Source organism: Pseudophryne corroboree, chromosome 4 (assembly GCF_028390025.1).
Source record: "Pseudophryne corroboree isolate aPseCor3 chromosome 4, aPseCor3.hap2, whole genome shotgun sequence".
Lineage (NCBI taxonomy): Eukaryota > Metazoa > Chordata > Amphibia > Anura > Myobatrachidae > Pseudophryne > Pseudophryne corroboree.
Genome location: NC_086447.1, coordinates 426004132 through 426076220, shown reverse-complemented (window position 1 = coordinate 426076220; position 72089 = coordinate 426004132).

Below are 72089 nucleotides of genomic sequence, written 5' to 3'. Positions count from 1 at the left end.
TAATATATATTGTATATACAGTATACAGATGTGTCCACTTACATCTTTGTCCGGATCTGAGACCGGCTTGGGGTTTCCCACCTAACTCGGATCCCCAACGAGGCAAAACATCATCATCCCACTGCCGGATTGTCGCAGAGTTTTGGATTCTATAAAGGCCCCAGTGATCTACGCCATTTTCACCCCGGCTATGAAGAGTGCACTGAACGGACATGTCAATCCAAGTGCTGGGTTGTGTGGTGTGGGGCATGGGGATGTGGCTACCAACTGCTGTAGGGATGGTGTTTCAGTCCAGAGGGTTCTGTCTGTCATTAAGTGGTGTATCTGACAAGAGGTGATCTGTCCATAATCCATATACATACAGGGTCTCTGCCCCAGTTTTAAAACACAGTATACTTTGTGTACATCCAGGGGCTGGTGTGTCCTAGTGTGTCCTCAGTGCTCTGTCTGTCATCTGGTTGTGTATCTGACAAGGGGTGATCTGTCCATATACATCAAGAGGCTCTGCCCCAGTGTTAAAAAATGCAGTATACATCCAGGGGCTGGTGTGTCTGACTCCTATCAGTATCAGTCGAGGGGTGTTCTGTCGTCTGGTGGTATATCTGACAACAAGGGGTGATCTGTCCATATACGTCCAGGGGCTCTGCCCCAGTATTAAAAAACCCAGTATACTTCCAGGGGCTGGTGTGTCTTATATATCAGTATCAGTCCAGTGGTGCTCTGACTGTTGTCTGGTGGTGTATCTGACAACAAGGTGTGATCTGTTCATATACATCCAGGGGCTCTACCCCAGTGTAAAAAAAACAAAAACAGTATACAGGGGCTGGTGTGTCCTATGCATCAGTATCAGTCCAGTAGTGCTCTGGTGGTGTATATGACAAGGGGTGCTCCGTCCACGTAGGGGTGATTTGTCCGTCCATCCAGGGGTTCCGCACCAGTGTAAAATTAAAATATTAAAAGCTAGAAAGCCTGAAATGTAATTATATAAATATATATATATATATATATATATATATATATATATATAAATTTTGTGCTGTACCCCAGTGTATTATACAATTTTTATTTTTTCTTTATAATTACTGTGACACTGCCGGTCAGACTGCAGTATATTATTATTTTGTACTCATAGTCTCATACATGTATCGTGCGACAGTGTTGGTAAGATTAAACTGCAGTGTTTGATTACTGTTCCTGACTCATTCAGGTATTGTGTGACACTATGGATGAAGGTGGTACCACAGTAATATATTTTCGTACTCATCTTATACACATATTGTCCGATACTGTTGGTGAAATTAAACTGCAGTGTTTGATTACTATTTCTGACTCATACACGTATTGTGACACTGTAGGTGGTACATTTTTGGTACAAATTGTGGTGTGTGCTGTACCCCACTTGGTTTGTGTTTGTTGATAGATATGGAGGACGATCAATTGACAAGACATGCATAGATGGCTTAAGTCAGGGCATGTAAAATCAAAGAGAAAAGTAAAGGTCAGATTAGTAAAAAGTCAGATTAGTGCAATAATGTAACCAGTGAAAATTGTTGTTTATGCAATAAAGACCGTCCCCAATGTCCCCAATGATTAATTACATTTTTTAAAATCAAACAAATTAAATTAAATTACTAATCAATCATTCCTTCCACTACATGCATACAGTACCTCTCTTGGGCCCCGGATCTAATTATTGATAAAGATCTGTGTCAGATCCACTTAATCCAGCTTTACACAAGGTATGTAGTACCATGTACAAGTTTTTGATCAATATACATAACTAATTATTGTATTAATTCAACATATGTCCACTTAATAGCAGACATCACAGCAGAAAGGGAGTGCAGTTGTGCCAAGTTCCTGGTGCAGCTCCCTTATATGGAATCCAAAACCTGCAAGATCTGAGAAAAACAATATTGTGATGTGGGTGCTTGGATACAGATGTGTCCTCATACATCCTGTCTCAATACGCCATGCAGCATGAGATGCCTGGCGTGAGTCAACTGGCAGCTCTGCTAATGTCAGGTGCCTTTTTTTATGAAAATGCATCTTATTTGCCTAACTGTGTGGCTAGGATGCACAAGCAGCATCTGCTGATGAAAATGATATGTAGCATGCCTATATTCTGTGTGCTACTGTGGCTGTATCTGCATACAAAATGCTACACACAGAATATACTGTAGGCATGCCACATATCATTTTAATCAGCAGAAGCTGCTGGTGCCCCTAGGCATACCAAATGTCCTAGGCATTTGCCTAGTTTTCCTATGCCTAGGGCCGGCTCTAAGGGTAGGCAAGTATGAGACAGCAGGCCAAGCCTGTGTGCTTATTTTCTTGTGGTTATACCAGCAGTGTAGCCAAAACTGCCTTGTTTTAGAAACATGACATGTAAAGAGTTAAATCAAAACACAATATAAATGTGTACATGTATAAACATAACAGCTGAGCACTGGGAAATGGTGCAATGTTAACTCTTTAGCTAATATAGTTAATCTCATTGTTACATATGGTTGGAAGACTGCTTTATAGAAAACAATTTTATTCAAAACCCATACAGTATGTTTTGTACCTGGATCTTATCTAAGGATATTTAACAACTGCAGTTTTTTAACTTGTCTTGCCACTTAAAACACATGTACACTGGTATTAGATTCTCATTTCTATACATTTTTGCTATTGTTTGTACGGTTTGCTTTCCTTTCTGATGACAAGTGGAAATGCACAAAACTAGAACAAGTACAATTCTGAAAAATGGTACTGTAACTGAATGCAATACCCGCCAAAATGTCAATGGCCATAATACTGTTAGGATTAGGAACAATGATTTATAATTTATATGGGTTTTACAAATGTTTAAAATGAGTATAAATATGCAGTAGGTATGTCACCACAGAACCATTGCTGTTTTATTAATATGATTATTAACTGAACCTGATGCAGACAGAGCTGATGCCTAGGGAGTATGATCCACAGGTGTTGGAGACAAAAGTTAAAATCAATACATTCTCTGTGTGAACTGTTGACATTGTCAGATTATTTTTCTAGTATGCACAGGAATAATGTCCTGCTGAATAGAAGTAAATACCCAATGTGACAGATGACATATAAGTAAAACATTTGAAAGCCATGTCTGTCATTTTGAATTAAGGTATTTAATTACATTTTTGAAACTATATATATATATATATACATCTATCTATCTATCTATCTATCTATCTAATATATATATATATTTTTTTATATATATATATATATATATATATATATATATACATACACACACACACAAACACACACACACACACACACACACACATTATTTATACCCTACTCCGAGTGTGGCATTTACACGCTATCTATCAATTGGTTCTCTTTGCATGAGAATGATGTGGCTGCTTTTTTAACAACTGCTACTTACTGTACTAACTAATGTTGCAACTGCTGTAATATTTATATATGCTTGGAGGATTCGTTACAAGAGCTTTCAGGGAGTCTGTAGAGAAGTTTGGCTTTATTGCTACAAAGTATCTTAAAAGTAAAATACTAACATATTGTGAACACACTCATAATCTGCACTTTACAGTACATGTCTGTGAGCGAGGAATAAAAATTGTGCATTTCCTCACCCCAGCATTATCTTAAACTGCTGTTTGTATGATTTCTGTGTTTACATTTCTATTTTTGTTCTCATTAATGTTTTAGAACTAAGCACAGGCCTACTATCACTCTTTTTTTGAGGACACGCAGCTGTAACCAAAGATTTGGTATACTCAGTTATTCTATTGAAACACATTATAGACCTATATAGAGGAAAGACCCTCCAAGCACAGTAATCAATTATCTATATACATACAGTATATATAGAAGAAATTGCAAGTGGCACTCAGGAGACGTGTAAAATCAATTAACATTTAATGCATGTAGTGCATCCAATAATTGTTTTGGGCAACAGCCCATCGTCAGGGATGGGTGTGGTATGACTGGCCAGCTGTTGGGATCCCAGCGTCCAGCATACCGATGATGGTATCCCAACCGCCGGAATGCCGGCAGCCTGGGCGAGCACAAAAGAGCCCCTTGCGGGCTCACTGTGCTCGCTACGCTCTGGGCATGGTCCCTCCAGGGGTATCGTGGACACCCCAGGAGGGAGAATAGTTGTTGGTATCCCAGCTGTATGGGAATGCCGGCAGCCTGGGCGAGCACAAAAGAGCCCCTTGCGGGCTTACTGTGCTCGCCACGCTGTGGGCATGGTCCCTCCAGGGGTGTCATGGACACCCCAAGAGGGAGAATAGTTGTTGGTATCCCAGCTGTCGGGATCTCGGCACCGGCATGCTGAGCGACGGGATCCCGACAGCTGGTATATGGAGTGCCACCCATCAGGGATGAACATACAACACAATACATTGACATTAAATACCATCAGACCCTTCCGCTTGAGTGTGTCAAACAGCCTCACCTGTGGGGGCACCTCCAGTGCACAAACATCCGTACTGCTAGCAGTCGCAAAGTCCCGACGGGTGACATCATCGGCAGGCGTCCACCCAGGTGCACCACATGACTACACCGTAACCAAGGTGATATAGCTAACAAGAGAAATATCACAATACAATAGCAAAACGTCCCAATCAGAACATTGAAAAATAGAACACGAATCAATTACAAATGCTTACTGACAAAAAATAATGTTAAAAAGCATGGTTATGGAACTTGCTAATAGTAGTAAAAACCAGATTAAAGTACATAATTTAAATTCATGCCTTCATTGTTACAATATTTAGGATAAATTGTACACAACCCATATTAGACCGACACATACTGTAATAGACATATTACTATTCTGTAGACAGCAGGATTGCAACAATGTTATGTTTTTTTAAGAAAGCAATGTACAGTAACCTTATGTATTCATTTAACCCCTTCAGTGCAAGGGTGTCTAATTTGTATATCCAGCGGCTCTCCAACTGGTGAAGCCTTTTAACACAGTTGCCTCCATGAATGGAAGCAGGTACATGGTCAATACATTTGCATCTGATGCTTGCTATGCTGTGCGATGCTTGCATGCAGTGTCGGGCCACAGGCTGGTCACTTCCCCGTTTCCAAGGCTGCTCATATCGCAGACCTATGATTGGCCATCCTCTCAGTAAACTGACATTCTGTCTTTCCCACATAGTAGAGCCCACATGGGCAAGAAAAAATTAAACTATGAAACTTGATGTAAAGTTTTTTAACTGAACAGGGGGGATTGATCTTTTCACCCACCAACAGGGGTCTATATGTTACACAACCTATACAGCGGTAACAACCCACTTTCCTAGATAAAAACAAGAATGGGTTTCAATAAATTTGTTATTTCAAGCTTAATCAACATCTCTTTTAAATGTTTGCCCCTGGTGTATGCTGGCATAATACATGTATTATGTAGGGCCGAGAGATCCTTATCTGAACTGATGATGGGCCAAATTCTTTTAATATCCTTATTAGTTCTAATACAAGTGTTGTTATATCTATTAACCCAAGGGATTTTCTTTTGAGGGCCAGGATCTACCCCTTTGGTTTTGAGAGTGTCCTCCCTGGGGATTTGACTGACCTTCTGTTTGATGACAGCAAGAGCCTGGCCAACTCAAGTGCCTGATCCACCTGCTGGGTATCACTGGTAATACATTTGGCTCTAAACATCTAAGAGTAAGGCAAGCCATGTTGTAAGGGCAGGGGATAGAAACTGTTATATATAAGCAAGGTGTGTCTGTCTGTCTCTTTGGAAAACAGGGAAGTGACCAACTGATTATCCCTCAATTGAATGTTAACATCTACAAAATTGATGCTAGATGGGCTAATAGAACAGGTGAGTTTTACCACACTGCTTGACTTATTGTGATCATCCAATATAGCACACAAAACCTTCTCACCTCCCGCCCAAAGGATAAGGAGGTTTATATAAATATATATATATATATATATATATATATGATACAAAGTAATACTCTGTACTCTGCAGACTCTGTAACAGTAGTGGCCTTTCAATCTAACACATAAAGGCATTGGCATACAATGGGGCCACATTGGACCCCATCGCACAGCCAAGCCTCTGTAGGTATAACTCACCATTGAAAAAAAAAAGAAATTTTTGGTCAACACCAAAGTAAGTAATTCAATGAACAGCTCAACAGGGGGTCCAATAAATTGTGCAAAACTTTTAGGCAGGTGTGGAAAATAGCTGCAAAGTTAAAATGCTTTAAAATATAGAAGTGTTAATATTTTTTATTATCAATTAAAAAAATGCAAAGTTACTGAGCAGAATAGAACTCTACATCAAATCAATATTAAGTGTGACCACCTTTGTCTTCAAAACAGCATCAATTCTTCTAGGTACACTTGACACACAGTTTTTGAAGGAACTCGGCAGGGAGGTTGTTCAAACATCTTGGAGAATTAACCACAGATCTTCTGTGGTTGTAGGCTTGCTCAGATCCTTCTGTCTCTTCATGTAATCCCAGACAGACTCGATAATGTAAAGAACAGGGCTCTGTGGGGGCCATATCATCACTTCCAGGACTCCTTGTTCTTCTTTATGCTGAAGATAGTTTTAAATGCCATTTTATGTATATTTGGGGTCATTGTCCTTCTTTAGAATAAATTTGGAGCCAGTCAGATGCCTCCTTGATGGTATTGCATAATGGATGAGTACCTGCCTATATTTCTCAGCATGGAGGACACCATTAATCCTGACCAAATCCCCAACTCTACTTGCTGAAATGCAGCACCAAACTTGCAAGGAACCTCCAGCATGCCTTGCTGTTGCCTGCAGACACTCATTATTGTACTACTCTTCAGCCCTTCAGCCAGCAAACTGGCTTCTGTTACAGGTAGACATTTCACATTTTGACTCATCAGCTGCTGCCATTTTTTTTGCTCTCCAGTTCCTATGCCTTGGTTCCATATTGAAGGTATGGATTTTGACTGCAATTCTTCTTTGAAGACCATTTCTGGCCAGGCTTCTCTGAACATTAGATGGGTGTACCTGGGTCCCACTGGTTTCTGCCAGTATTAAGTTGATGGCACTGCTGGACATCTTCCAATTTCAAAGGGAAGTAAACATAATCTGTCTTTCATCTGATGCACTAAGTTTTCTTGGCCAACCACTGTGTCTACGGTCCTTCAAAAACTGTGTGCAGGTGTACTTAGAAGAATTGATGCTGCTTTGAAGGCAAAGGGTGGTCACACCAAATAGTGATTTGATTTACATTTCTCTTCTGTTCACTCACTTTGCATTTTACTATATATATATATATATATATATATGAGAAAACTTTCCCCACAATAATTTTACAGCAATTTCACTTCACTAACTCTTTGCAGGTGAAAACTTGGGGAAAATCTCTATTTTAAAGTAAAAATGGTGGAATTTGGTTCAGCACCCTTATGACACCCAACTCCCCCCCCCCCTCCCCCAATGATTAATTAAGCATGTTAAAGTTTTTAATTATTTTTAATTGCCCAATAATGACATGTCAGTTTTGGGGTGCAAAAGTGCAAAGTTATGGAATTTGGGGTTCAAGGTATAGGATAGGTATATTGGGATGCTTTATGAGTGGGACAAGTATTTTTAGGCTTGCAGGTCTGAGTAGTCAGTCTGTTTACACTTTTTTTAAAGTCCATAAAATGGCCCAAATGTATATTTATACCCATTTTTATGTACCCCAAATTCATTTTGAGCACTTATTTTGATGAAAATAAACTTGCTTTTATTTTCTTTTTCCATTTAAAAAGAATGCACTTAACAGCCTATTGACCCAATTTAAGTACCCTAGATATAGTTAATATGACCTACAGTATAATACACTTATATACTGTTATCCTGTTAGTTTAGCATTTTTGAGGTACAGGCTGATTTTCTCATTTTCACATTGATTTTTCACTTTCACTTTTTCACTTGGCTCCTGCTGCATTTGCATAAAGAGCTATTGCTGATAATTCCAAGGAAGTAGCAGCGATAGCTACTGTGCGCCAACCATATCAAAATGGGGGCCAGAGTCATATGCCTGTATGCAGATATGGATGGGTCTTATATATAGTATATGAGTATGCAGTTTTGTATCACATTCACAGTTTGGAAATACATTGTAAGCAAAATCCCCTCACACATATTTCTGGGTTGGGTTAAAAATGCTGGTGATCAGAATTACAACCACAGCAACTTCATAGTGAGAATCCCGACATGGGGAACGTTAGTATACTTACCTTCCCCTAATGCCCCTTTAACCCTCCATTCCAGCAGGCTAAACCTAATGTTCCCCCACCCTGCAGCCTAACACTAACTGTTCTAACCCTTACCAGTGGTGCCTAAACCTAATCCCCCCCCACCGCACCTTAAAACCTAACTTCTAACCTCAAGCAGCCTAACCATCCCCGGGGGTTGCCTAAACCTAATCCCCCCTTCCCCATACCCTAAACCTACCCTCCCTGTCCCCACAGCCTAACCTTAATTCCCCCCCACCTGCCTAAACCTAACCTACCCCCTTCCCCGTGGCTTACCTCTCCAGCAGCCTGGCAGTGTCTCATTTGGAATCCTGGGTGTCGGTATGCCGTCACCAGGATTTTGATCCAAGTCAGGATGCTGACACTGGCCTTCTGATCAGTGTCGAAATTCCTTCATCGGTTTTCTGATTTTGGGGTCTATGTACTAAGGCTTGGAGAGAGATACCGGGGATAGAGATAAAGTACCAGCCAATCAGCTCCTGTCATTTTTAAAACCAAGCTTAAACATGGCAGTTAGGAGCTGATTGGCAGATACTTTATCTCTGTCCACTATATCTCTCTCCAAGGCTTAGTACACAGATTCCTTTTTCTTCCTACCAACAAAATGAACACTAAAATAAGCATGCTAGTTTATTGGTATTAAACCAAGATACAGTTTGTCACTTTTGTTTTTATGTAACGATGCATCTGAAATTTGTGATATACTGAATGGAATTGAAGCTTTCCACATTTGTTGTCAATGATTTATTCCACATACAGTAAAAACAGTTACCTTTGAGACAATTTTTAAAAAAAGGGAGTAAAATATTTGTATTACACAAGGGCTCAATGCATTGTATAAAAATCTCCTGCCATTCAGGAAAGTAGATATTGAAACCTGTTTCATGAAACAGTCATCTTAAAAGTGAGGCCCTAGTGTATCACAAAAACTGTAAACTTGTAGCAAAATAACACTATTGCCTCCAGTGATTGAAGTGTGAGGAAATACAGCTGTTCTACTTTCTGTCTATTCTCTTTATATTTTCCATGGGGGCTTTATTAAAATGTCCCCTACGATTTGTCAAAACTGACTCTACCACAACATTTACATATCTGCTAAAATCATGTTTTTGTCATTTGTTTTTGTAAGTCTACTATAACAAGATTTTATTTTAACCTTTCTTCTGGTCTGCTTTGATTAATGTGTATGAAGATATGTAATTTTAGTTACTTATTTTTCTAAAGATTCCTTAATTTTTTTTATTTCAATAAGAGCATAAACTGTAGTAATAGCTCTTCATATGCACACAGCAGGTCTCTTTGTGGAGTGGTAGATGTTTCCTGGGATTTACAAGTTTACATAACTCACATCTGTGTTGTCAAAGTCGAAAAATATTGCAGAACACACATCACGTACAAACTACACACACATGCCCGCTGCGCGGGCACTTGTTCTGCCGTGCGTGCACATATCCGCAATTTGCGTATGGTCGCTCGCGCGGTCCTGCGCGTGGTGTGGGTATTTATGGCAGAGTTTGTGAACGCATGGAGGGCTATCAAAACATTAAATATTTAATCCAAATAGTGCACATTGTACACATAGTCCCCCTGCACCATATCAGAAAGTATCAACAGTTTAAATGATTCCAGAACAAAGGGATTCACCTTTACAGGATAAGAGGGACAGACTAAGGTTATAAGGTGGTGTTTGGTATCCAGCTGTAGGGTATTTAAAGGGTAACATTCCGGTGTTGGTTTGCGGAAGATCGCATGTTCCTGCGGATAGTTAGGTGCAGAAACAGAATATAGATGTAAACTGTATTTACTGTATATTATGTATGCGGCGGGAATCCAGAGGAGACCACCCACAAGAGCAGTTGGGAAAGACATCGCCTACCTTTTCAAATCGACCTATGACCTCTCCTGTACTGTAAAAGTGCATTCCTGTATCCAATGGACAAAGGGATTACAGTATCCATTGTATTGCTTTTGGAAGAATTGTATAAATAAAGCCTGTTGCAGCCTGGCCGGACACAAGACTCTCAACGCTATCAACCTGATAGCGGAGGACCGGACCGGGAAGCGCACACAAATATTCTCACGTATGTACATTGACTGTAGCCATTTACTCTGTTGTATTGTAGTGCATAATTTGTATTGTTAACCCCCTTTCAGAAATATTACTCTGTGGTGTCGGAACCCAGTGATTAACTACAAATCGGTGTTGTGTCCTCTTTTCCCTGCTAAGGTTTAAAGTGTATTGCATTGCCTAACTGTATAAGGTTTAAAAGCGTATTAATTGGGTGTGTACGCGCTGCGAGTGCTTTGTACCGTCATCGCGGCGTTTGTACGCAGAGTCCGTACATGGTACGGGACTCATTTACGCAAATAGCGTAAAAAGTACGTAGAGTGCATATTAAGTCTAGCGGCCGCAGCGGCTCCATGGTAAAAGTGTGTTTAAAGGTAAAGCTTTATGTTTAAAGATAAAATAGACATTATCAATTGGGGGCATCGTCCGGTTTTTCCACATACCCGCAGCCCAGCAGGTTAAAGCAGGCTTTATCAGCAAAGGGAGGACAGGTATCCTACGTAAACCTTTTTCTGGCCGGTGGATACACTGGAAACCCTATTTTATTGCTGATTAGATGGCGTCTGCTCTGCATGGTTTGTAGGGATGCTGGTGGGACCCGTAAAGTAAATACGCAAAGCTATTTAAAAAGTCTGTGAATCTCTGTTTGGCGCCAAATGCGCACACAACACAAGCGTACACCTGTACTCTGTATACCCGCTCACATTGTTGCCATAAGTACTGATTACTAGATTCATTTAGACCTGTGTAAAAACCGGAGAAATTTGTTGCTATTTAGTTAAAATATAGAAAAAATATTAAGGAAGTAAATGTAAAACACAAACACAGTCTGGCCTAGTTAAAAAGGTTTATACAGCAAAACCTGTGTTGTGTTAAGTGAGCGATTATAGGTAATATCGCTTACATTTATAGAAGTGTGGGATTTGTACTATTGCGGACGTACGGTTTTTGTACACGTGTCTCGGACAAAGTATGGGACTGCGTACGCAACGTAAAGACATACGCACGGTCGCGTGTGTAAGGGTACGACCGCTAAGTACAAATTACACAATAGTATCGTTCAGTTTAGGGGCGGGACAGTAGTCACGCTACATTAGCACAAATTGTTCGGTTTCCAAGATTTAGTTTAAATAGAACCTTTTTTTACTGTATTGCCTCTGGGAGTAAAGCTGTTTATCTGAATTAAAAATAATTTTCTGTACAGAAAAAAAACAAAGTGTATTTGAGTGAGCGAACGTAACAGTGAACGTAGTGAACCCCAGGAATTCGGGATCCCGTCGAGTGGTACATCAAGTAAGTGGAGACTTGGTGGCGTGAGGCGGCTGACTCACGTTAGTATAAGGTTTAATACGTAAGTTGAGAAGACTTACAAAGGAGCAAGGTAGGCAATTGTGTTAGAGTACCGCGGCCCAGGGGGTCAGCGAGGTTTACCCATTTAGGTTTTGATACGCTCCAGCTGAGGTTTCGCAGCTTGCGATTTGATTCCAGTGGTCGCACGGCAGATAAGTAACAAGTACCTATACGCTGTACGATTGGACCGCGCTTTCGTGGGTGCAATATTTAGCGCAACGTGATACCCTTTTTACGAGCTTTGCGTAAAATCACGGTATCATTAGCGCTGTATATAGCATACGCAAGTGTGATTTGTGTATAATAAAGGGTTAGGGAGTTTACGCTGGTCTCTCTCAGGAAATCTCCAATGGCCTATATCTACTGGAAAGGGTAAGTTATTCCCAGAAACTTCCAGCAAATAGAGGTTACATAGGGGCCATAGGTTGGGTACATTGCCTTAGCTATCAACAGTGTATGGTAGTACTGGCCAACGTGGGCGTGAGTGGGTGAAAGCACTCGGAGAACTTTCACCGTTGCCTTATATTGAGTATTTTGTTTTTTTGTGGGATTAGCCGAAAGGGCAATATCTGCAAATTATGGGGGCCAGTTGCTCAAGTAAGGGACGTTCAACCAGGGTTCAGGTTGACATGCCGCGGCCCAGGGGGTCAGCGAGGTTCATAATGTGTGAGAAGCATGGACCACACACAGAAGTTTTATGCAATGAATGGGAAGATAGGGAACTGCGGAAGATAGGGAACCATTCCCTAAGGTAGGCAGTTTTGAACCAGAGGTATTGCAGAATTTAAGGATTAGGATATGTCTGATAAAATCCCGAAAACAAAGGGTCAGACACACAGATTGTTTAAACTTATGGCAGCAAGACGGTGATATGCAAAGAGAATTAGCTCACTCAGCAGGTTCCAAACCTAGCAGGAAAATGATGGCAACCGCACCACCACCACCGTATATTGTGGGGGAGAAAGTGGCTACAGACAATGGCATATTGGTATCCGATAAGAGTATAGTTGATAAATGTACTAACGCTAACCCTTGCCAGTTGTATCTCATTTTAAATTTTCCTCAGGACTGCGAGCAAGAAGATGAGCCCAGCACGATATCGGCACTCTCTCTAGCAGCCACCATACAGAAAACTCAGGTGGTCACGGCCCAACCAGTAAGAGCAGTAGTAAGGCCCCCTAGCGGAGGGATAAGTGAGGTCGTGTCCACAGGTAAGTACGGTACCATACATTATGCAGAGACAATAGCACCTCACATTGTGGAGTCAACTCAGAATGACGTAATTGAATTAAATCCTGTCAGGGTGATCGCAGTCCCCAATGGGAGGACTGACGCTCAGGGAGTCACTCCCATCAGGAACATTGCCATGCATTGTCCCTGGTCCCGGACAGAATTGAGGTCAATTATGTCAGAATTTCCCGATCCCAGAAAGGATGTAGTCGCATGCCAGAGGTTCATGAAAGAGTTAGGTAACGCCACCGAACCCACAAACAAAGATTGGCGAACAGTGCTACGAGTATGTTTACCTTCCAATATTGACCCCGCGAAATTCATTACTGATTGTAGATTAGACGCAGAAGTACCTCTCACTGATGAGTACACTCAGGAGAATGTACGACAAATCAATCTGCAATTAGGAGTATATTTCCCTACTGTTGTCAAATGGAATAAAAATCTTTTTCCATAAGACAAAAAGAAGGTGATATGGCATCTGAATATTTCCATCGAGCACTGCAGGAAATGGCTAGATACACTGGGATCAAGGACATTAAGGACAATGTACATCACAGGGAGGTAGCTGTATCAGTATTAATGGACGGGTTAAAAGAGGCATTAAGAACTAGTGTACAAACCTCTCTACCTAACTGGAGAGGTATCTCGGTGGCTGCATTAAGAGAGTCCGCTATCGAGCACGACCGAAACATCATTAAGCACAGGGAGTCTCAGGGGGACAAGCTGATGACAGTAAGTATAAATGCTATTACAACAAAACCACATCAGCCAAAACCCCAGACCCCTGATGGTAAGTCACGTGAAGTAGTATGCTATAACTGTCAGAAGGAGGGACATTTTGCACGGAATTGTAGGTATAAAGACACACAATGTATACCGACCCCCTAGACCAGGATATGAACCACACTATAATACACATAATTGGGATCAGGGACCACATAGGAGAAGTTATGAGCCACATGCAGGGGAAACAAGGAGGTACCCACCTAGGAGGGACTGGCAGACCTCCGAAAATTCTCAGTTACCCCCCTCACATATTGTAGCTACCAGTGCGCTGCGGGAGGGTCACAATATACAATAGGGGTTGGGCCACACTTGTAGTCTGCAGCCAGTGAAGTTGATTGCTAGCCTTGGTAGTGAACCTAAAGTCACAGTTGATGTAGCTGGTAGATCATTACCTTTTCTTGTAGATACAGGGGCGGCCAGGTTAGTGTTAAATTCGACGGTAGGTATGAAAACCACGGGTAAAACAATTTCGGCAATGGGAGTAACAGAAATAGTGCAACACTACCCTTTGAGTAGACCTGCGGAGATTACCATAGGGCCCTTGCAAACCAAACATTCTTTCCTGTTGGCTGCATCGGCTCCGACTAATCTACTTGGGAGAGATTTATTGTGTAAAATGAGGTGTGTCATATATTGTACTCCTGAGGGTGTCTTCTTGGATATACCCGAGAATCACGTTCAGGAAGTGCAGGATATGTTAGACACCCCACAAAGGCTAATGTCACACTCTGCTGTTATAGACAGGTGTCCATCAAAGGTAGAGGAAATTATCTCACGAATACCGGGTTCCCTTTGGACCAAAGATGGACAAGACACTGGATTGATGGCGAATGTAGCTCCAGTAGTAGTGCAAATAAAAGATGGTAGGATAGCTCCAAAAATCCCTCAGTATCCTCTGAAGCCAGAGGTGAAATTAGGAGTGTACCCAGTCATAGAGCGCTTGCTACAATAGGGCATCCTAGTCAGGACGTCCAGCACTGCCAATAGTCCCATCTTCCCTGTGAAAAAGAGTGGGGAAAGGGGTTACAGGCTAGTGCAGGATCTAAGGGGGATAAACAAGATAGTTGAGAGCCAATTCCCCGTAGTGCCAAATCCAGCTGTCATCCTCATGCAAATTCCCTCTACTGCAAAATTTTTCACTGTCATTGACCTCTGTTCTGCCTTCTTTTCTGTCCCTCTGCACCCTGACAGCCAATACCTGTTTGCATTCACATACAGGGGAGTACAGTACACCTAGACTCGCCTACCCCAAGGTTTCATTGACAGCCCAAGTATTTTCTCCCAGGCTTTGCATGACTGTTTACAATCCTTTCAACCTGAGAGCGAATCAGTATTAATACAGTATGTCGATGACTTATTGCTGTGTTCAGATTCACTCGAATCGTACTTGAAAGACACGAAACAGCTTCTGTTTCACCTTTCTAATACGGGACACAAGGTTTCAAAGGATAAGTTGCAGCTGTGCCAGACCAGGGTAAAATATTTGGGACATTGCTTGACGCAAGGACTTAGACACCTCACCGCTGATAGAATACAGGCGATTCGTGACATGACTCTGCCACAAACCCAGCAACAGATCCGCACCTTTCTTGGAATGTGTGGGTACTGCCGAAACTGGATCCCAGGGTTCTCCATAATGGCTTTACCTTTGCAAGAGATGGTCTCTTCGAACAAACCAGATCGGATCTCGCACACAGATGAGGCCGAACTGGCATTTGAGAGACTCACACAGTGCCTATCACAGGCACCTGCATTAGGCATGCCAGATTATGGGAAACCCTTTGAATTGTACGGTACGGAAAGTGCTGGGTGTGCGGCAGGTGTCCTAACCCAGAGACATGGTGATGCCAGCAGGCCGGTAGCTTACTACAGTGCACAGTTGGACACCGTAGCGCGGTCTCTCCCCACATGCTTGCGATGTGTTGCAGCGATAGCTTTGCTAGTAAGTAAAAGCGAAGACGTAGTGTTAGGACACAACCTGACAATCCATACACCTCATGCAGTATCAACCTTACTGAACTCCGCCCAAACCAGACATGTCTCATCGGCACGGTTTACAAAGTGGGAATTAGCACTAATGGCCCCTGTAAATATCACCATAAAGAGATGCAGCGCACTAAATCCTGCAACTTATCTGCCAAGTGTGCCTGGACAGACACAAAGGGTGGGGGATGAGAATGATGGTGAAGGAGGATTTAGTGCAGACACTGATATGCATGATTGTATGGAATACCTGAACCAGACTTTCACTGCAAGACCTGACATTAGTGACATCCCACTGGAAGGTGTAGATTTTACTTTTTACACTGACGGTAGTTGCCACAGACAGATGGACTAGGGAGACTTGTGCACTGGGTACGCAGTTGTAGACGACATAAGTATCATAGAAGCTGAGCCCCTGGGACCACCGCACTCAGAACAAGTTGCTGAGCTGGTCGCCCTAACCAGAGCGTGTGAATTGGCCAAGGGTAAGTCAGCCAATATATACACAGATTCTAGGTATGCCTTTGGAGTAGTGCATGATTTTGGGGCCCTATGGCACCTCAGAAATTTTATGACGGCAGCTGGTACACCTGTAGCGCATGCGTCCCACATAAAAAGGCTTCTAACAGCGATACAAGAACCAGACAGAGTGGCTGTTATAAAGTGCAAAGCACACACTTACAACCAAGACCCAATCTCACTTGGTAACAGCCGGGCAGATGAAGCTGCTAAATCAGCAGCCAGCACCCCCATACAAACAAATATCACATCACTGATGACAGTCAACACAATCAACACACAAAAATTAATTGAAATGCAAAATTTGTGTTCTCCACAGGAAAAGGCGGTCTGGAGGTCAAAGGGGTATGGCCAGGAGTCCTCAGGACTCTGGACAGGTGGACAGGGTAAGCCAGTGGCCCCCAGAGCATATCTTCCAATCTTAGCTGAGGCGGCACATGGTCTGACTCATCTGGGTAAAGAGGGTATGTGTAAGCTGGTGAGAGCCTACTGTTGTGCGCCAGGATTCTCTTCTCATGCGGGTAAGAGAGCAATGACATGTCTTACTTGCTTGAGGAAGAATATTGGAAAGTCAATAACAACAGAACCATCCCATATCCCTCTGACAGACAGCCCTTTTCAGGTAACAAAAATTGATTTCATACAGTTACCACCCTGTAGGAATTTAACATTTGTGTTAGTCTGTATTGATGTGTTTTCCAATTGGGTAGAAGCGTTCCCTGCTGCCACAAATACTGCTACGTTTACTGCAAAGAAAATTGTGCAGGAATTTGTGTGTAGATATGGTATCCCTAGAATAATTGAAAGCGATAGGGGTACCCATTTTACAGGTGAAGTCTTTCAGGTTATGTGCAAACTGATGGGAATTAATAGCAAGCTGCATACTCCGTACCGACCACAGGTGAGTGCGAAGGTGGAGAGAGTGAACAGCACTATTAAGAACAAGCTGAGCAAAGTGATGGCTGAGACTGGATTGTTGTGGCCAGAAGCTTTGCCACTGGTATTGTACAGCATCAGAACCACTCCCAGGTCCCCCCTTAACCTATCACCCTTTGAGATTCTTTTTGGCCGACAACCCCATGTAATAATAAAAACCCCCAGGATGATTTGAAATGCAATAACGAAGTGACTGTAAAATATTTGGTTAAGATGAGCCAGCAGCTGAGAAATCATAATAGAAATCTAAAGCTGGTGATTCCTGACCTACCGAACAGTAATTGTCATGACATTGAACCTGGGGATTATGTAATGATTCGAAATTTTCTACGCTCAGGTTGCCTCATTGACAGATGGGAAGGACCGTACCAAGTCTTGCTAACCAGCACGACAGCATTAAAGGTTGCCGAAAGAGAGACTTGGGTCCACTCGTCCCACTGTAAAAAGGTCGCTGACCCGGAGAGAACCCGTGACAAGGAGCAGAGTGTAGAGAACATCGTATCACTGGAGTGTCTGTTCCTGGAAGTTTGAGAGGCAGGACTGTTGAGACGGCACCTGAGCGCGGAGAACAACAAGACCAGAGGCGGTTGTCGCACCAGTTTTTTTTTTATTATTTTCTCCATCTCCCACTACCCTCCTTCTCTCCTTCTCTTTCTCCCCCTTCTTGTTTCCCTTCTCTTCCCTTAACAAGATGGACTTACCACAAGAGACTGCGTTCCGGGTTTTCCTGTTAATCCTGTTGTTGACCAGGACAGTCTGTTTCGGTGAGGGTCTCAGAGAGGTCGAGAAAGGATCTGGAATGGGTTCTGATGGCGAGGATGGATTTGTAGAATCTCAAGAGCAACACACTAATCGAGCAAAGGCGAGTATCAGAAAGCGCTCTGGTAGTCAAGGAGCTCGGAGGCATTGTGAAGGGTTATTGTCTGAGGAAAATTGCATTTGTAGGAACTGTGAGAACATAGTCGAGGATGGGTGCATCCAAAGATGTCAGTCCAGCCTTAATATCAACATGGACCGTCATCCATTGAGTGATTACCACTCACTAGTGGGTAAGGTCTTAAACCAGACAGAATGCTGGGTGTGCTCACAAGTACCTCAAGGATTAGTCAGGATTAGTACCGTACCCTTTAGCAATAGATGAGGTACTCGAATTACGGGGTAGGAGACCGGTGGACAAGAAATTTAATATTTCTAGGCCCCCTAGTTTGAAGCTCCACCAGTATCATGTAGATAGATCCTTATTATGTTTCAATATTTCCAATTACCGAAAACCGGGAAATTGGGAAGTGACATGGAATAACCAGACAATGACCTTTTCACACAGAGCTGATAGGATACCCATAGACTCGCAACTTGTACGCCAAATAGCCAACAGTGGAAGGTATTTTCGGTATAGGTACACTCAAGGAAGCAAGACCATGTGGGTTGGAAAAGTATCACCAAGGTACTGTGCTCATATCATCCAGCCCGATACTTGTTCTGAGCAGATGGGAGAACTAGGGATTGGGTTTTTCACTTGGAAAGTTTGCAATATGGTAATGCCATATTCTGTCCCCTATGTTCTCCCCGATGATGCCTATTTCATATGTGGGAGGAAGGCGTACAAGTGGCTTGCCCCAAGCTCAGAAGGATTGTGTTATATTGGAAGAGTGTTGCCAGAGGTCATGACCATAACCCATGATAAGATGAAAGAGGTTCACCGCAGTGCTCAGGCTCCTTATACTCATACTCATTATGAACACATCATCAAGAGACACCTCATAGAGAGGATAGAGCACGTAGCCTCTGATTTGATCCACAAATCCACCGGGATTCAATTCCTTCTCACATTAGACATCACCCGTACTGCCAGAGGAATTATAAATTATAGGTATATCCATGCGCTAGCGAACATGATAGATAATATCACTGAGATGTATGACGACACCTTCAGGTATACGGGAAGGGAGTTACAAGCTTACAAGACAGAACTGATCCAGCACATGATGGTCCTCAATTATATCATAGCCGTGACGGGTGGATACTGTGTCACTTTGGCAACTCAGTATGGTGTGAAGTGCTGTACGTATATTACAAACAGCACTGACGACCCCACAGAGATTATCGATCAAAAGATGGATGATATATTGCAGTTGAAGTGGGAGTTCCGGAGGAGACACAACCTTACCCTGACCCCTGTGGGTAATGAGCTGACCGACTGGGTCTCGTGGTTGAACCCACAAAATTGGTACTCAGGATTAGGAGAGTGGGCTCAAAATGTTATTATGAATGTAGGGAACTTTCTCCTTTGTATCCTGGGAGTCGTCATAATTATTGGCTTGATATTTAGGTGTGTTCGAATTCTAACGCGGCGCAAGCACGGCACAAAATTGATGAGTCTAAGGAGCGGGGGCGCTGTTACAGCAGCAGATTTAATTTACGACCCATCCATAGAGACAGTGTTATGATAAGGATTGCAAATGAATTCAAAGGCCTGTTTCTTTCACCCGTTTTTCCTTTGTCTCCCCCTCTGCCCAGATACACCCATCCAGAAAAGACATCAGCCCTACCCAAGAATGTTTATGAAAGTGTTATGTGAATGTATTTTAGATATGTGTCTTATCTTCATCTCTACAACCTTCAGTTAATGACACACATAGTCGACAGGTGATATCCACATGTACTAGAACTCACATATGTTCCCCCTCCATGAATCATCAACTAAATGTGCACCCCATTTGTTGTAACAAGAAGCCGAAAAGAGCTCGGTAGTGTTGGTTTGCCCACTTACAGACCATTAATACGGGATAAGAAGGATTTAATGTATACTTCCCAATACCTCGAAGCTTATCTAGAACATATACGGCACGATTATACATGACCCTCAGACATGGATTCATACATGCATGCTTTTTACTATCCCACTAGGTCATACATTTCCCATCTACAACTCTCCTCCGACCATCCAATCGTCTGTAGATATTGTATTGATATTTTTCTGTTTAGTGATTAGATAGTGGCAGTTATTATTGACTGCCAAAGGGTGGACTGTCAAAGTTGACAAATATTGCAGAACACACATCACGTACAAACTACACACACATGCCCGCTGCGCGTGCACTTGTTCTGCCATGCGTATGGTCGCTCGCACGGTCCTGCGCGTGGTGTGGGTATTTACGGCAGAGTTTGTGAACGCATGGAGAGCTATCAAAACATTACATATTTAATCTAAATAGTGCACATTGTACACATAGTCCCCCTGCACCACATCAGAAAGTATCAACAGTTTAAATGATTCCAGAACAAAGGGATTCACCTTTACAGGATAAGAGGGGACAGACTAAGGTTATAAGGTGGTGTTTGGTATCCAGCTGTAAGGTATTTTAAGGGTAACATTCCGGTGTTGGTTTGCGGAAGATCGCATGTTCCTGCGGATAGTTAGGTGCAGAAGCAGAACATAGATATAAACTGTATTTACTGTATATTATGTATGCGGCGGGAATCCAGAGGAGACCACCCACAAGAGCAGTTGGGAAAGACATCGCCTACCTTTTCAAATCGACCTATGACCTCTCCTGTACTGTAAAAGTGCATTCCTGTGTCCAATGGACAAAGGGATTACAGTATCCATTGTATTGCTTTTGGAAGAATTGTATAAATAAAGCCTGTTGCAGCCTGGCCAGACACAAGACTCTCAACGCTATCAACCTGATAGCGGAGGACCGGACCGGGAAGCGCACACGAATATTCTCACGTATGTTCATTGACTGTAGCCATTTACTCTGTTGTATTGTAGTGCATAATTTGTATTGTTAACCCCCTTTCAGAAATATTACTCTATGGTGTCGGAACCCAGTGATTAACTACAAATCGGTGTTGTGTCCTCTTTTCCCTGCTTAGGTTTAAAGTGTATTGCATTGCCTAACTGTATAAGGTTTAAAAGCATATTAATTGGGTGTGTACGCGCTGCGAGTGCTTTGTACCGTCAGCGCGGCGTTTGTACGCAGAGTCCGTACATGGTACGGGACTCATTTACGCAAATAGCGTAAAAGGTATGTAGAGTGCATATTAAGTCTAGCGGCCGCAGCGGCTCCATGGTAAAAGTGTGTTTAAAGGTATAGCTTTATGTTTAAAGATAAAATCGACATTATCAGTGTCATGTTTAAGTGAGCAGAGTGCTGAATTGTACAGTAGAAGTATGTGAAATTCATGCATCAACATATCTAGTTTTCGTGTTTGTTTATATATATTTAATATATGTTGATTATAATAAACATATTATCCAGGGTTAATATGATGCCTTCGAATGGAATGCCAGCTATAACGCAATGGCTATGGGTGCCTGGCTGCTAGATAGAATCGGCATTCGATTGTCATAATGAAGCCTCTCGTATTACAACTGGAAGGAGTTGGCCCGGGAGCTCAGTGGACACGAGCAAGGCATTAGAGTCCCGGCGTCAGATGTGAGTGCGCATGCGTCATCGCGCATATTGTTAGGTACGCGGTGACACTGTGCACCCACAGCAAGACTTGGAACGTTACTAGGAAGAGGTATAGTCCAGTCCTGGAATGCAAAACGGTTAAACCATTTTGCATTCCAACACAGTTAAACTATGTTGGGTAAAGGACCTCTGATGTCACCAGGGGAGGAGCAAGGCCAGAACATGAAATGTACCTTCAAGCCGCTTCGCTCGCCACTAAGTTACTAAAGAGAGTAGTTATTGACATGTATAGTCAAAGTACTATCCCACCATCCTTGCTCCTCCCCCTGACATCAGAGGCCCTTTAGCTCACGTACGCCCAAATGCATTAAGCGTTAACAAGAGATAAATCTGAGATGCATACGGAGAGATAAATATGCAGAACTTTATAGATAACCATCATTAATATAGTAGGTACTTCTACATATATCCTGGGGGGAAAAAACACTGGTAAATTATTTTATTAATAAACAAATATTATTTTATATTAGAGACTCACACAGATGTTCTTCAGAGTCGAATGACTTGAGAAACTTATAAAGAAAATTCTATCAGTTGCTAATAGTAAGTACCGAACAACCTCTTATTAAGGGTGACTAATATTTCTGACAGTTTAAATCTATAATCCTAATATAATAATTATTGCTTAATAGGGATAGTCTTTGCTTGAAGAACTACTTTGCTATCTTAATAGGAGAGACCATTAATTTAAAAACTCAGTGAGTACCCATACTTGTTCATTAATTTTTGTTATTTTTATAACAATACTATTATAATATTTAAAGTATATATGTAATTATTGCGATGTTCCATGCTGACATTCTGAGTATATTATAATTAGTTGGTAGGAGACTGGATTATATATAATGATAATGTATAAAATAATGTATACTGTGTAAAACTTGGGAGATACTGTACATGGGAGATTATTGGATATTGGATTGCTGTACATGTCATGCATATTATAATGATTGTTACAAACTATGGGGTCTATTTACTAAGCCTTTGCTGGAGATAAAGTGAGCGGAGATAAAGTACCAGCCAATCAGCTCCCGAGCACCATGTCACAGGCTGTATTTTAAAAATGACAGTTAGGAGCTGATTGGCTGGTAATTTATCTCTGTCCACTTTGTCTCCATAAAAGGCTTAGTAAATAAACCCCTTTATCTATTAAGACTTATTCAAACCACTGTAATCTGCTTTTTAGATTTAAAAAGTATGTTTCATTTCATTGTTGCCTTACTGAGACACTAATTTTTCCATTCTTCCTAAGACACCCCTGAAGAAGTCGTTATTGACGAAACACGTTGGGTGAAAAAAATAGTTTATCGGGGATTATCAGGGCTAATTGAATATCCCCGACAACACAATTATCCACAATCAGTTATCATAGGTAATTGAATACTGGCCTTAAGGAATCATTCCAAGTTGATCTCTAGCTGCCGTTGTTCGCTGCGTAGCGATCAGTTAAAAAAACGGCAAAACTGCGCATGTGTACGCACCGCAATGCGCACGCGTAGTGTATGGGTACAAAGAGCATCATGGTTTTGCACAGGCTCTAGCGACGCTTTCAGTCGCACAGCCGCTCGCAAGGAGATTGACAGGAAGAGGGTGTTTCTGGGTGGAAACTGACAATATTCTTGGAGTGTTTGGAAAAACACAGGCGTGGCCGGGCGTTTGCTGGGCAGGTGTCTGACGTCATTACCGTGTCATTGGTCGCAGCAATCATCGCACAGAATAAGTAACTACAGGGCTGGTCTTGTTCTGCACAAAATGTGTTTGCAGCCGCTCTGCTGCACAGGTGTTCGCACTCCTGCAAAGCGAAAATACACTCCCCCGTGAGCGGCGTCTATGCGTTTGCACGGCTGCTAAGAGTAGCTAGCGAGCGATCAACTCGGAATGAGGGCCTTAGTAATTATTTTTTTTAACCTATTCAATGATTTTTCTGTGCTTAATATGTCTCTGTGTACAAGTAATGGGTTATCACCATTGATGCCAACATACATTCTTCAGGGTCACATTTAATAAAAGCAACAACAGTAACAGAAAACACTAGAATACTATTTTCTTAACCGGTTCCATTTTATGTGCCAAGTAGCTGCCATTACTCATATTTAAATACATAATGCATAATGATGCTTTATTCCCTCATCTAAGGGAATTCATTAAAGAATATTGGTAATGGCTTCTTAAGATGGATAATGAATAAACTGGAATTAAACATTGATGATATTTACTAATTATACAACTATAGTTTTATGGCTAAAAACAGGCACATACCTACTGAGATATCTGTATACAATAATGAATTATTTAAAAAAAATGGAACATCACACAATGTTTTGATTAGAATTTAGCATGTTTTGCATTCTGATGATCTAATCAAGAGAACTGAAATTCTGGCATGACTTTCATTTACTGCCCTTCCTGTTTAATTCACAAAAAAAGGGGCTATGAAAAATGACATACATATTCCCAATACACTGGTGAATAAACCAGCCACAATAACAAGTGAAGGTCAAAGTCAGTCTTTTTCTGCTATAAATTTTCTATTTTAGCAGTGAATATAAAATACAATGTGTATGGAAAGGCAACCATAACTTCAGAAACTATACTGAAAATCTGAAAACTAAGCATGCAGTGAGTTAGTGAACAACGTCTAGTTTTACGATCATGTTAAAGTGTGGTTACTTAAATGAATAATTAACTTTTAATTAATAATTAAGATATCCAGATTTCTCTGTACATGGTGAGATTGTGTGCTAAACTACTGGCAACTTGGTGTACTGGCAACTGTTTTCTGTGACTGGTAAAATGTGAGCACCAAGTACTATCATTGTATTTGTTCTCAGCAACTTCTCCTTACTGGACTAACTACCTGGTTTACTCAGGTTGGAGAAGGTACCCCACTGTGTCCATATGTCAGAGGAAAGTGGCATACACAACTGGTTACCAAGGGCCAGGCTGCCAGCCGCAGGGTCACACTGGGTGGTGAGAGCAGCACTGCAGAGTGAAAGCAGCGGGGTGATACTGGGAAGCCATGTGCTGCGTGAGCGAGTACAAGACATCACAGCTGGAGACTGGACACCGCCAGGCCAAGTGAAAGGCGCAGATGCCGCTGCCATCTTGTGACAGTGAGAAGCCATTGAAAACTAGTCCAGCAAGTGAATACCTCAGGTCTAAGGGCCTGAGTAAGTACATTGAAACTGATTGACCTAAGCCACAGGCAGACCCTACACCTAGTTTAAGTATCCATTGTCACCGACTGTGCAGTGTTAAAAGGGCACGAATAGCATAGTGCCATATCCACAAGATAATCCCTGTCAAGGGGCCAGTAAAGACAACCATAACCCTATATCTGCAGAAATACGCAACTAAGATCTCCATATTATCTGATTTATTATGTAGTACTATTACTCACTCAGTGTGCATTAGAGAACACAAATTGTTTTCCCTTGCTAAAATGCAAGCTCTTTGCTAAACAGCAAAAGCACTCCCATCTTTAGTGTAGCTCCATATTTTCAAAGCCTAGCTGCGAAGGCAGTTGCCAGTCCACCATGTTTTGGGTGTGATATCGTGCATCCGCCATGGCCCACCTCGCAAATGGTCCAGATATGCCTCCATAGTCTGGACCATGCCCGCCCAACCACTCCACGATGCCCCTAAAGGCCACGACAATGCCTCATCACCCTATCACCACCCCCCACTGGGACTTAGAAAAGTGATTTCCACACTTCTACAACTCAAGCTGAATCGAGCCCCATGTTATTTATGCAAGTACAAGTAATTTCTTTTAATAAAGAGAGACTAATTTTATTTAAAAGACCCTCATTGTCAATTGACTGATATTTCTTCAAAGACCCTACCATCCTGTGGTGGAACTATCGCCAGTGCAAGCAGTGCCTTGCACTGGGGCCCGCCACTGTCCAGGGGCACAAAGCCAGTGCGGCATGTACTGAGTCAAACTGACTCATTACATGCCGCTGTCTGCCGCCCGCCGAGGAGAGGAGCACTGCGCCATGGAGGGGGAAGGAGGAGGAAGGTGGAGGAGGGAGCCGCAGCAGCGCAGTGTATTTGGTGGAGACACTACTGCTGATGTCCCTCTCCTTCACCATAGGCTGCTCTCCACCGCTGTGAATGCTGGGAAGCGCATCCCAGCCTGGGATCATCATCCGCCATCAAGCTGCACCGAGGAGCCTGACTGCCAGCGGAGACAGTAAGCATAAGCTTTTCTTTCCTTCTTTCTTTCTTTCTTTCTTTCTTTCTTTCTTTCTTTCTTTCTTTCTTTCTTTCTTTCTTTCTTTCTATGTATATATTCTGTCTGTCTGCCACAATGTGTAAAAAGGGGAACTGGCTGACTTAATGTGTAAAAAGGGGGCTTTGCCTGCCGTAATGTGTAAAAAGGGGGACGCTGTCTGCCATAATGTGTAAAAAGATGACACTGTCTGCCATAATGTGTAAAAAGGGGATGCTGTCTGCCATAATGTGTAAAAAAGGGGACGCTGTCTGCCATACTGTGTAAAAAAGGGACGCTGTCTGCCGTAATGTGTAAAAAAAGGGGGACTGTCTGCTGTAATGTGTAAAAAAGGGGACGCTGTCTGCCGTAATGTGTAAAAAGGGAACGCTGTCTGCCACGTGTAAAAAAGGGGATGCTGTATGACGTAATGTGTAAAAAGGGGACGCTGTCTGACGTAATGTGTAAAAAAGGGGGACTGATGTAATGTGTAAAAAGGGGGCGCTGTCTGCCGTAATGTGTAAAAAGGGGATGCTGTCTGCCGTAATGTGTAAAAAAAAAGGGAACTGTCTGCTGTAATGTGTAAAAAAGGGGACGCTGTATGCCGTTATGTGTAAAAAGGGGATGCTGTCTGCCGTATAGTGTAAAAAGGGGACGCTGTCTGCCGTAATGTGTAAAAAAGGGGACGCTGTCTGCCGTAATGTGTAAAAAGGGGACGCTGTCTGCCGTAATGTGTAAAAAGGAGAATCTGTCCGCCGTAATGTGTAAAAGGGGCTCTACCTGGTGTAGCGGTGCTACTGTGCGGCGGAATTTGAATAATGGAGACTACTGTGCACCGTTATATGAACTGGTATTATTTTGTGGCCTTGCCCCTATATTTTTTGCGCGTCTACGGCGTGCACTGCTCCTGTTTTACATAGAGGGGGGCTCGGATGCCGTTTCTTGCATACAGCGCTAAAATGTCTAGTTACGGCACTGTTGCTAATTATCCATTTCCCTGGCCCTGAGCAGGTCCCCCTCACCAGATACTCTCCAGGGGTGAGGGGATGGACTTGGATGGGATGGAAGGGGGGGGCAAAGCATTTTGTTGCACCTGGGCCCACCGCTCGCTAGTTCCGCCATTGCTACCATCCCTTTGCTAGCTACACCCTCTTTGGATAGAACTGAGATACATTGTCATTATAACAACCCAGGATTCTTTATACATCTGTGTGCCAATTCCCCTATTGAAGCATTGTATCACTACAGAATTCTACCAGAGCTCCAATGTTAATTGCCAGTGAAAATCATTATACCTTGGCTAGGGAAAGTGAAAAAGCCAGTAATTGTTATTGTTACCTGTGTTTTTCATCACTCTTCTCATCGCCACATTATAGACTGTGTTTCAAATTATAATATGCTAATATTTGTGATTCCAATTATAATATATTAATATCTGTGATTCAGTTGATTGTCTTTTTCATCTTTGAATGTTCCATTGTGGTGTGAACTATAGCCAATTGTCTTCTCTTTATCTTCATTTGATGCCAAATTCTTTTTGTGATTTTTATTCAGTCTTTTATGTTAATTAACCCATCATCAATCTCAATACAGAGTTCATTGCAGCTCAATAAAAGACATCCTGTTGGAATTGCTGACTCACTCCAGTTTTGCATTAATCTATACTACCTCTCTGAACATGGTAATACAGGAAAAAGTATGGGGAGAAACATTTCAGAAGAAAGGTCCATCACATAGCAACCCAACACGTGTGATACATCTTTCAACTACTTAGACATACCCACCAACTCGGGGGTGCTACACATATGCACGCTGAAGGAATAGATATCTAAACTGCATGCTGAGATTTGTAGTATGCCTGTGTCTTTGAGTCCTCCACTGCTTCAGAGAGCCACCAGAAGACATTCTGTCTGGACTACTGTGGGCTCTCAAGGACAGAGATTTCCAGAGGGACACAGACACCTCCCGCAAGCTGACACTGCAAAACTCATATGCTACTCTTGCAGGGTTGGACGATACAACTAATAGAGGCACTAAAGAACAGGAGGTTATGGGGACATCTACTAACTATAGGAACAGGAAAAGGAACAGGAAAATTGCATCTCCAAAAAGGACTGCACTTCTCTTGGGAAATTCCATTATTAGAGGAATTTATCTGGGAAATGCAAATGAAGTAGAGAAACAAGTAAGGTGCTTACCTGGAGCCACAGATCCAAGGGATAAAGGGGGTCATTCCGAGTTGATCGCTCGCTAGCTACTTTTTGCAGCTGTGCAAACGCATAGTCGTCGCCCATTGGGGAGTGTATATTTGCTGTGCAAGGGTGCGATCGCATGTGCAGCCGAGTGGTACAAAAATAGTTTGTGCAGTTTCTGAGTAGCTCAGAACTTACTCAGCCCTTGCAATCACTTCAGCCTATCCGGTCCTGGAATTTACATCACACACCCGCCCTGCAAACGCTTGGACACGCCTGAGTTTTTCCAAATACTCCCAGAAAAGTTGACACCCACAAACACCCTCTTCCTGTCAATCTACTTGCAAACACTCCCAGAAATTGGTCAGTTGCCACCCACAAACGCCCTCTTCCTGTCAATCTACTTGCGATCGGCTGTGCGAGTGGATTCTTCATTAAATCCATCACACAGCAACGATCCGCTTTGTACCTGTACGTCGCGCCTGCACATTGCGGTGCATATGCATGTGCAGTAGTGACCTGATCACTGCGCTGTGAAAAACAGCAGCATGCAATCAGGTTGGAATGACCCCCAAAGAGTGCATGCTTAAAAATGTGAAGGCAGCAAGAAAAGATGGGGAGGTTTATGGACTCATGGGGGTAAATTTACTAAGCTCCCGATTTTGACCGAGATGCCGTTTTTTCATCAAAGTGTCATCTCGGTAATTTACTAAGCAATAATCACGGCAGTGATGAGGGCATTCGTAATTTTTTGGAAGTCCAACAAAAAAATTACGAATGAATACACCATCGGTCAAAACGCGGCTGTTTAAGTATGAATCTCGGTAATTTACTAAGAAGTGCAAAGCAAAAAACAAACAGACACTGCCGTGAAAAATTACAACTCGTAAAAAAGTGCTAAAAAAAAACAGACCTGCTTTTTTTTCCCGTGATTGGATAGGCATGCACGGATCCATGAGATCCGTGCATGTATATCAGTGGGAAGGGGTGGGAAAGTGGTTATTTTCTTTAAAAAAATTGCGTGGGGTCCCCCCTCCTAAGCATAACCAGCCTCGGGCTCTTTGAGCCGATCCTGGTTGCAGAAATATGGGGAAAAAATTGACAGCGGTTCCCCCATATTTAAGCAACCAGCATCGGGCTCTGCGCCTGGTCCTGGTTCCAAAAATACGGGGGACAAAAAGAGTAGGGGTCCCCCGTATTTTTAAAACCAGCACCGGGCTCCACTAGCTGGACAGATAATGCCACAGCCGGGGGTCACTTTGATATAGTGCCCTGCGGCCGTGGCATCAAGAATCCAACTAGTCACCCCTGGCCGGGGTACCCTGGGGGAGTGGGGACCCCTTCAATCAAGGGGTCCCCCCCCCAGCCACCCAAGGGCCAGGGGTGAAGCCCGAGGCTGTCCCCCCCCATCCAATGGGCTGCGGATGGGGAGGCTGATAGCCTTTTGTGATAATGAAAAGATATTGTTTTTAGTAGCAGTACTACAAGGCCCAGCAAGCCTCCCCCGCATGCTGGTACTTGGAGAACCACAAGTACCAGCATGCGACGGAAAAACGGGCCCGCTGGTACCTGTAGTACTACTACTAAAAAAATACCCAAAAAAAGACAAGACACACACACCGTGAAAGTAAAGATTTATTACATACATGCACACAAACATACATACATACTTACCTTATGTTCACACGCAGGTCGGTCCTCTTCTCCAGTAGAATCCAAGGGGTACCTGTTGAATAAATTCTACTCACCAGATCGCGGGTCCCAGGGTCCTCTGGGCATCCATTTGTAATCCACGTACTTGCATAAAATAAGAAAACGGAAAGCCGAGCCACGAACTGAAAGGGGCCCCATGTTTTCACATGGGACTCCTTTCCCCGAATGCCAGAAACCCACTCTGACTGATGTCTAAGTGGGTTTCTTCAGCCAATCAGGGAGCGCCACGTTGTAGCACCCTCCTGATCGGCTGTGTGCTCCTGTACTGAGTGACAGGCGGCACACGGCAGTGTTACAATGTAGCGCCTATGCGCTCCATTATAACCAATGGTGGGAACTTTCTGCCCTGCGGTTGACCTAAAGTGACGTCACCGCTGAGCAGAAAGTTCCCACCATTGGTTACAATGGAGCGCATAGGCGCTACATTGTAACACTGCCGTGTGCCGCCTGTCACTCAGTACAGGAGCACACAGCCGATCAGGAGAGTGCTACAACGTGGCGCTCCCTGATTGGCTGAAGAAACCCACTTAGACAGAAGTCAGAGTGGGTTTCTGGCATTCGGGGTAAGGAGTCCCATGTGAAAACATGGGGCCCCTTTCAGTTCGTGGCTCGGCTTTCCGTTTTCTTATTTTATGCAAGTACGTGGATTACAAATGGATGCCCCGAGGACCCTGGGACCCGCGATCTGGTGAGTAGAATTTATTCAACAGGTACCCCTTGGATTCTACTGGAGAAGAGGACCGACCTGCGTGTGAACATAAGGTAAGTATGTATGTATGTTTGTGTGCATGTATGTAATAAATCTTTACTTTCACGGTGTGTGTGTCTTGTCTTTTTTTGGGTATTTTTTTAGTAGTAGTACTACAGGTACCAGCGGGCCCGTTTTTCCGTCGCATGCTGGTACTTGTGGTTCTCCAAGTACCAGCATGCGGGGGAGGCTTACTGGGCCTTGTAGTACTGCTACTAAAAACAATATCTTTTCATTATCACAAAAGGCTATCAGCCTCCCCATCCGCAGCCCATTGGATGGGGGGGGGACAGCCTCGGGCTTCACCCCTGGCCCTTGGGTGGCTGGGGGGGGACCCCTTGATTGAAGGGGTCCCCACTCCCCCAGGGTACCCCGGCCAGGGGTGACTAGTTGGATTTTTGATGCCACGGCCGCAGGGCACTATATAAAAGTGACCCCCGGCTGTGGCATTATCTGTCCAGCTAGTGGAGCCCGGTGCTGGTTTTAAAAATACGGGGGACCCCTACTCTTTTTGTCCCCCGTATTTTTGGAACCAGGACCAGGCGCAGAGCCCGATGCTGGTTGCTTAAATATGGGGGAACCCCTGTCATTTTTTTCCCATATTTCTGCAACCAGGATCGGCTCAAAGAGCCCGAGGCTGGTTATGCTTAGGAGGGGGGACCCCACGCAATTTTTTTTAAGGATTTTACAGTGTTTAATTAAAAAAAAAAAAAAAATGAACCCCAGCACGGATCACACAGATCCGGCCGAGATTCATTGTAAAAAAGTTGGCAGTGTTTTGCTAATCACTGCCGTAAAAAGATGAAAAAAAAAACGAATGACATCGACATCGGAAAACCCGAAAAGGCAAAATACGGCAGCTTAGTAAATCCATCGTAACAAATTCAAAAAGTTGCAGTTTTACACTTTCGATGTCATTTGTGATTATTCTCCCACCAAATCGGGAGACTTACGAATCTTATTAAATTTACCCCCTGGTCATAAAAGATGAATTTAGGAAGTTAGGGACTGCTCTGAAGCAGGTGGCAACCACTACAACTTTTTCAGAAGTATTGCCAGTACACAGAGGGGAAGACAGAACTCACTGCATCAGAAACTTCAATGTTTGGCTAAGGACATTGTGCAATGAGGAGAGATTTGGATTTATAGGCCATAGTCACACCATCTGGCAAGATAGGAGCTTATACAAAAGTGACGGCCTGCACCTATCTTCAAGGGGAACGAGAATACTAACTGAACACTTTGGACGCTTCATCAAGAACTATTTAAACTTACAGAGGAGGGCAGTGAATCAAATAGGAATGAAGCAATCTGCTCCCCCAACACAGAGGTATTGTTTCTGCAGGCAAAGGGAATAGGAAGCACATCCACAGCAACAGAAGATAATTCAGATCAAAACCAAATAAACAGAGGCAGAGAGAAGAACATAGCTAAGGACAAGAAAAGCAGAAACAAAACTCTAAAAGCTATGTGTGCAAATGTTAGGAGCTTAGGAAATAAAATCCCAGAACTAACTGCAATAATGACAAGGGATGATCTAGATATTGTGGCAATTACAGAGTCATGGTGCAATAAAAATCATAACTGGGACATAGCTATACTGGGATATACTTTATTTAGAAAGGACAGAATGGGAAAAATTGGAGGAGGGTTAGCAATGTATGTAAAAAAAAAGCATAAATGCTACCTTAATACAAAGTATTGAAGAAAAAACTGATGCCTTTTGGGTGACCATAGAAACAGAGGAAATGTTGATTATTTGTAATGGTGTGATATACAGGCCACCAGGACATGAAGAAGAACTGGACAAGAACCTATTGCAGAACATAAATAAAATGGCTTTAAAAGGAGAGGTAATAATCGTGGGAGACTTTAATCTTCCTGATGTAAACTGGGATGTGTCTGTTGCTAGTTCCACCAGATATAGGGACATTTTAAATTCCCTTCAGGGAGCATCCCTCCACCAATTGGTGAGGGAGACCACTCAGAAAGTCACAATATTAGACTTAATACTTACAAATAGAGAAAAAATATTGGACGTAAAAGTCAGTAAAAAGCTGGGATCCAGTGATCATCAAGCAGTATGGTTCAGCATAAAGACAGAGACTGACTCATACCATATAAAAACAAAGGTGTTGGATTTTAGGAAGGCTGATTTTGTAGGGATGGGAAAATGTGTAAGCTATTCTTTGGCAGAGTGGAGGAACTTGGAAGCAATGCAGGAGAGGTGGGAAACAATAAAAAGTGCAATATTACCCTTCGCATTTAAAACATCTGGGCATACTGGTTCCATCACCACTGCATAAGGAATCACATACCTCTTCAATGGAAACTGAGACAAGAACTGGCAAAACACAGAAGTTCTCTTGGTTGAAACATATAAATATTATAAAAAATTAATATACTCCCAAGACTGTTATATTTATTTCAAACAATACCTCTAAAACTCCCACCTCAATTCCTCTCGGAAGCTCATAAATCCATAAGCCATTTTGAATGGAGAGGACGGAAACCTAGATTCAAACATTGTAATTTATTCCAATAAAAAACCCAGGGCGGCCAGCAATTACCCATGATTACTGCATATATCAGGCCTCAGCTTTGAATAGGATCTGGATTAGTCGCTACTGGGTTTACGGAGGAAACAATGGGTTGAACTGGAAAATGTAGCCACTAATTTGAATCTGCACACTATCCGTGGCTTCCAAAAATAGTGAGCTCAACACACCCAACTGTTGGTCCCACCTTAGCATTATGGAAGAAGATATGTCTTAAACCGGGTATTTCTTCAGAAATGTCTTCCCATATGACCATCTTGAATAACCGTGGATTCCCACCGGAATTGTTAGGTAGGACAGCTACTACCTGGAAGAGGGCAGGCATAACCAGGCTAACTCATTTGTTCTCACATCATGTGATTAAAACATTCTCAGAGCTATGCGAGATTGATGGTACATTGAAAAAAGGCTATTGTTTTTATCTCCAGATCCGTCATTTTATCTCCTCTTTAGGAGAAATATCTAGATTTGATAGGGATCTCATGCCTTTCAAAAAAATGTGTTCCCAACCTACTGAACCTGCACACATAATCTCGGGAATATATAACATTTTATTGCATGATCACTTTCCTACTAATCCTTATTATGATGCATGGGACGGTGATATTTTGCATTGGGGAATTTGAATTAATTGGGACAAACAATGCCAAGTTATAGCACATTTCTCCATGAGCCTTGAAGTCATTAAGACTCAATATAAACTACTCACAAAATGGTACAGATGCCCTACCCTTATTCATACATTTTATCCCTCAGTTTCACCTCATTGTTGGCGATGCGGTAAGGAAATAGGCACTTTAATTCATATTTGGTGGGACTGTTAATTAATTACTACCTTCTATACTGAGGTAATTGAGATATCATCTAAAATTCTGGGGTATAAGGTTCCACATGGGCAAGACTTTTGGTTACTATTACACTCAACCATTCCTATAGCGAGTTCTAAAAAATCTCTCCTTAAACATCTAAACAATGCTGGTCGGGCTGTAGTCCCAGTACATTGGCGTTCAATGTTTGCACCAACAAGTTGGGAATGGTGTTGATGAGTAGACTTTTATATGTCCATGGAAGACATTTTGTGGCCACTTAGTTTAACTGGATAGAATTTAAATCCACATTGACCTATACTGCAGTAGTACCCCCAACTTAACCATATACTTTTCCTTTGATTAGATTAACACCTGTTTCAGGTATACTTTCTCACTTACTTGCTATCCTTCCCTTACCCCCTCTGTTCCTTCCCCTTGTGTTTCCCTTGTCCAGTTTTTACTTTTCTTTATCCTGATAAAAATGGATGATTATTCACTGTTGTTTGTGTTGCTTTCTGGTACATGAACCACTTAGTTGCATAAATATTGCTGTATATGATTGTTGGAACAAAACAAAAAAAGACAGCAACTGAAATGTTGGTTACATTACTTTATTCAATTCCATTCCATTATTGCTGTACTATGCTAGTAGCAATGTTTCATTGTATTTGACTGTTGTGAAAAACCATCACTTTAAAAATAAAGAATTTATAAAAAAAAGTGCAATATTAAAGGCAACAAACCTTTGTATCAAAAGTGTTAGGAAAAACACTTGGAAAAGGAAGCCAGTGTGGTTTGCAAAAGAAGTAGCAAATATTGTGAAAGCAAAAAAGATGGCTTTTAGGAAATAAAAGCAGACACAAAATAATGAAGATGAAGAGATATATCTTGTTAGACAGAAAGATACTAAGAAGGTAATCAGATGTGCAAAGGCACAAGCAGAGGAGAAAATGGCCCAGTCAGTGGGTAAAGGAGGCAAAACTTTTTTTATTTAGGTCTACAAGCAAAAGGAGAAAAACAAGAGGCAGAATAATAAAACTAAAAACAGAGACTGGTAGTCTTGTTCAGGGAGACAATGTAATAGCAGATCATCTTAATAATTATTTTTGCTCAGTATTCACTACTGAAAGAGAGGGGAAGGGGCCACAAGTACATTTATAGAGGAGAAGGTCCTAACAGAACTCTCAAAGCTGAAAGTGGACAAATCTATGGGGCCAGATGGGATACATCCAAGGATACTAAAATAACTTAAAGAGGTGCTGGTAGCACCATTGACAGAATTATTCAACCAGTACTTAGGTACAGGAGTAATTCCAGAGGATTGGAAAAGAACAAACATAGTCCCACTGCCCAAAAGTGGAAGCAAGGAAGAGGCAAACAACTACAGACCATTGAGTCTTACATCACTAGAAGGGAAATTCATGAAATTCTTTCTTAAAAGAAAGAGTTGTAGAATTTCTCAAATCCAGCAATTTACAGGATCCCAAACAGCATGTATTCACTGGAGGGGGGGGCAGGGGGGGGGATCATGTCAAACAAATCTTATTGACTTTTTTGACTATGTGACTAAAGTGATGGATAAAGGTGGAGCCATGGATATAGCTCATCTAGACTTTAGTAAGGCTTTTGGCACTGTTCCACATTGCAGACTGCTAAATAAACTTGGAAGTTTGGGACTGGATACTAGGATTATTAAATGGGTAAAATCTTGTTTGCAGGATTGAAAACAGAGAGTTGTGGTAAATGGAGTGCATTCACAGGAAAGAAATGTTACCAGGGAGTACCCCAAGGATCTGTACTTGGACCAGTGCTTTTTAATATCTGCATTGGTAACATTTCAAATGGCATTAAAGGGAAGTATGTCTTTTTGCAAATGACACAAAGGTATGCTACAGGGTAGACACACCAGGTGGGGTAAAACAAATCATTGAGGATCTAGGTAGAGTAGAGGAATGGTCAAGAGTGTGGCACTTATAGTTTAATGCCAAAAAATGCAAAATCATGCACTTAGGTCTCAAAATTCCAAAGGCTAAATAGATTAGCTGAAGGCTGCAGAAGCCTGAGGCCATATAAGAGCCAAACTTTTGGTGATTGGTTGTTTTATGACTAAGCAGTTGCTAGGTAGATCATGTTTCCGGTGGGTTTTTCCTATAGGATCAGAGGGTTGTCCGTCAAGCTTTAAGGGGTTGGTCTCAGGATAGTATATAGGGCAGGGTCATGTGCCTCAGACTTCCTCTTGCCATTTATTGTATGGCCCAGGAAGGCTGAGTATATTGCTGCCCTTCTGTACTGTGTTTTTTGGCCTGTTATTGCTTTCAATTTGTATCCCACATAGTAGTTTCATTTGTATCCCTGTCTTGATCCATTGCTGCATCCCTTGCCCTCCCTCAATTATTCTGTGTGCCTTGCGTGCTGTTTCTGTTGTGCAGTACTTATTATGCCATGTCCACGCCGTTCCGCCCCCCCTCCCGCCGCCTCGTGGATGCCGCTGGTGCCTTGCGCTTGCGATCCTGCAGTGCGGCCCCCAGAGTTTGCCCCCGGCGGATACAGTGTCGCGGCGGGGACAGGCTGCTCCGGCCGGCGCCCCTGCCGGCGCCGATCGTGCGGCTAGCGGGTGCGATTCCCGTGCTGCTGCGGGAGAGCTTTCGGCCGGGCCGCAGTCGCGGGTGTCCCTGGCGGCTGCTGTATGCCTGGCGGCTCCCTCGCTCAGCGCGGCTGGCTCCATTGTGTTTCCCCTTACCCCCCGCCAGCGGCTGTGCGGCTGTGGCCAACGGAGCAGGCGCCCACATGGGGCCTGGCATCCGCAAACGAGCTGCAGGGGGTGAGGGGGGACTGGTGCTGCAGGGGGGTCACATTACTGTGGGGATACAGGGGTCTCCTGTGCCCCGTAGGCCGCAGGTCAGGGCTGCCGCCGACGGGTTCCCCTCTGCGGGGGGGCCATTTTCACCCGCTTATGTTGTTAGGGACGGGGCCGTGAGGGCTGGCCCCGGTACATTAGGAGGGGTGGAAATTTCCCGGAGTGCCGTGTTGGAGGCCCCACGAACAGTGTCGGCGCTGGGGTCCCCGGCTGGGGATCTCTCAGCGGGGGCATTTCCGCTGGGTTCTCGGTCACCCGCTGGGTTTCGGCGCATGGCGGCGGCGTCCCCGGGCATCGGGCTCCAGGCGCTTGCCCCCGGCCCGGTGGGGGAGGTGCAGCTGGTGGCGACGCAGTCGTCCATTGCTGCTGCGTTCCACATGCCTGGCCCTCTGCTGTCATTTGCTGCGCCGCATGGTTTTACCGGGGGACAGTTTTTATCCCGGTGGCCTTTCCTGGCCAGTTGCACAGGCGTTTCCCGCGTCCTCCGGGGCGCCTTTCACGGGCCTCCCAGTTTTCTCCGCATCGCACTTTTCACCGTATTTTGCCAGCTCGGCCGCAAGCGTTCAGCCCACGTGGTCAGTCGGCAGTCCTCGGGTTGCTATCCCCCCCCCCGCCTTTGCGGACTCGTATTTCGGGTCCTCCCCGGCCGGGCGAACCCATTAGCCCAATTTTGGCAGCCACCCCCCACTCCTCCTACGTTCCATCCTGTTTCGTCGGGATTCCCCGAGTCGGCTGGGTACCTGTCACCTCCCGCGTGGCTTCCTGCCTACGCCGTTGGTGGCGCACCGGGGGTTAGGGCTCCTTTTCCCCCCATCGTGGCGTCCTCCTCCTTGGGGGGTCCTCCCCCGCCACTGCCCGCAGGCCCCCCTCCACCGAGCAAAAGTGCTTTGCCCCTCCTCCCGCCTGTTCCCCCCATTTCTGTTGATGCGCTGGTTTCTCCTGCACCTGTGGGTCTTCTGTTTCCTCCTCTCAGGTGCTGGCAAGTTCCGGGTTTTCGTCGTGGAGGAGCCGGAGGTCGGAGAGGGCTGCGGCCGCGGCAACGATGGGAGATGTTCCACCGCCACCGGAGTCGGATGAAACGGATGACGCTGTTCCGGGTCCTTCAGGCGCTGGTGAGCACGCTATTACTTCCAGCACTTCTTCCACCTCTTCTAGCAGTGTTTCTTCAGGTTCTCCATGGCGCCCGCCGTAAACTAGCTAGACTTATTGCGCGGCGCATGGCTAAGGAATTGCAAAAGGCGGCAGCGCCGGCGCCGGAGGTTCCCCCTGACCCCCCCGTTATACGGAGATGGTGCATTGCACTAATACGGACGTTACACGGGGGGTTCGCAAGTGGATGCGGGAAAAAATCAGGAAGTGGAAGTACGTTGACATCTTCACCCTTACGGATGAGATGCGGCAGGCTTTTGACGCAGCTAAGAAAACGGGGGGCATTGGGGAGAGTGCTTTTCGTAATTTTACTAGTGGTTGCGGGGTTTCTTGGTTTTCACGGCTTGCTACACCGAATCGCGGCCCGCAGAGTATCCCAATTTGGTTAAATATCTCTTTTTGGTGCATGACATGGACTTAAAATCCAAGGGTTCCGCTTGGCGAGATTACGACGAGAAATTCCGTTGTAATCAGGATGGTAACCCCATTCTGCACACGGGTTTTAAGGATGTCGAGGTTTGGTTGGAGGTCACACAACAGGTCAAACCCTCTCCGGACGCCGCGGTCAAGAAGCCCGCGGCGGCCGGGATTTCGGGTTCCCGCTCCTCGGGGAAAGGCAGGTGTTTTGCCTACGAGGGGAAATGCACTAGGGGTGTAAATTGTCGTTTTCGCCACTCGTGTAAGTTGAGTGGGGCCGGTCACCCGGCCAAAGACTGCACCTCGGCAGCGAGCGGTAAGCCCTCCGCTCCAGCCGAGGCCGGAGGAGTTGGTAAATAAGACCCCCTCCCCTATTAGATTTCCTGAATTGCGGCGCTGGCTTAGTTTATACTCCGACAAGTCGGCAGCGTGGTTCCTTTTGGAGGGTTTTCGGCATGGTTTTCGCCTACCCATTTCGGATTCGGTGCACGTGGTGGCGTGCCAGAATTTGAAGTCGGCTCTCGAATTCCCGCATAAGGTTCGGCGGAAAGTGGACGTGGAGATCGGCTTGGGGCGCATGTGTGGGCCCTACGCCTTTCCTCCTATGCCCTCCTTGTGCTTCTCCCCCGTGGGGGTGGTGCCCAAGAAGGCCCCGGGTAAGTTCCGCCTGATACAGCACTTGTCGCATCCTCCTGGTGTTTCGGTTAATGACTCCATTCCCGAGGCCGTGTGCAGGGTGCGTTATCAGCCTTTTGATGACGCTCTGCGCTTGGTGCGGGACTGTGGTCCGGGGGGCCTGTTGGCAAAGTTAGACGTGGAATCGGCTTTTTGGCTCCTTCCCCTGCACCCGGATTCCCTGCGGTTCCTGGGTTTCAAATTGGGGGACGAGTTTTACGTGGATCGGTATCTCCCCATGCGCTGTTCGGTCTCCTGCGCCTATTTTGAGAGATTTAGCACGTTTTTGCACTGGTGCGTCCAAGCCGCCTCCGGGCAACCCGGGGTGGCCCACTACCTGGACGATTTTCTCTTTATGGGCCCAGGGGAAAGTTCGGTCTGTGGCGATATTCTGTCGGTGGCTAGGTCCTTGTTCGAAAGTTTGGGGGTTCCCGTCGCACAGGACAAGTGTGAGGGCCCCTGCAGTTGTCTTAGCTATTTTGGAATTGAAATAGACACGGTGGCGGGTTGCTGTTGCCTCCCCGATCATAAAGTGCGGAAGCTGTTGGGTTTAATTCACAATTGTTTAGGCAAGCGCAGGGTTTGGCTTAAACAGGTACAGTCTTTGCTGGGTTCTTTCAACTTTGCGTGTCGGATTATCCCCATGGGTAGGGTTTTCTGTCGCAAACTTGAACGGGCCACAGGCGGGGACGGTCCGTCAGCATCACATTGTGTACCTTTCCCGCGAGATCAGGGATGATTCGCGGATTTGGGTTTCTTTCCTGGTATCCTTCAACAGGGAGGTTTTGTGGCCTCCCCCTTGTTGTTCCAACAGTTTGCTCCAGTTCTTCACTGATGCTTCGGGCAGTCAGGGCTTTGGGGCATTTTTTGCCGGGGCATGGTGTGCTGCTGCTTGGCCGTCCTCTTGGGTGGCACGGGGTTTCACCAAGAACCTCCTTTTGCTGGAGTTGTTCCCGATCATCGTTGCCCTTGAGTTGTGTGCCTGCCAGTTCTCGAATCGGGACCTCTCGTTCCGTTGCGACAACTTGGGAGTGGTGCACGCTATCAATAACCAGCGTTCTTCCTCTCCACAGGCTTTGCGGCTTTTGCGTCATCTAGTGTTAGTTTGCTTGTGGCGCAATATTAATTTCAGGGCCCATCACGTTCCCAGAATCGACAACGGATTTGCGGATGCATTGTCTCGGTTCCAGTTTGATAAATTCTGGCCGTTGGTTCCAGGAGCGGCGGCGGAGGGTTTACCGTGCCCGCCTTATGTCTGGCAGATTGTCGAGTCGGGTTAGCTGCTCTGGCCAGGTGTGCGTTGGCTCCTTCCACGCTCAGGGCGTATGATGCGGCCTGGCGTGATTGGTCGGCCTTTCAAAGTAGGTACGGTGTGGCAGGTGAGTCCCCGGCTGGCGTTTTGATGGCCTTTGTTTGGGAACATTATCAGAAAGGTAGGTCAAAGGCGGCCATGTCTTCTGCCCTTGCGGGCATTTCTTTTCACTCTTGGCTCCGCGGGATGACGGATCCCACCGGGTCTTTTGTCCTTTCCAGAGCGCTTAAAGGATGGGCTAGGATGCGACCGGCGCCCGCGGACTCCCGTAGGCCCATGACGTTGCAGCTTCTAATGATGTTGCTGCGTGTGCTGCCTCAAATTGTGACCTCGGACTTCAAGGTGGCTCTATTTAGATGTGCTTTTGCCCTAGCTTTCTTTGGGGCTTTCCGGGTGAGCGAGTTAGTGGCGTGCAGTAAGGCATCTCGTGTGTCCGGTATGCTTTACGAGAATGTGCGCCTGCAGGATGGCCTGTTGCTCTGTAGGATTGTGCGGTCCAAGACAGATCAAACAGGTCGGGGTCGCTGGGTGTCCTTGGAGGCCCAGGAGGAAGCGAGTGTTTGCCCGCTGCAGTTGGCGCAGGAGTATCTCCGGTTGAGGCCTTCGGGGGGCGACCATTTGCTGGTGCACGTGCACGCTGGCCCGCTGACGAAGTTTCAATTTGCTGCAGTGTTTAGGAAATGTTTGGAGGCGCTAGGCTTGCGCGGGGTGGACTTCGGTACCCATTCCTTTCGGATTGGGGCGGCTACCCATGCCACGGCTACGGGCTCATCCCCGGCGGCTATTCGGGAGCTGGGCCGTTGGAAGTCTGCCTCCTATAAGTCTTATGTCCGTTTTGATAAGATGTAGGTACGCCTGTTGCGCTAACCCAAAAACTTGTTTCCTCGTCGGTTTTTGAACGTTACCGTTCAGGAATCGAGGGTGTGAAGTGAATTTTTACATTTTCCTCCGAGGGGGCCTAATTTCAATTGGCTGTTCTCTTAAGGTCCACGGGAGGTTTTTTTTGAGGTTTCTCCTTCACTTGGGTTATTTCTGTTTATTGCAATATTTATGTTAGTGTTCAAATTTCTGACGTTAGAGTGTTTTTCTTTTCAGCTGTCGTTGATTTTGGGGAGCATGTGTGGCTGGTTGGCCATTCTTATATTTTTTTGGCGGCGAGGCATCCCATGGCATTTAGGGCGGCTGATGTTTTTGGGTCTAGGGAGTTGCGTTGGTTAGGTGTCAGGGGCATGCTTTGGGGTGATTTGTTGCGGCTCCTTTTTCACCGTGAGCGCCGCTGGGGTCGCCCCAGTTGTATTGTCCTGCATTTAGGTGGCAATGATTTGGGCCGAGTTAAGGGCATAGATTTAATTTTGTCCATTAAGGCAGATTTGGTGGCGATTCGTTGTCACTGGCCGGGAGTCCATATTGTGTGGTCGGAGATAGTTCCAGGTTTTCATTGGCGTGGTGCGGTACGTTTCTCGGCTCTGGAGAAGGCTCGCAAGAAGGTGAATTCGGCGGTGTCTCTGTTTGTTAGGGCAATAGGTGGGGTAGCTGTCAGGCATCCTTTACTTGTGCTGCGTAGTCGGCAGTTCTACAAGGAGGATGGGGTTCATCTTTCTCCGGACGGAGTGCAGGTTTTCCTGGAGGATGTTTTTGGTCCTTTTCGTTAGGGCTCTTTAGTTTGTTCTTAGTTTGTTCTTATTTGTTTGTTCGGATGGCGGTGGCGGTTTTGTAAACCTTTAGTGGCGGGAATTCGCTACCAACCAGCGGTCAAACAGGCATAAGTGGTCATTGTGGGGCACCCTCTTTAGAAGGAAGGCAGGTGTGTCCTTCTCTTGCGGTTGGACATTTAGACGTTCCCCTGCGGGAACCGAACATTTGCCAGAGAAAAGAGTGGTGAGGCCAGCACAATGCGGGTTATGCAGGAAGGAGGCGGGGTTTGGGTACTCCCCTCCTTGGTTTGCTGGTTTTCATCTAAGTGACTGGAGCTGGTGTCTTGTAGCGACTTTTCCGTTGCCATCCTCCAATCTAAATTTAATTTTACAATCTAGATTAATTCCAATTCAATTACAATTATAGTTTAAAAGGTTGGTCAGCGATCAATAAATATCGTCTGACCTTTAACTCCAGCTACCGTGTCCGTGTCTTTATTTCAGTGTGGTGTCATTTTATTTTAGTGATAAGCTAGCTTAAGAAAGGTTTATGTAATCACAATAAAGTTATGGGCGCCTTATAGTATTAATGGAACTATACAGGAATCTACTGAGGAGGAAAGGGATCTAGGAGTCACTATTTCAAGTGACTTAAAGGCAGATAAGCAATGTAACAAAGCAATGAGGAAGGCTAATCAGATGCTTGGCTGAATTGGGAGAGGAATCAGCAGCAGAAAGATGTAATAATGCCACTGTATAGGTCATTGTTACGGCCTCATCTAGAATACTGTGTTCAAATCTTGAGGCCATATCTTCAAAAGGATATTAATACATTAGAGACTGTACAAAGAAGGACAACTAAAATGGTGCCTAGCCTACATCACAAAACATGCCCAGAAAGACTAAAAAACTCAATATGTATAATTTAGAGCAGAGAAGGGAAAGGGGGGATGTGATAGAAACTTTTAAATATATCAAGGGTTTTAACAAAGTCCAGGAGGGAAACATTCTCCAAATGAAGAGAAGCAATAGGACACAAGGACATGCACTGAATCTGGAAGGGGGGGGGGGTTCAGGGGAAATTTGAGGAAAAATTACTTCACAGAAAGAGTAGTGGATAAGTGGAATAGCCTCCCATCAAAGGTGGTAGGGGTTAAGACAGTAGAGCAATTTAAACATGCATGGGATAGACATAAGGATATCCTTACAAAGAGGTAAGGGTCAAATAAGGTTTGCGATAAAAATATGGTACAAAAAAGGGGCAGACTAGATGGGCCAAGTGGTTGTTATCTGCCATCAAATTCTATGTTTCTATGTTTCTATACTTTAATTTATACTGCAGTATACAGTAATAGCTGGTCTTTACATAATAGCTGGTCATGTAAAGACCAGCTATTACTGTATACTGCAGTATAAATTAAAGTATAGAAACATAGAAACATAGAATTTGATGGCAGATAACAACCACTTGGCCCATCTAGTCTGCCCCTTTTTTGTACCATATTTTTATCGCAAACCTTATTTGACCCTTACCTCTTTGTAAGGATATCCTTATGTCTATCCCATGCATGTTAGACTGAAGTGCACTTGTTGGGGCCCTTTCTTTAATAATTGAGAAGCAAAGTCGCATAAGTGGTTCATGTAACTGTATATACATTGTCCCCAGATGGAAGAGTCTAATAACTCACATCTGTAATAAGTGTCACCCTTTACTCAAGGTAACCTCTCTGAAAGCTACTTTTATAATAAACTGTAGTTTTTTGTAAAATATTTACTATGGTTCCTAGCAGATAGCACTCGGGATGTAATACTACTAGTCTCCGCTACAGAGAGTAGCAGCTTCTGAGGGAAATGTAATGGAAGCAGGCCTATATATATATATATATATATATATATATATATATATATAAAACAACATTACTGTACCCCAGTGCACAAAGCAAGGACTATAAAGACATGGTTTAATGAGTTCAGTGTGGAAGAACTTGACTGGCCTGCACAGAGCCCTGACCTCAACCCCATCAAGCACCTTAGGGGTGAATTGGAATGGAGATTGCGAGCCAGGCCTACTCATCCAATATCAGTACCTGACCTCATAAATGCTCTACAGAATGAATGGGCACAAATTCTCACAGAAACACTCCAAAATCTTGTGGAAAGCCTTCCAAAAAGATTGGAAGCTGTTATAGCTCCAAAAGCGGGACCAACTCCATAGTACAGTATATGTATTTGAATACAATGTCATTAGGGTTCCTATTGGAGTAATGGTTAGGCGTCTGAATACTTTTGTCCAAATTATGTATGTCTCCAGGCCCAGGCCATCCCTGGTGGTGTCAGCAACTGTATAGTGTAAATGCAGGGGAAAGGAAGCAGTGTTACATTAGTAAGGGGGAATTTGAGAAGAAATGAGTGGCAGGTCTGGGAGAGAAAAAAGCAGCTCACTGGAGCCTGGTTCTGGGGGAGGGATAGACTGGCGAGTTTCCATTTAAGTTAATAAAACATTGAGCATGCACTGCTAACAGGCAGTTTTGGGATGATATTGATTGGTGATTGAGGCTATGCTAAACAGAGCCAAGGGGGCTATCAGCATGCACAGAGAGCCATTCTCCCACATCCTCCACATTCTGGTGCTCAGGGCACATGCCCTGTCTGCCCCACTGACATTACACCACTGTCTGACAGAGTAGTCATCTAGATACTGACCAAACAGCAGCTCATAGACCTGATCAGGGGAGTAGCATATCTTCGTTGGCCCCAAATCAACATTATTTTAAGAGGCCCAATGCTTTTAGAGAGACACCTCTCCACAACAGTTAACTTTATGCCCCATAATAGTGACCTATAGTCTTATTGTTCATGGTAGGGCATTCCACAGAGTTGGTGCAGCTCGAAGAAAGTCCTGCAATCGTGCAGTAATGAGAGTGGATGAGAGACATAGATCTTATGAAGAGCGGAAAGGTTGGGTTGGAAGATATTTTGAGATAAGCAAAGAGATATATATTGATGTAGTTTGGTTAATGGCCTTGTGTGTGAGTAAAAGTATTTTATATTGAATACGGTAGAATACAGGTAACCAATGAAGGGACTGACAGAGTGGATCTGCTGCAGATCAATGTCTAGCAAGAAAGATTAGCCTCGCAGCTGCATTCATAATGGATTGTAGTGGTGAGATTCTCTTTTTGGTAAGACCAGTAAGGAGACTATTGCAATAATCAATGCGGGAGATAATGAGAGCATGGATTAGCATTTTTGCAATGTCTTGTGTAAGGTATGGTCATATTTTGGACATGTTTTTTAGATACATGTAACATGATTTTGAGACAGATTGAATGTGGGGAACAAAGGACAGTTCTGAGTCAAGTATGACACCTAGGCAGTGAGCTTGTGGGGTAGGATTGATTGTTAAGTTCTCAACAGTGATAGAGATATCAGGTTGGTAACTACTATTGGGCAGTGGAAATATAATTATCTCTGTTTTGGAAATATTAAGTTTGAGGTGGTGAGATGACATCCAAGATAAAACACCAGAAAGGCATTCAGTGACACGGACAAATACAGATGTCGACAAATCTGGGGAGGAGAGATAGATTTGAGTATCATCTGTGTACAGATGATACTGAAATCCAAAAGAGCTGATTAGTTTACCAAGAGATGATGTATAGATTGAGAAAAGCAGAGGACCTAAGCCTTGTGCTACTACTACTGAAAGAGGTAGCAAAAAGTACGTGGATTCAGAGAAGCGAACACTGAAGAAGCGATTAGATAGGTAACATAGGAACCAAGAGATGACTGTGTCTTGAAGACCTAGGGATTGTAGTGTTTGTATGAGAAGAGAATGGTCAACAGTGTCAAAAGCAGCAGAGAGATCTAGAATAATAAGTGAGTATTGGCCTTTGGACTTCACAGTGACTAGATCATTCATTACTTTAGGCACTGCTGACTCTGTAGAGTGTTGGGAACGAAAGCCTGACTGAAGTGGGTCAAATAAATTGTGTAAATTAAAAAAGTGTGTGAGGCAAGTGTAGATAAGTCTCTCAGATAGTTTGGAGAGGCATGGGAGCTGAGAGATAGGATAGTAATTTGATAGAGAGTTAGGGTCAGAATTAATTTTTTTCAGAATGGGAGTAATCAGTGCATGCTCAAACAGTGAAGGAAAGATTCCAGTAAAGAGAGAGAGATTACAGATGTTAGTTAAGTTGGGATGAGCACGGGAGACAGATTTACTTATTGTGAGGGTATAGGCTAAAGAGGAGAGGTAGTAGAGTAGCAGGATGAGAAGAGTGTTGACACTTTATCTTCATTTTTGGGATCGAATGAAGAGAGAATGCCAGAGGGTTCAGGTAGAGAATTAAGCAAATCACTGGCTGAGGAAAAGCATACCATTTCATCTTGGATCTTATCAATCTCGTCCTTGAAGTAGGAAGCAAGATCTTGCACCTTGATAGTGGCTGGTGGGTAGGGTGAGGGAGGGTTCAGAAGTGATTTAAATGTATTAAAAAGTTTGGTGTTAGAGGCTTGAGCAGAGATGAGAGTTTAAAAATATGTTTCTTTGGTGGAGTTCAGGGCATTATGATAAGAGTGGTAGACAGTCTTATATGTGAGAAAGTCGATTGGAATACAAAATTTATGCCACTAACGTTCAGCTTTCCGTGAGAGTTTTTCTAGGTGTCTTGTTATTTACAGCGCCACGGTTGACATCTAGTCCTACGGGGAGTATGATGGGTAGCTGGAGCCACTTGGTCAAGGGCAATTTCTAGAGTCTGGTTCAGGTGTGATACAGCAGTCTCAGGAGAAGTAAGTGCAGAAATAGGTGAAAGCAGTTGTTGCAGAGAGGTGGACAGTTCTTGAAAATGTATTGTGTTAATATTTCTGTGGGTTTGAGGAGGATTAGAGGACTTTAATGACTCTGAGTTTAAAGTAATGGTAGAGAGCATGCAGGTGATAAGGCTGTGATCTGAGAGAGGGAAAGGGGTGTTAGTAAATTCAGAAACTGAGCATAGTATGGTGATTACTAGATCAAGACAGTGGCCCTCCTGATGAGTAAAGGAGTCAGTCCATTGGAAGTGGCTGAGAGAGGAGGTTAGAGAGAGTAGTTTAGAGGCATGAGCAGCAGATTTTGGATTATCAATCGCAATATTGAAATCATCCATCATGATGGTGGAGATGTCAGAGGATAGGAGGAGAGGGAGCCAGGCAGAAAATTCTTTCAGAAATTATTTGGTTTGCCCGGGTGGGCGATAGATAGCTGCAACATGCAGAGAGAAAGGAGTGTAAATCCTGATGGAATGTACTTCAAATGATGTGAATGTGAGTGATGATACCTGTGGTAGAACTGTGTATGTGAAAGATTGGGAAAGTAATAACCCAACCCCACCTCCTTCCCTGTTACCAGGATTGGAGGTGTGTGTGAAGTGGAGACCATCGTGTGACAGTGCTTCAGGGGAGGCCATGTCTGATTGTGTGAGCCACGTTTCTGTTATAGCAAGCAGATTGAAGTTGTTATATATGAAGAGGTCATGTATGGATGTTAATTTGTTACAAACAGAGCGTGCATTCCATAAGGCACATTTTAGTGATTTGGAGGGTGCAGGGAGACATGAAGTTTATGAGGTTGGCTGGATTTCTATATTGCTGTGAATCAGGTGGGTGTGAGTGGAGCAAGTGATTGGGTCCTGGATTTGGTGAAATGTCACCAGCTAATAGAAGCAGGCGTGAGAGATAAATACTGTTGGAGGTTTGTAAATGTTTTTTATGTTGACTGGTTGTGGATGTTATTGTCAGAGTAGAGAGATACGTAAAAATCTCATAAGTGTTAATAAGAAGGGAGTGAATAATTGGGGCTGCAATGTGTACAGAGGGATGAGTTTCAGGGAGAGCGAAGGATGTTATTGTTTTAGAGAAAAAAAATAAGTACTGTACAATGAAAAAAAAAAATTGTGGTACATGGTTCATTTGAGATAAACGTACAGTTCTCTAGGCTTAGAGTATAAAAAAATTGCAGTATTTAAATGTAAATGTTCAAATACCTGCTTACTGGTGTTGTTCAGCTGTTCATTTACAAACATTTAGTATTATGAACAATTTACGTATGTGAGGGCAAATTGATCAGCAGAGCTGACCCTAGAACACATCTAAAGGAATATTTGGCAAATTAATAAAGGCTACCAGTGAGGCAAAAGTTTAGTTTGTTAAAGGTGACAGTGACACTGTATATGAGTATGCAAACACCAGGCCAGCATGCTTTCACTGACTACGCATAACTAAGCAAAACTGCAAACCCAGGTATTTACAGTCGCAAGCAAATCATGATATAACAACTGATTTTCTTACATAAAAATTGGTTTCATTTTGTTCTTAGACTGCATGAGGATGGGAGAGATAAAGATATGTACATACTGTATGTTTAAGTGGACAGATGAGTTTGCATGAGGTTGAAAGGCATGTTGAATGTCTGTTCCTTTGCTGTTAAGTTGTTTGCATGTTTCTGTTTGTTTCCATCCTGTTTAAGTCCTAGATAATTATTTTAAGAATATTTCATAACCCTTTTAAACCACCCTTATATTACAACTCTGATTTGTGTGCCATATCTTGCTAAATAGAGTGAGCTCCGTGAGAGATTGTGACTGGCGGCAGAGTCTGGACAGGTCCCAGGTAAGGGAAAAGCTCTGGTTAAACTCCGTTACACTAAATAGTATCAGGGATACTCCCCCACTGTAAAAATCACCTTATACACTATAAGGCCAATCTTAGCAGAGTGTGGAACATGTGTGTCTGTCCAGAGCTGTGTCACCTAACAAAGTGATAAGGATTCCCATACGTGGAATCATTTTCTTTTATAGGGTAGTAATCCTGTTACCATTGTATTGGACAGTGAAAGCTGGACTCTAAAATAAAGATAAGCCTTTACAATGGGACATGGAAATTCCTTACTGGTTAAAGATGCTCTAATGTTAGAGATTCCGCACAGCAGACCAGTAAATGTGATGTATCAGAGACATGGGAGTGTGGCTGTGAGATTTCTCAGGAGATGTCATGCAAAATAGCCTGCCATACCGTTAACAGGAACCTTTGATATAAACAAATGGAAAGGATTAAGGACTAAAGTAGGGAGGAAATGGGGATAATGGGAGTCTTATACACTGTGGCTGGAAGATCTAACTATACCCCACCACCAGCCTACAGTATGTTGCACAAATGTCATTTCAAATAGAGAGCAAAGAAACATTGCAAATAAAACTCAAGCATGTTTCCCTGCTAATAGGACAAACAATGCTAGTCAAGACAATAAAGCTGGAAGAACCAGACATATTGGAACATGTGCTTCCAACACTACTTGCATCAAACACCTTGACCACACCTGACCTAGAGCAGGATAATCTTGAATTTGAAAGAATACTCAATCCAAAAACATGGTTATATGATTACTACAGAGATGGAATACTGTGGTTAGAATTCAAGATAGGCAGTATGAAATATAGGGAAGGAATTTGGTCACTAAAAAATTATAAACAGAGAATAAGCTTGTAAACCTACTTGTCAAAGCTGCTCTAACCACCTGTGATCTGGCCAATAAAAGAAAACCCAGTACCCTGGTGCCAGATACCGTAATTTTGATAAGTCACAAATTGCTTGCAATAATTGTCCAAAAATGTAGTTGTGTATCTTCACACTAAAGTATCAATAATCACAATGTGATTGAATATTAATACAATTAATATTTTTCCAATATAAGTCTACCCCTATATATTGATGAATAATACTTTTACTACCACAGGGGGTGCTGCCAACTACATTAAATGATACCAGTGATTAAAGAATGAAAGAAAAGTACTGTTTTGTGGGTGCACAAAAAGAAAAATAAATCTTAATACTTAACTTTTTATATCTTCCTTAAAATATTGTGACTATTGCTCACATTTTAGGAAGGTATTGCAGTGAAAAAAAATCGAGGTTCAAATCACATACTTAAACATAAAAGTGCAGAGGGATTTACTCTGCAAGTTGGGTACACAGTGTTCTGTACCTCAGATGGAGTATATTTGCAGATTCCAATTAGGACTTAGTCACTAATGCACTGTTCAGTTATCCCCCTTGTCCAGATGCTATGAATCTGAACCCTTCTAATGTACCCCCTCCTGAGGTATCAGAAATGCTGCAGACAATTCCTGACAACTTGCGGACTAGAGGGTCCAATGAGGTAGGTAAAATCCTAAATGCTCCACCAATAAGAGTTAAACTCAAGACATGAACAGGAATTACTACTAGACCACCAGACCCCCTGAAGCTTTAAGCAGAAAAGGGTGTGTTCCCAGTACTTCAAGAGTTACTACAACAAAGGGTATTGGTTAAAACACAAAGTCAAGTGAACATCCCCATTTTTCCTATTAGAAAATATAATGAGCGGAGTTAGCATCTTGTTCAGGGCCCACAGGCAATTAATACCATTGTTGAACCATTACACCCTGTGGTACCAAACCCTGCCACCATCCTAATGCAAATCCCTGAAAACCACTAATTTTTCAGTTGTTGACCTGTGTTCAGCATTTTTCTATGTATCAATACAACCAGACAGTCAGTACCTTTTTGCATTTACCTAAAGGGGCACACAATACACATGAATAATGTTTAGCCCAAACCTTGCTTAAAACCTACAAGCACTCACCTTTCCAGGTGGATCTACATTAATCCAGATGATAGATGATTTGTTACTTTCTTCCAAAATTTTGAGACATCAGTTAAAGACACAGAAGAACTTTTAAAGTTTCTTGTTAATAATGGGCACAAGGTATCCAAAGACAACCTGCAACTTTGTCATAAAAAGGGCTCCTATATATGCAATTGTCTGTCTGAAGGCCTCAGACACCTACTATATCTCCAGGCAGAATTACAGATACCTAAGACATCAGGTTGTCCATTAACAAAAGAAAGTTCAGGGTGTCAAAGTTGAAATATATTGCAGTACACACATTCTGTACAAACTACGCACAGATGGACTCCGTGCGCGTACTTGCTCTGCTGTGCGTGCACATATTCACAATTTGCGTATGGCCGCTCCCGCGGCCCTGCGCATCAGCGCGTGGTATGGGTTTTTACGGTAGAGTTTGTGAATGCATGGAAGGCTATCAAAACACATTACATATTTAATCCAAATAGTGCACAATGTACACAAAGTATCCCTGCACCACATCAGAAAGTAACAGCAGTTTAAATGGTATCAGAACAAGAGGATTCACCTTTACAGGATAGGAGGGGACAGAACAAGGTTATAAGGTGGTGTTTGGTATCCAGCTGAAGGGTATTTTAAGGGTAACATTCCGGTGTTGGTTTGAGAAAGATTGCATGTTCCTGCAGATAGTTATGTGCAGGAGCAGAATATAGATATAAACTGTATTTACTGTACATTATATATGCGGCGGGAATCCAGAGGAGACCACCCACAAGAGCAGTTGGGAAAGACATCGCCTACCTATTCAAACCGACCTATGACCTCTCCTGTACTGTAAATGTGCATCCCTGTGTCCAATGGACAAAGAGATTACAGTATCCATTGTGTTAAGTTTTGGATGAATTGTATAAAGAGAGCCTGCAGCAGGCCTGGTCAGACACAAGACTCACAACGTTATCTATCAGATGACGGAGGACCGGACCGGGTAGCGCACGAATCCACTCACGTATGTACCATTGAATGCAGCCATTTACTCTGTTATATTGTATTGTATTATTTGTATTGTAACCCCCTTTCAGCAATAATACGCTGTGTTGTCGGAACCCAGTGGTTTAACTATAGACTGGTGTCGTGTCTTCATTGCCCTGCTAAGGTTTAAAGTGTAATAACATCACACTGCATTGCTGCATAAGGTTTAAAGTGTAATAGCATCACACTGCATTGCCGCATAAGGTTTAAAGTGTAAAAACATCACACTGCATTGCTGCATAAGGTTTAAAGTGTATTAGTAACGCATCACATTGCTGTATAAGGTTTAAAGTGTGTTCATTGGGTGTGTGTACGCGCTGTGTGTACTTTGTACCGTCAGCGCGGCGTTTGTACGCTAAGTCCATACACAGCACGGGACTTTGTACGCTAATAGCGTACAAAGTACGCAGAGTGTGTATTAAGTACAGCGGCCACAGTGGCTCCATGGTAACGTGTATTTAAGGTGTGTTTAAGGTATAGCTTTCATTCCTGAATATAAAACGGCATTAACAATTGGGGGCTATTCCGGGATATCACATTCTGAATGTTGCACTGTACTTTACAAACGCGGCTGTAATTGACTGGCTCCAATGGACGCATTGAGAAGCTGATGAAAATGACATCCACGTTAATGTATTGTTGTGGTATCAGTAAGCCGCTGATATGAAATTCAAGGGACAATGCGTTTCTCATAATATTAAAGATGCTAAAATGTATTTTTATTGTTGCAAAACAAGGTTAAAATAAGTCATATTGTGTTTGATTCAGATTGGATTGTTTATCTGTTAAGTAGGTTTAAAAGTACATTTAAAAGTTGCTGCATAGCCTTGATATAGTTTTTATTTTTAACTCAGGCCTAAAATAACTTCTGGTGCTTGTATGATGTGTGATTTCTTTGTGACAAAGGAAGCCGCATGGTCTGTCCTCCATTTTGGACTAACCACATGGCCTGTCCACCATTTTGTGTAACCCCCATGGATGTGAAAGGGGATGCAGCGGCCATTTTGGGAAGGTAATTTTTCTAAATGGCTGATTTTCAGTCTGCTCAGAATAATCAGCTTTCCTTGGTCACATGAAACACGATTTATGAATTACCAATGCATTTATTTAACCCATGCCATAGTCAATTACAAATAGTTTCAATGGGGCCTAGTGAAGGTTAATAGTGAGATGAATACTTGATGTAAGAATTACACACAGATATAAACAAAGTTTTTTTTCTTTCTCTGACGTCCTAGTGGATGCTGGGAACTCCGTAAGGACCATGGGGAATAGCGGCTCCGCAGGAGACTGGGCACAAAAGTAAAAGCTTTAGGACTACCTGGTGTGCACTGGCTCCTCCCCCTATGACCCTCCTCCAAGCCTCAGTTAGATTTTTGTGCCCGAACGAGAAGGGTGCACACTAGGTGGCTCTCCTGAGCTGCTTAGTGAAAAAGTTTAAGTTAGGTTTTTTATTTTCAGTGAGTCCTGATGGCAACAGGCTCACTGCATCGAGGGACTAAGGGGAGAAGAAGCGAACTCACCTGCATGCAGAGTGGATTGGGCTTCTTAGGCTACTGGACATTAGCTCCAGAGGGACCGATCACAGGCCCAGCCATGGATGGGTCCCAGAGCTGCGCCGCCGGCCCCCTTACAGAGCCAGAAGACAGAAGAGGTCCGGAAAATCGGCGGCAGAAGATGTCCTGTCTTCAACAAGGTAGCGCACAGCACCGCAGCTGTGCGCCATTGCTCTCAGCACACTTCACACTCCGGTCACTGAGGGTGCAGGGCGCTGGGGGGGGGCGCCCTGAGACGCAATAAAAACACCTTGGATGGTGAAAAATGCATCACATATAGCTCCTGGGCTATATGGATGCATTTAACCCCTGCCAGTTTTCCTTAAAAAAGCGGGAGAAAGGCCGCCGAGAAGGGGGCGGAGCCTATCTCCTCAGCACACAAGCGCCATTTTCCCTCACAGCTCCGCTGGAAGGACGTCTCCCTGACTCTCCCCTGCAGTCCTGCACTACAGAAACAGGGTAAAACAAGAGAGGGGGGGCACTAAATTGGCATAAGAATCTATACAGCAGCTATATAAGGGAGAAACACTTATATAAGGTTGTCCCTATACATTATATATAGCGCTCTGGTGTGTGCTGGCAAACTCTCCCTCTGTCTCCCCAAAGGGCTAGTGGGGTCCTGTCCTCTATCAGAGCATTCCCTGTGTGTGTGCTGTGTGTCGGTACGTTTGTGTCGACGTGTATGAGGAGGAAAATGGTGTGGAGGCGGAGCAATTGCCTGTAATAGTGATGTCACCCCCTAGGGAGTCGACACCTGACTGGATGGTCTTATGGAAGGAATTACGTGATAGCGTCAGCACTTTACAAAAGACTGTTGACGACATGAGACAGCCGGCAAATCAGCTAGTGCCTGTCCAGGCGTCTCAAACACCATCAGGGGCTCTAAAGCGCCCGTTACCTCAGATGGTCGACACAGACCCAGACACGGACACTGACTCCAGTGTCGACGGTGAGGAGACAAACGTGACTTCCAGTAGGGCCACACGTTACATGATCACGGCAATGAAGGAGGTTTTGAACATTTCTGATACTACAAGTACCACAAAAAAGGGTATTATGTGGGGTGTGAAAAAACTACCCGTAGTTTTTCCTGAATCAGATGAATTAAAGTTTCCCCCGATAAAAAACTGATAATTTCTAAAAAATTATTGGCATTATACCCTTTCCCGCCAGAGGTTAGGGCGCGTTGGGAAACACCCCCTAGGGTAGATAAAGCGCTCACACGCTTATCAAAACAAGTGGCGTTACCGTCTCCTGATACGGCCGCCCTCAAGGAACCAGCTGATAGGAAGCTGGAAAATATCCTAAAAAGTATATACACACATACTGGTGTTATACTGCGACCAGCAATCGCCTCAGCCTGGATGTGCAGTGCTGGGGTGGCTTGGTCGGATTCCCTGACTGAAAATATTGATACCCTGGATAGGGACAGTATATTATTGACTATAGAGCATTTAAAGGATGCATTTCTATATATGCGAGATGCACAGAGGGATATTTGCACTCTGGCATCAAGAGTAAGTGCGCTGTCCATTTCTGCCAGAAGAGGGTTATGGACGCGACAGTGGTCAGGTGATGCGGATTCCAAACGGCATATGGAAGTATTGCCGTATAAAGGGGAGGAGTTATTTGGGGTTGGTCTATTGGACCTGGTGGCCACGGCAAACGCTGGGAAATCCACCTTTTTACCCCAAGTCACCTCTCAGCAGAAAAAGACACCGTCTTTTCAGGCTCAGTCCTTCCGTCCCCATAAGGGCAAGCGGGCAAAAGGCTCCTCATTTCTGCCCCGGGGCAGAGGAAGGGGAAAAAGACTGCATCAGGCAGCCTCTTCCCAGGAACAGAAGCCCTCCCCCGCTTCTGCCAAGTCCTCAGCATGACGCTGGGGCCTTACAAGCGGACTCAGGCACGGTGGGGGGCCGTCTCAAGAATTTCAGAGCGCAGTGGGCTCACTCGCAAGTGGACCCCTGGATCCTGCAGGTAGTATCTCAGGGGTACAAATTGGAATTCGAGACGTCTCCCCCTCACCGGTTCCTGAAGTCTGCTTTACCAACGTCTCCCTCCGACAGGGAGGCGGTATTGGAAGCCATTCACAAGCTGTATTCCCAGCAGGTGATAATCAAGGTACCCCTCCTGCAACAGGGAAAGGGGTATTATTCCACGCTGTTTGTGGTGCCGAAGCCAGACGGCTCGGTGAGACCTATTTTAAATCTGAAATCCTTGAACACTTACATACAAAGGTTCAAATTCAAGATGGAGTCACTCAGAGCAGTGATAGCGAACCTGGAAGAAAGGGGACTATATGGTGTCTCTGGACATCAAGGATGCTTACCTCCATGTCCAAATTTGCCCTTCTCACCAAGGGTACCTCAGGTTTGTGGTACAGAACTGTCATTATCAGTTTCAGACGCTGCCGTTTGGATTGTCCACGGCACCCCGGGTCTTTACCAAGGTAATGGCCGAAATGATGATTCTTCTTCGAAGAAAAGGCGTCTTAATTATCCCTTACTTGGACGATATCCTGATAAGGGCAAGGTCCAGGGAACAGTTAGAGGTCGGAGTAGCACTATCTCAAGTAGTGTTACGACAGCACGGGTGGATTCTAAATATTCCAAAATCGCAGCTGATTCCGACGAAACGTCTGCTGTTCCTAGGGATGATTCTGGACACAGTCCAGAAAAAGGTGTTTCTCCCGGAGGAGAAAGCCAGGGAGTTATCCGAGCTAGTCAGGAACCTCCTAAAACCAGGTCAAGTGTCAGTGCATCAATGCACAAGGGTCCTGGGAAAAATGGTGGCTTCTTACGAAGCGATTCCATTCGGCAGATTCCATGCAAGAACCTTTCAGTGGGATCTGCTGGACAAATGGTCCGGATCGCATCTTCAGATGCATCAGCGGATAACCCTGTCTCCAAGGACAAGGGTGTCTCTCCTGTGGTGGTTGCAGAGTGCTCATCTTCTAGAGGGCCGCAGATTCGGCATTCAGGACTGGGTCCTGGTGACCACGGATGCCAGCCTGAGAGGCTGGGGAGCAGTCACACAGGGAAGAAATTTCCAGGGCTTGTGGTCAAGCATGGAAACGTCATTTCACATAAATATCCTGGAACTAAGGGCCATTTACAATGCCCTAAGTCAAGCAAGACCTCTGCTTCAGGGTCAGCCGGTGTTGATCCAGTCGGACAACATCACGGCAGTCGCCCACGTAAACAGACAGGGCGGCACAAGAAGCAGGAGAGCGATGGCAGAAGCTGCAAGGATTCTTCGCTGGGCGGAAAATCATGTGATAGCACTGTCAGCAGTGTTCATTCCCGGAGTGGACAACTGGGAAGCAGATTTTCTCAGCAGACACGATCTCCACCCGGGAGAGTGGGGACTTCATCCAGAAGTCTTCCAATTGATTGTAAACCGTTGGGAAAAACCAAAGGTGGACATGATGGCGTCCCGCCTCAACAAAAAACTAGACAGGTATTGCGCCAGGTCAAGGGACCCTCAGGCAATAGCGGTGGACGCTCTGGTAACACCGTGGGTGTACCAGTCAGTGTATGTGTTCCCTCCTCTGCCTCTCATACCCAAGGTACTGAGGATTATAAGACGGAGAGGAGTAAGAACTATACTCGTGGCTCCGGATTGGCCAAGAAGGACTTGGTACCCGGAACTTCAGGAGATGCTCACGGAGGATCCGTGGCCTCTACCTCTAAGAAGGGACCTGCTTCAGCAAGGACCCTGTCTGTTCCAAGACTTACCGTGGCTGCGTTTGACGGCATGGCGGTTGAACGCCGGATCCTGAAGGAGAAAGGCATTCCAGATGAAGTCATCCCTACCCTGATCAAAGCCAGGAAGGATGTAACTGCACAACATTATCACCATATTTGGAGGAAATATGTTGCGTGGTGCGAGGCCAGGAAGGCCCCGACAGAGGAATTTCAACTAGGTCGTTTCCTGCATTTCCTGCAAACAGGACTGTCCATGGGCCTAAAATTAGGATCCATTAAGGTTCAAATTTCGGCCTTGTCGATTTTCTTCCAGAAAGAATTGGCTTCAGTTCCTGAAGTCCAGACTTTTGTAAAGGGGGTACTGCATATACAGCCTCCCTTTGTGCCTCCAGTGGCACCCTGGGATCTCAATGTGGTTTTGGGATTCCTAAAATCACATTGGTTCGAACCACTTGCCACAGTGGATTTAAAATATCTCACATGGAAAGTGGTAATGCTGTTAGCCCTGGCTTCAGCCAGGCGTGTCTCAGAATTGGCGGCTTTATCCTATAAAAGCCCTTACCTAATTTTTCATGAGGACAAGGCAGAATTGAGGACTCGTCCTCAATTTCTCCCTAAGGTGGTTTCAGCATTTCACTTGAACCAGCCTATTGTGGTGCCTGCGGCTACTAGGGACTTGGAGGACTCCAAGTTGCTGGACGTAGTCAGGGCCCTGAAAAAAAAAGTTTCCAGGATGGCTGGAGTCAGAAAATCTGACTCGCTGTTTATCCTGTATGCACCCAACAAGCTGGGTGCTCCTGCTTCTAAGCAGACTATTGCTCGTTGGATTTGTAGTACAATTCAGCTTGCACATTCTGTGGCAGGCCTGCCACAGCCAAAATCTGTAAAAGCCCATTCCACAAGGAAAGTGGGCTCATCTTGGGCGGCTGCCCGAGGGGTCTCGGCTTTACAACTTTGCCGAGCAGCTACTTGGTCAGGGGCAAACACGTTTGCTAAATTCTACAAATTTGATACCCTGGCTGAGGAGGACCTGGAGTTCTCTCATTCGGTGCTGCAGAGTCATCCGCACTCTCCCGCCCGTTTGGGAGCTTTGGTATAATCCCCATGGTCCTTACGGAGTTCCCAGCATCCACTAGGACGTCAGAGAAAATAAGAATTTACTTACCGATAATTCTATTTCTCGTAGTCCGTAGTGGATGCTGGGCGCCCATCCCAAGTGCGGATTGTCTGCAATACTTGTACATAGTTATTGTTAACTAAATCGGGTTATTATTGTTGTGAGCCATCTTTTCAGAGGCTCCTCTGTTATCATGCTGTTAACTGGGTTTAGATCACAGGTTGTACGGTGTGATTGGTGTGGCTGGTATGAGTCTTACCCGGGATTCAATATCCTTCCTTATTTTGTACGCTCGTCCGGGCACAGTATCCTAACTGAGGCTTGGAGGAGGGTCATAGGGGGAGGAGCCAGTGCACACCAGGTAGTCCTAAAGCTTTTACTTTTGTGCCCAGTCTCCTGCGGAGCCGCTATTCCCCATGGTCCTTACGGAGTTCCCAGCATCCACTACGGACTACGAGAAATAGAATTATCGGTAAGTAAATTCTTATTTTTACCTCTAGGATTTAGTTAACTCTGCTTGCTATAAGATAGCCATTGAAATGCAAATTAACCTGTGTAACTGCTTTTTCCTAGCAGTGAAAAACCACCTTTACAGGCAGCCAAAAGCACATAGCATTGATATGCAAATTAGAAGCACTGAATGGGTAAATGAGTACCATAGGAGACCAGTGAATGGTATATATATATATATATAATATTATAATTATGTGTGTATTTATATCAATGTATGTTCTGCAAGATGGCTATCCAATCTGAATCATATCATTTAAATTATTGATCATTGCTAGATTCATTTAGACCTGTGTGAAACCGGAGATATTTGTTGCTATATAGTTAAAACTAAAATAAATGTTTAAGGAAGTAAATGTAAAAGACACAAAACGCAGGTCTGGCCCAGTCGTAATAGGGTTTATACAGAAAGAATGTGTGTTGTGTTAAGTGAGTAATTATAGTTGGTATTGCTCACAGTTATAGAAGTTGTGGGATTTGTTTAATTGCGGACGTACAATTTTGTACACGTGTCTTGGACAAAGTACGGAACTGCACACGCAGCGTAAGAGACACGCATGGTCGCGTGCTTACGCAAATTGCATAAGAGTACGGTTGCTAAGTACAAATCACACAACAGTTCGTTTAGTTTAAAGGTGGGACAGTACCTCTGCTAAAATAGCACCAAACTACCCGGTTTCTAAAGAAATTTTGTATAAAAACAAAATATAGTATAAATATTTTTTTTAAATTGCTTCTGGGGGTAAAGCTGCCAACTTGAATGAATCCTAATTTTCTGTACAGAAAAGACAAAGTGTACTTGAGCGAGCGAACATAGGAGTAAGTGAAATTCGAACCCCGGAATTCGGGATCCCGTCGTTTGGTACACCAAGTAAGCTGATGCTTGGTGGCGTGAAGTGGCTGGTTCACATTAGTCTAGATTGAAATACGCAAATCGTGAGGTGATTTGTAGAGGAGCGTGATAGTGCATTGTATTGCGAAGTATTGAAGTTAAAAAGGTTTTTTTTGGTATTACGCTCCGGACTGAGGGTACCAGTTTGTACAACGACCCGTGGTCGTACGGCAGATAAGTAACAAGTACCTATATGCTGTGCAATTGGACCGCGCGTTTGTTGGTGCGATACATAGCGCAACGTGATATCCGTTTTACGAGCTTTTGCGTAAAATCGCGATATCATTAGCGCTGTATAGAGCATACGCAAGCGTGATTTGTGTATAATGAAGTGCATAGGGAGTTTTCGCTGGTCTCTCTCAGGAAAACCTCCAACGACCGATACTTTACTGGAAAGGGAAAGTTATTCATAAAAACTTCCAGTAAATATATGTTACTATAGGGCCCTAGGTTGGATACATTGCCTTCGCTATCAACAGTGTATGGTAGTACTGGCCAACATGGGCGTGAATGGGTGGAAGCACTCGGAGAACTTTCACTGTCTATTCGTATTGTGCATTGGGGATTGCGTAAAAGGAAAAAGTCCGCGATGGGATCCAATTGCACAAGCGGTGGAAGTTTTGTAACCAGGGTTCAGGTTAAATAGCCGCTGCCCAGGGGGTCAGCGAGGATTGTTATGTGTGGTAAATATGGATCACACACTGAAGACTTTTTGTCTGAATGGGTACGTATGACTGACAAAGATAGGGTACCATTCCCTAAGGTGAGCAGCTTTGAACCAGAGGTTTTACAGAACTTACGGTTAAGGATATGTCTGATAAAATTCAAGAAAACAAAGGATTAGACATACAGATTGTTTAAATTTATGGCAACAGGAGGGTGATATACAAAGAGAATTAGCTCGCGCAGCAGGTTCCAAACCTAGCGGGAAAGCAATGGTGACCGCACCACCACCACTACCGTATATTGCGGGGGAGAAGATGGCTACAGTCAATGGTATATCCGTAAAATATAGTAGTATGTAAAAACAATGTATTAACCCTAATTATTTTTTTTGCAAGATGTATCCTGTTTTTGAAGTCTGTTCAAGGTTATAGGTCACAAGAGGATGATGGACTTGCTGGCAGATCAGTTCCTGTATTTATTTACAAAGAGAGAGAGAGACATAAGATGCATTGGAGGGAATGGTAATTGTATCGCTGGCCTGTAACTGTAATTGTATGTAACTGTATGTTTTAACTGCTTACTGTAAGAGTTGTAACTATAGGTATACTGTACTTTGTAATATATATATTGAATCTATATCTTTTTTTAATAACAAATATATCCAGCCAAATTGCAGCTCTCCTCCAAGCAGTCACCTCGCTGCAGGAAACTCAGGTGGGGCCTGTCAAACCAGGTAGAGCAGTAACAATATTCCCCAATGAAAGAACTGGTGAGGTCACAGCTACCGGTAAGTGTGAGACAGTTCATTGCACAGAGACAACAACACCTCACAGTAAACAGATTAGGAACAGGATGGTAGGATTACACCCTGTCTTGGAAATAGTAACCCCCAATGGGGGAACCGATAGTCAGGGAATAATCCTCACCAGGAATAATGCAATGTATTGCCCGTGGCCCAGAGATGAGCTGCGATCAATCATTTCAGAATTCCCCGACCCTCGGAAGCATTTAGCCAGATGTCAGAAATTTTTCAGAAATCTGGGTAATGCGTATGAACTGACAAACAAACACTGGCGGATATTTTTGAAAGCGTGCCTACCTCCTAATATTGCCACCCAAAAATGTATCACTGATTGTAGATTAGAGTCGGATAGTCTTATGACTGACAAAACACAATCAGGAGAACTTAGAGCAAATTAACATGCAACTAGAGTTGTATTTCCCCACAACTGTTAAGTGGAGAAAAATTTTCTCCATAAAACAGAGGTAAAATTAAATGACATCTGAATACTTCCATCAGGACCTGCAAATAATAAATAGATACATGGGGGTATCAGATACAGGGAACGATGCGAATTACAGGGAGGTAGCTGTTTCTGTATTAATGGACGGACTCAATCAGACAGTAAGGGACAGGGTACAAACATTTTTTGTCTGATTGGAGAGTGTCCACAGTAGCTTGTCGTAGAGAGTGCACGATTGAACACCATAAGAATATTGCTAGGCGTAGAGAACTGCAGGAGGAGAGGCTGGGGATTGAAAGTATACAGGCTCTTACACCAGAGTCTCATAAGCCTAAACCCCAAAAACCCTGGTGGTAAGAAAAGACAGAGAAATTGTTACATTTGTAAAAAAATAAAGGGCATTTTTTGCTAGAGATTGCAAGAGTAGTAGAGCACATAGCCAATATAGACCCCTAGACAGAGAAAACAAGCCACATTACTAAACACATAGACGGGATCAAGGGACATATAGTAAGGAGTCACGAGCCATATAAAGAACACAGATTCGGTTAATGGGAAGAATGGAATAAATGCAACTTTACCCTTTTGACAGAACTTACTGGGGTTGAGAGGAGGTCTCTAAACTTCTGCTTTTTTCTCTAGCAGAAGTGACCTCTAATTAATTTAGCAGAAGTTTTGTTAGAGATGGTATACATATAGCGTGCTCCCGCCCAGGAAGCACAAAGTATGTTGGATACCCACGAAGACTAATGTTGCATTTCACTGTTCTAGATACATGTCCATCACAGGTAGAGGAAATTATCTCAAAGATACCGGGTTCCCTATGAATTTAGAATGGACAGGACACTGGACTGATGGCTGGGATAGTCCCAGTAGAGATATAACACACATAGATTTTTTTGGGGGGAGCAGACCGAGTAGAGAATCATTCCCCTTAGTGCCCAATCCAGATGTCAAACGTTGTAAAATCTTCTTTGCCTCTACTAACTTATCTGTTACAAAACTCTATGTGATTTGTCTTCAAAGCTTCCACTCCATCTCTTACATTCACCGACAGGGTTACAGTTCAGACATCACAGGCCTACTCGGTCTTTCAGAGTTCTGCCCAAATCCAGTATATCTCACCAGCATAGGGACACCAGTATCAGTGTGCCTGGTCATGCACAAAGGGTGGAGAATGGGAATATGGGTGAAGGGAGACTGTATATAGACACCGATATGCATGATGGCGTGACAGCCTGATGGTGAACGCAAATCTGAAAAATTTTCTTTTCATTATTTCCTTTCTCTTTTCACTTTCCACAGATGGTTTACTTCACACAACTGATAATACACAACAGTTAAACACATTGAAATGCAAGATTTATGTTCCCTACAGAAAGGCCACTGACCCGGAGAGAACTCGTGACAAAGAGCAGAGTGTAGAGTACCTCGTATCACTGGAGTGTCTGTTCCGGGAAGGTTGAGAGGCAGGACTGTTGAAGGGCATCCGAGCACAGATCTAGAATGGTTGTAGTATCATTCTTTTTTTTTCACCTCCCCCTGCATTTTCCTGTCTTTTCCCCTTCTTATTTTCCTCCTTTCCCTAAACGGAATGGATCGATCACAAGAGGCTGCATTTAGGGTTCTATTAGTAATTCTGGTTTTGATCAAGGACAGTTTGTTTTGGTGAGGGTCCCAGAGAGGTCGAGCAGGGATCTGGAATGGGTTCTGATGGCAAGTATGAATTTGTAGGATCTCAGGATCAGCACATCGCTCAAGTAAAGGCTAGCATCAGTAAGCGCTCTGGTAGTCAGGGAGCTCGGAGGCACTGTGAGGGGTTATTGTCTGATGAATATTGTATTTGTAGGAATTGTGAGAATATAGTTGAGGATGGGTGCATCCAGAGATGTCAGTCCAACCTTAATATCGACATGGACCGTCATCCGTTGAGTGATTACCACTCACTAGTGGGTAAGGTCTTAAACCAGACAGAATGCTGGGTGTGCTCACAGGTACCTCAAGGTCAGAGCAAGTCAGGATTAGTACCGTACCCTTTAGCAAAAGATGAGGTACTTGAATTACGGGGTGGGAGACCGGTGGACAAGAAATTCAATATTTCTACGCCCCCTAGTTTGAAGCTCCACCAGTATCATGTAGACAGATCCTTATTATGTTTTAATATTTCCAATTACCGAAAACCGGGAAATTGGGAAGTGACGTGGAATAACCAGACAATGACCTTTTCTCACAGAGCTGATAGGATACCCATACACTCTGAACTTGTACGCCAAATAGCCAACAGTGGGAGGTATTTTCGGTATAGGTATACTCGTGGAAAAGAATTTGAGAGGAAAAACAAGAGGAAATCTGTACTGTTGACGCACTGAACAGAAATAATTAATCATAAAATATAACCTTTATTAAGTATGTATTAAAATTATATCTATATTAGTGTTATTATCCCAAACTGCAGTGAAACATAAAGGTTAAAATCACAAAACTAACATACATGTGAATAAAGAAAATAAAGAAATGTGAAGAAGAATTTAAAAAGCGTGTCCCCGTGTGGTTATTTTTGAAGGCACAACCCTCACAAGGTTGTTTATATAAATATATATGTTGCTAATAATCACTTTTTAGCGTAATATTATTAAATAGCTGTTTATGTCTATATCATTTGGTACCACTGGGTCTTGTCCTATACACTCCCTTCACTCAATAGGGGTTACCTCCCGGGAAGCCATCCCCATTGGCGAAATTGTGGGGGTGAATGGGTATGACAGATAAGCTGACCTCCAATTGTGGGATATTTTGGTAATTGGGGATCACTATTTCTCTATGTCCCCTGAGGCCATATTCCTAAATCCAATTCCACTGGAGGATAACTTTCCATATATCAGATAAGGAATCACTTAATAAATAAATCTCCAGACATCATGGAAATGTCATATTTATTAATATCCAAGAGGGAAAATGAATTGCTTTAATTTAGCCGTTTAGGTATAGTTACTTGGCAAGATATACTAATAGGTGGGGTTGCCTTAAGGAATATAGCAATTCCAATTCTCATATAAATAGCAACCTTCCTTCATATAAGCAGTCAGATCTTATTTAATCTGATCCAAATATAAGCAGTATTGCTTTCCTTAGAGGTATAGCCACCTCAAATCTTACTAGAAAGCAAATTATCTATCGTAACGGTTTAGTTCTTACTATTTCATATCCAATTTATCTGAGAAATAATATATTCCATGTGTCGGAAACTTGTTAATCTCTATTTACACTGCAGTGTAAATAGAGATTAACAAGTTTCCGACACATGGAATATATTATTTCTCAGATAAATTGGATATGAAATAGTAAGAACTAAACCGTTACGATAGATAATTTGCTTTCTAGTAAGATTTGAGGTGGCTATACCTCTAAGGAAAGCAATACTGCTTATATTTGGATCAGAGTAAATAAGATCTGACTGCTTATATGAAGGAAGGTTGCTATTTATATGAGAATTGGAATTGCTATATTCCTTAAGGCAACCCCACCTATTGGTATATCTTGCCAAGTAACTATACCTAAACGGCTAAATTAAAGCAATTCATTTTCTCTCTTGGATATTAATAAATATGACATTTCCATGATGTCTGGAGATTTATTTATTAAGTGATTCCTTATCTGATATATGGAAAGTTATCCTCCAGTTGAATTGGATTTAGGAATATGGCCTTAGGGGACATAGAGAAATAGTGATCCCCAATTACCAAAATATCCCACAATTGGAGGTCAGCTTATCTGTCATACCCATTCACCCCCACAATTTCGCCAATGGGGATGGCTTCCCGGGAGGTAACCCCTATTGAGTGAAGGGAGTGTATAGGACAAGACCCAGTGGTACCAAATGATATAGACATAAACAGCTATTTAATAATATTACGCTAAAAAGTGATTATTAGCAACATATATATTTATATAAACAACCTGGTGAGGGTTGTGCCTTCAAAAATAACCACACGGGGACACGCTTTTTAAATTCTTCTTCACATTTCTTTATTTTCTTTATTCACATGTATGTTAGTTTTGTGATTTTAACCTTTATGTTTCACTGCAGTTTGGGATAATAACACTAATATAAATATAATTTTAATACATACTTAATAAAGGTTATATTTTATGATTAATTATTTCTGTTCAGTGCGTCAACAGTGCAGATTTCCTCTTGTTTTTCCTCTCAAATTCTTGTTCATATACACTGTAGTTGACAGCACCCCCTAATATAATAACATTGCTAACTATTTGGGAAAAGGGGTTTCCATCAAGTGGGTATATATTGATGAATTACATATACCCATGATATTTTAGTATTATAAGAGTGTGCAGATACCAAGTTTCTGTGTATACTCGTGGAAGCAAGACCATGTGGGTTGGAAAAGTATCGCCAGGCTATTGTGCCCATATCATCCAGCCCGATACTTGTACTGAGCAGATGGCAGAACTAGGGATTGGTTTCTTCACTTGGAAAGTTTGTAATTTGGTGATGTTATATTTTGTCCCCTATGTTCTCCCAGATGATGCCTATTTCATATGTGGGAGGAAGGCGTACAAGTAGCTTGCCCCGAGCTCAGAGGGATTGTGTTATATTGGGAGAGTACTGCCAGAGGTCATGAACATAACCCATGATAAGATGAAAGACGTTCACCGCAGTGCTCAGGCTCCTTATACTCATACTCACTATGAACACATCATCAAGAGACACCTCATAGATAGGACAGGGCACGCAGCCTCTGATTTAAACCACGAATCCACCGGGATTCAATTCCTTCTTGCATTAGACATCACCCGTACTGCCAGAGGAATTATAAATTATAGGTATATCCATGCGCTAGCGAACTTGATAGATAATATCACTGAGATGTATGATGACACCTTCAGGTATACGGGAAGGGAGTTACAAGCTTACAAGCAGGAACTGATTCCACGCAATTGGTTCTCAGGTTTAGGAGAGTGGGCTCAAAATGTCATCATGAGTGTAGGGAAGTTTCTCCTTTGTATCCTGGGAGGCGTCATAATTATTGGTTTGATATTTAGGTGTGTTCGAATTCTAATGCGGCGCAAGCACGGCACAAAATTGATGAGTCTAAGGAGCAAGGGTACTTTTACAGCAGCAGATTTAGTTTACGACCCATCCATAGAGTCTGTGATATGATAAGGATTGCAAATTAATTTCATGGCCTGTTTCGTTCACCCATTTTTCTTTTGTCTCCCCCTCTGCCCAGATACATCCATCTGGAAAAAGACATCAGCCCTACCCAAAATGTTTATGTGAATGTATTTTATTTATATGTCTTATCTTCATCTCTGCAACCTTCAGTTAATGGCACACATAGTCGACAGGTGATATCCACATATCACTAGCACTCACATATGTTTTCCCCTCCATGTATCATCAACTAAATGTGCACCCCATTTGTTGGAACAAGAAGCTGAAAAGAGCTCGGTAGTATTTGTTGGCCCACTTACAGACCCTTAATACGGGATAAGAAGGATTTAATGTATACTTCGCAATACCTCGAAGCTTATTTAGAACATATACGGCACAATGATACATGCCCCTCAGACATGGATTCATACATACATGTTTTTTACTATCCCACTAGGTCATACATTTCCCACCTACAACTCTCCCCGATCATCTGTAGGTATTGTATTGATATTTTTCTGTTTAGTGATTAGTGGCAGTTATTGGTGACTGCCAAAGGGTGGACTGTCAAAGTCAAAAAATATTGCAGTACACACATCCTGTACAAACTATGCACAGATGGCCTCCGTGCGCGTACTTGCTCTGCTGTGCGTGCACATATTCGCAATTTGCGTATGGTCGCTCCCGCGATCCTGCGCATTAGCGCGTGGTATGGGTATTTATGGTAGAGTTTGTGAACGCATGGAAGGCTATCAAAACACATTACATATTTAATCCAAATAGTGCACAATGTACACATAGTATCCCTGCACCACATCAGAAAGTAACAGCAGTTTAAATGGTATCAGAACAAAGGGATTCACCTTTACAGGATAGGAGGGGACATAACAAGGTTATAAGGTGGTGTTTGGTATCCAGCTGAAGGGTATTTTAAGGGTAACATTCCGGTGTTGGTTTGAGAAAGATCGCATGTTCCTGAGGATAGTTATGTGCAGGAGCAGAATATAGATATAAACTGTATTTACTGTACATTATGTATGCGGCGGGAATCCAGAGGAGACCACCCACAACAGCAGTTGGGAAAGACATCGCCTATTCAAACCGACCTATGACCTCTCCTGTACTGTAAATGTGCATCTCTGTGTCCAATGGATAAAGAGATTACAGTTTCCATTGTGTTAAGTTTTGGATGAATTGTATAAAGAGAGCCTCAGCAGGCCTGGTCAGACACAAGACTCACAACGTTATCTATCAGATGACGGAGGACCAGACCGGGTAGCGCAAGCGAATCCACTCACGTATGTACAATTGAATGTAGCCATTTACGCTGTTATATTGTATTGTATTATTTGTATTGTAACCCCCTTTCAGCAATAATACGCTGTGGTGTCGGAACCCAGTGGTTTAACTACAGACTGGTGTCGTGTCTTCATTGCCCTGCTAAGGTTTAAAGTGTAATAGCATCACACTGCATTGCTGCATAAGGTTTAAAGTGTAATAACATTACACTGCATTGCTGCATAAGGTTTAAAGTGTATTAGTAACGCATCACATTGCTGTATAAGGTTTAAAGTGTGTTCATTGGGTGTGTACGCGCTGTGTGTACTTTGTACCATCAGCGCGGCGCTTGTACGCTAAGTACGTACACAGCACGGGATTTTGTACGCTTATAGCATACAAAGTACGTAGAGTGTGTATTAAGTACAGCGGCCGCAGCGGCTCCATGGTAAAGTGTATTTAAGGTGTGTTTAAGGTATAGCTTTCATTCCTGCATATAAAATGGCATTAGCAAGGGGTTTTCTTGGGATGGCAGGTTACTGTAGGAACTGGATACCTAACTACTGTCAACTAACAGCAACCTTGGGGTATATTTACTAAGGTACATATTTGCAGGGATTTGGTGGGAGATTAATCTCGATTTTTATCAGACGTGTTTTTGTGTAACTTTTTTTTTATTTCATGTCATTTACTAAGCTGCCGAGTTGTATTTTTTTGAGATTTTCGATGCCGCTTTCATTCGTATTTTTCCCCGTCATAATGCGGCCGTTTTGTTGTTTTGCGGCCAAAGTTTTTGTTTTTTTTACATTTTCGTAGTTTGCATTCGCGGCAGTGTTTTTATCACTTCACGGCCGCATTTACTGTGACTTTCATTTTTGTCACTCAAACGTGATTGGTTGTGTTTCTGATGGAGGAGTGTCTGTGCTCAGTAGTATAAAAATGCCCCAAATGGGCCACACCTCGTTGGTTTAGCTAGTGGAGAGGTGAGTTAGTGGTCTGTGGTGTTGGAGCGTTGGATAGTGGTTTTGGAGTGGTTCATCGATTGCTGAGTGCTTTATTGTGTCTGTAAGTAGTCTTGTCATTCTTGTTGTGTAGGTTTTTTTTCAGTTTGTCAACTTTTTAGTGCTTATTATTGTTTTTAAAAGTCTATTGTCATTGTTTGTGTGTGTGTGTGTGTGTGTGTGTGTGTGTGGTTGGTGTGTAGTGGTAGTGGAGGAGTGTGTTTTGTGTGTTTTTTTCTCAGTGTTAATTGTTTTTTGTCTGTAGTATGTCCCAGTCAGAGGTGAGTGAGGTGGAGGAAGTGAGTGAGGTGGAGGGGGTGAGTGAGGTGGAGGAGGAGGGTGAGGTTGCTGATGCGGCCTCCAGTGATAGTGACAGTGATGGTGCTGCAGCTCCGCAGCCACGCACCACTACAAAGATGGCCGCAATGTGAAATTCAGTTATGCTGAGAATGTGGCTTTGGTGCATGAGCTGATGCGCCATCATCGCCAGCTGTTTGGCCGTGATGCAGCAAAGGTCCCATCTCGCCGGAAAAGTGTACTAAGGGGGAAAGTGGTTGCTGCAGTAAACAGCAAGGGTGTGGAGAAGCGGACCGAGGACACGTGACACAAGAGGTTTTAAGACATCAAGTGCCATATCAAGGCGAAGATGGCAAAGGAGGCAAAGTCTGCGAGACAAACCGGGGGAGGCCATCCCTTTATTGCAACCTATCGGGAGTGGGAGGAGCCTGAGAAGAGCCTAATTCCTCCAGAAGTGGTCGGGGCAACTTATGTCCGTGATTCGGATCGTCCTAGGCAGGATGGTGAGTTTATATTTGTCTTTGTATTGTGCTTTTACATATGTCTTTTTGCCTTAGAAAAACAACACATCTTCTATTTAGTGTTTTGCAGACTGGTTTTAACCTGATGGTTGTGTGGTTAGTAGTTGTTATTATTGTACCTACCCATATTGTTTTAAATACATTTTAGGTGTTTTTTTGGAAGTGTGAATAACATTACTGCCTATGATAGTTTATGTACAATGTTAAAGTGTAGTTATTGTCTGCTTTTTGGTGTGGTTTATGGGGCACAGGCCCTTTATCGTAGCACAGTAAATGTGTTTGTTACAGTGAAATGTATCTGTTGCATTTTGGTGAAATTTTGGGGGAGGACTTTTGTCTGTTTTGGCGAATGTTTTAGTTTATTTTTTTGTGCTGCTATAAATTTGGGTACTCATGTTTTGATTTTTGAAAAGTGGAATTTGTTGTAGCTTTTAAGGACAATGTGTTTATTATATTTACTAACTTTGGGCCAATATGTTGATTGACCAGCTGCTTAGGTTTTGTAGTTAGTTAGATTGTTTGTGTATGCATATATTTATAATATAAATATATATCCATATTTGTCTAATGTATGTTGCATTTGTAATGTATTGTTTTAGTGTAGATTAATATTATGTGATACTATTCCATGGTTCTATATTGAGCTGTTTGGCAGTGACAACTAAGCACCTGGGCCTATGTTTCTGGCTTTTGTATTGTGTTATTTTATAGGACTATCCGCACACAATATAGACAGCAAGAAATGTAGCAGAGTTGGTTTGCAAAATTGTGTTTTTGTCTTCTGATTTCAAAAATGTTGGTGTGTTTTTATATATTTATTTAAACAATATTATGTTAACAAACAAAAACAAAAATTTTTCACAGTGCGTAAAAAAACCACCACAGGCAGGACTCCAACCACACAGGCACAAGATGCGGATGCTGGAGATGCAGGTACAGTATACTTTGTGTCACATATTATGAGTCCAAAAGTAAAACCAAAACATTAAAGTTGTATTTTTTCTATAGAAACATCCACATCGCGACACATGATGCAAAGGCACCATCCCCAGGGGTCTGCCACTCGAAAACACAGGCCTCCCAAGAGTCACCGTCCTGTTGTCCGCACTACACATCCTTATTTCTGCAACAACGCAGCATCTCGAATGTGTCGCCAAAGCCACCAGTTGACATTTTGGGCAGTCCGCCAGCACAGGACCCACAATCCCCTCAGCTGTAGAAACATAATAACATTACTAAACATACTTACACAGTGACTTTTACACAAAATTAGCGTACCACACACTAATCCTCATACGGAACAACACCAGCAACCACATGGCTTGCAAATGTTAGGGGTTAACACCTCCTCTAAAAATAAATATATATATGTGTGTGTACACTTGAGGCATACAATAGTATTGTGCTTGAAAAAGTAAGCCTCTGAAGCATAATTGAAAGCTTACCCAGATTAGCATCCTTGCCAATGGTGAGTGTATAAATCTTTACAAGTAATGGGTAGATCTGGTATTCCATTCATATATGTATCCCAAACAAGGCAAATCTTGTTTTTTGCTTATATTATAAATATCTGTGTTTGTACAGTAAGCTGTTTCTTTGTATTCCTGTTTGTTTTGTGTTTGCCAACTAAAAAAACCAAAAAATACAATCCAACACATCGGCCTGGCATTACCGCAAATTGAGTATTGTTGCAAACGTGAAAAAAAATTGAATGACAAAATATCATGCATGTTCTAGACAAAACTATAAAGAAACATAACAGCATATATGTGTGCCGTTAATAAAGTGTTGTACCATTAAACCACATACAGATGCTGACAGCATGCCCCCGGATACCCAGCAGGACACAGATATGGAGGAAACGTTTATCCTACAACTCCAGCCAAGAGACCCAACCTAACCTACCATGCCACCTGTGAGTACGCCTCCACCACAAAGTTCACCTGCACTACAAATGAGTCCAACTACACCACAGGCTCAAACACAGGATCAGTAATTTTGGGACAGTTGGGCAACCCAACAGGGAAATAATCTGGAGTGTCTGCGCAGACAAAGCCAATTTCTTGCAAGTCTGCCACATCACCTTCCAAGAATAATTAGGAATAGCAGCCGACTAAATGTTCAAGTCAGCCGAATGGATAATACTATGGAACAAATGCGTGCTGACAACATACTAATGATTAATAGTTTTCAAAGAATCATGGATGAGCAACACCGTCAACAACAAAACTTCATACACATTATTCAAAATAACCAAATGATTACGTAAATTCTAAGCCACATAATATAAAATAACACTGCAGCAACCACCCAACTGAACGCAACTCTGACTAACCTGAGCCAGAACATCAGTTTGCTCCAAACGCAACAACCAAGCACAAGCTCAGGAAACACCACGCCAAGCATGACCCCAGTTACCTCCCCAGTAAGGAGATCAAGCCGAACAGGCATAAATGTGCCTGGCCAAGCCTCTGCAGGTTCCAAAGTTCCCCCCCAAAAATAATCTGCTCCTCTGCAGATGCAAACTGTTTGTGTCGAAAACAC